At 41.9% G+C, this 70910-nt stretch overlaps 8 protein-coding genes across 8 annotated transcripts in view; 7 read left to right on the forward strand and 1 right to left on the reverse strand.

Annotated features, from left to right (window-relative positions):
• The first annotated feature begins 9371 nt into the window (after window positions 1–9371).
• LOC143150228 (uncharacterized) lies at window positions 9372–14091 on the forward strand. The gene is made up of 3 exons (XM_076318346.1): window positions 9372–9631; window positions 10582–10757; window positions 13694–14091. Exons 1-3 carry the CDS (start codon window positions 9372–9374, stop codon window positions 14089–14091), a joined length of 834 nt encoding a protein of 277 aa, XP_076174461.1.
• A 4286-nt stretch (window positions 14092–18377) lies between these two features.
• LOC143150428 (uncharacterized) lies at window positions 18378–20156 on the forward strand. The gene is made up of 2 exons (XM_076318698.1): window positions 18378–18858; window positions 19854–20156. The coding sequence occupies exons 1-2, from the start codon at window positions 18378–18380 to the stop codon at window positions 20144–20146; spliced, it is 774 nt and encodes a 257-aa protein (XP_076174813.1). The 3' UTR covers window positions 20147–20156.
• Window positions 20157–22217: 2061 nt separating this feature from the next.
• On the forward strand, window positions 22218–35703 carry Osi9 (DUF1676 domain-containing protein Osi9). The gene is made up of 4 exons (XM_076318589.1): window positions 22218–22335; window positions 34762–35026; window positions 35151–35323; window positions 35384–35703. The coding sequence occupies exons 2-4, from the start codon at window positions 34767–34769 to the stop codon at window positions 35701–35703; spliced, it is 753 nt and encodes a 250-aa protein (XP_076174704.1). The 5' UTR covers window positions 22218–22335; window positions 34762–34766.
• A 1761-nt stretch (window positions 35704–37464) lies between these two features.
• On the forward strand, window positions 37465–38908 carry LOC143150572 (uncharacterized). Its single transcript, XM_076318954.1, has 2 exons — window positions 37465–37945; window positions 38463–38908. Exons 1-2 carry the CDS (start codon window positions 37465–37467, stop codon window positions 38906–38908), a joined length of 927 nt encoding a protein of 308 aa, XP_076175069.1.
• A 4518-nt stretch (window positions 38909–43426) lies between these two features.
• On the forward strand, window positions 43427–45473 carry LOC143150643 (uncharacterized). Its single transcript, XM_076319092.1, has 3 exons — window positions 43427–43796; window positions 45092–45151; window positions 45211–45473. Exons 1-3 carry the CDS (start codon window positions 43427–43429, stop codon window positions 45471–45473), a joined length of 693 nt encoding a protein of 230 aa, XP_076175207.1.
• Window positions 45474–57659: 12186 nt separating this feature from the next.
• Osi12 (DUF1676 domain-containing protein Osi12) lies at window positions 57660–58772 on the forward strand. Its single transcript, XM_076318383.1, has one exon. It carries the CDS (start codon window positions 57736–57738, stop codon window positions 58504–58506), a length of 771 nt encoding a protein of 256 aa, XP_076174498.1. The 5' UTR covers window positions 57660–57735; the 3' UTR covers window positions 58507–58772.
• A 1477-nt stretch (window positions 58773–60249) lies between these two features.
• On the reverse strand, window positions 60250–62991 carry LOC143150481 (uncharacterized). Its single transcript, XM_076318764.1, has 3 exons — window positions 62865–62991; window positions 61139–61622; window positions 60250–60502 (listed from the first exon to the last, which is right to left on the reverse strand). Exons 2-3 carry the CDS (start codon window positions 61392–61394, stop codon window positions 60315–60317), a joined length of 444 nt encoding a protein of 147 aa, XP_076174879.1. The 5' UTR covers window positions 61395–61622; window positions 62865–62991; the 3' UTR covers window positions 60250–60314.
• Window positions 62992–68606: 5615 nt separating this feature from the next.
• Osi13 (Protein) overlaps window positions 68607–70910 on the forward strand; it is a 2387-nt gene continuing 83 nt past the window's right edge. Inside the window, exons 1-2 of the mRNA XM_076318727.1 lie at window positions 68607–69091; window positions 70668–70910. The exon at window positions 70668–70910 is cut by the window's right edge and continues 83 nt beyond it. Coding sequence (XP_076174842.1) covers window positions 68905–69091; window positions 70668–70910 — 430 coding nt within the window. The 5' untranslated portion in view covers window positions 68607–68904. The remainder of the gene's footprint in view (window positions 69092–70667) is intronic.

Raw genomic sequence — 70910 nt, forward strand, 5'->3', positions numbered from 1 at the left:
GAGATAGGGAGAGAGAAAGAAAAATACAGAGGAAGATAATGAGAGGGTATGAGAGAGAAAAAAAACAATAAAAGAGTAAGAGAGAGAGAGAGAGAGAGAAATACAGAGAATGATAATGAGAGTAAGAGAGAGAAAGAAAAATACATAGAAAGATAATGCGAAAGTAAGAGAGGGAAATAAAAATACAGAGAAAAATAATGAAAGAGTAAGAGAGAGAGAAAGAAAAATACAGAGAAAGATAATGAGAGAGTAAGAGAGAGAAAGAAAAGTACAGAGAAAGATAATGAGAGAGTAAGAGAGAGAAATAAAAATACAGAGAAAGATAATGAGAGCAAGAGAAACAAAAATGCAGAGAAAGACAATGAGAGAGTAAGAGATAGAAAGATAGATAGAGAGAGAGAGAGAAAATTAGAGAATGAGAGCTTAAAGAGGGAGAAAAAGGAACAGAGTCAGGCGCCATTGAAAATTGGCGCTGCGCCCCGTCGTCACGGATCTGCGAGCGGATGAATAGAGGCTTTCTTTGGATTCACAAAAGCGGGAATTTCACCTGTGCTCGTAACGCGCGGTCTCTATCTCGTTATTAGAGAGTCGTAAACTAAAGTCCCGAGGGGGCAGAACGAGGAACGAGGCGCTCGTATCTGAATCTCGGTATGGTTCTCACGTCACGATTAGTCCCGGCGCGGCTGTTTCTCGTGCGTCACTGGGTTACTGGATTCTCTGCTCCGCCGTTCGGTTTCCTAGTGCCTTATTAGCCGCATACCTGGTCGCCCCGATAGTTGTTAATGTCGATGGTGGACACCGACGGAGGGCCTTCCGTGCGCTGTTCGCCGCGATTCGAATCGCCGGTACCCCGTTTGAATCTGGTAAAAGCGCGACACGGATTCTTTCGTCGATGAATCTACCGTCGTGGAAGACTCCTCTTCCGGTTTGCTCGTTGAAAGTTGGACGATTTTGTAAATTGTAAATAGTTTCGAGTTCCTGATCGCTTTTTCTTTCGAAGGTTCATTCGAATGGAAGATGAATGAAAGTAGTGTATGGGATTTTATTTAGAAATTGTTCAATCTGTGTTTAGATAGTTTTATGGAAAACTATCTGGATAAAATATTTGTTTACGAGCCATCACTTTTATCAATGGACCGGTGGAGTACTTTTCTGGTTTGGTCGTTGATAGTTGGATGATTTTGTAAGTTAGAAATAATTCTGATCCCTTTAATTTTGAAAGTTAAAGGTAGAGACAATTTTAATTTCAATGGAAAATGAATTACAGTAGTGTGTAAGGATGTAGGGATTTATTTAAAAATAGTCAATACTATGTTTAGCATTTTTGGAAGACTGTTTCGATAAAAAGTTTGTTTATTATCCATCTCTTTTATCGATGAATCGACGGAAGAGTGTTTTAACGTTTCAACTTCTTCGTTACAGGTCAGAAATGGGAACAACTTTAAATCGAATAATAGATGAATAATACCAAATGTAAGTATTTATTTCGAAATATTTAATTTTGCAATGAAAATTTTCATTTTTACTCGATGAATAACAAAGTAAAAGTTGTTTATCTCTAGGGATTTGCTAAAAAGACAGCTTACACATTATTCAAAAAATCTAGGGAGAAGTTCTAAGAATAATAGCTGCTGTTCTTTTGCATTTCAATGGAGGCACTGCACAAAGATTTAAAAATAAAATACGTTAAAGAAGGGATAAAAAAACTTGCGACAATATATCGAAATAGACTAAAAAATCAATAGACGGATAAAAATTGGTCTCGCCCCTGATTTGGATCCTCTTTAGGAATTAACAAAGGATAATGAGGTCTATGGAAAGAAGAACTATAAAACATTGCGTCCGCGATAGCTAATGGAGCAAAATGTTAGTTTTCAGAGTGGGTTCGAAAGTGACTAATCCTTCAAGGAATTTCACGAGGAGAGTTTACGACTCGAATGGGCACTTGTTGAGGTCAATGTGCAGTAACTGGATAGGTAAATTTGGTACTCCAAAAATAATGTAAACCGTTCATACAAATATTCATCAATGTTTGACCTTCTTTCGTGTTGTACCAGTTGTTCCCTTATGTTCGCAGAGAGAGCTACTAGGAATATTCAATGCGTGATGTTGCTTCGAGAGAATGGATTAAAATGATTCATGGGGACTTCTGAAGATGTATGGATGTCAGTAAGATCGTACATGAGATGTTGCTCATTGAGTGTAAATATCTGGATATCTGGATGGAATTAATTATGTCAGAAACAGTAAAAAGATCGGTAAATTGAAGACCAAGGTGGATGGAACGAAACGTTTGCACGATCATTTTATTTTATTTTTGAATTCGTCCTTGAAATTATTCAATTTATAATATTATATAATTTAAAATACCTTACGAAAGATGAAAGATATCAAAAGTACGTTCTTAACAAAATTGTTTAGCATGGAGGGGGACATTGTATAGTACAAATAATTTCTCCACCCCTCTCTGTATCAAATTTGTTGCTCGTACAATATTATATAAGAAAATGAATTCTACACAGTCTACAATGTTTCAGAACTCTACTAGAGAGGTACAATTATTCAGGAAGAACAACGTCGATATTCCTTAAAGGGAATATAAATTTTTAGAAATGTTCAAAAGTTGCCAACTATATTAATCGATTTTGAAATTTATAATATAACCATTGATGAAGTCTAATAAAGAAACAATCCACCAACAGAGCCCTGATTAAACAATAGCTACATATTTGCATTAATTGCAACAAATTGCGCACGTATATTTTATCCTGCTACCAAATATTCATATTTTCAAAATCATCAATGACCAATTGATCTTATTTCGCGTTTTCTAAAGCGTAATCCCTTTGATAACAAAAAATACAAATAAAATTAAAATGTTATCAATCTACGACATCATCGGCGACCAATTGCTTTAATTTTCAACTTTCTAAAATTGAACGTTCTCGATAACAAAAAGCCGTGTACAGTTAACATATTTGAAAATTTTGTCAATCTCAAAGACCCCATTCGACAATGTCGTTGACGCTCGTTAATAAAAGTTTCCGTTCGTTCGTAAAGTCTCGAGCCTCTCGGACCAACGACACCAGGCTGCACGAGACTCTCACGCACTCAGGTGTCCCAGGTGCGTGGTTACACCTTGAACCTCGCCGACCGTTTCGAAACAACAATCGTCGTTCGACCGTTACTCTTTCTCACAACTTCGGAGGTCGCGTTTCAGGCCGCGCTTCTCCCATCCGTATCTCTCTAATCGCGTACTCGATGTCCCGATCGACGACCAGGACACAGAAAATGGATCCTCACCCTGTCGCGCGTAGACCGCTCGTCGATCTCTCTCACGTTGATACACGTGCGCCCCGCCGATACTTTCGATGAGCATTTCGACTTTCGGCGACTTTCTTGATCGGTCTGAAAGTGTGCTGCCCCGTCTGCTCCTCTCGCGCGAGCTGTTAACCTTTGATTCTCTGCGTTCTCTAACTATAACGTCCCCGATTGCCACGCGAGAAACTGTCCCCCCCATCGAAGGGGGACGAACAACGGATGCACGAGCGGTGTAACACGCCGCTATGACTCATACGGCGTGTCTCGTGAACTCTGCCCGAGCATCTTCGTTATTTCGATGGATACGCGAGTATGTTGCTCACGAATATTGTAAGACTTCGAGAAATAGGTTATACACGGTAGAAATGTGTGTGTGCTTTTTTACAGTTGGTAGCGTGGAGGAGATCCAAGGTCCAAAGTTTGTTCCTTTAAATTTGAACAACGAAGTTTCTATTATCTCTGAGAAATTATTTAATTTATACATTAACTTTTGAGTTTAATCGAGAGAAATTAAAATTCAAAATGGAGTAAGTTTCTGTCTCCATGTTGATGGAAGTTTGTTCCTTTAAATTTAAAGAACGAAGTTTCTATTCTCTCTGAGAAATTATTTAATTTATACATTAATAGATAACTTTTGAGGTTAATCGAGAGAAATTAAAATACAAAATGGAGTAAGTTTCTGTTTCCATGTTGACGGAAGTTTGTTCCTTTCAATTTGAACAACGAAGTTTCTATTCTCTGAGAAATTATTTAATTTATACATTAATAGATAATTTTTAAATTTAATCGAGAGAATTTAAAATTCAAAATGGAGTAAGTTTCTGTCTCCATGTCGATGGAAGTTTGTTCCTTTCAATTTGAACAACGAAGTTTCTATTCTCTGAGAAATTATTTAATTTATACATTAATAGATAATTTTTAAATTTAATCGAGAGAATTTAAAATTCAAAATGGAGTAAGTTTCTGTCTCCATGTCGATGGAAGTTTGTTCCTTTCAATTTGAACGACGAAGTTTCTATTCTCTGTGAAAAGTTATTTAATTTATACATTAATAGATAACTTTTGAGTTCAATCGAGAGAAATTAAAATTCAAAATGGAGTAAGTTTTTGTCTTCATGTAGATAGAACAGAATTTGAAGTATAAAAGTACCGATGTACGATTGTCCTAAAACTTATCATTTGTAGGATACTTGACTATGTTACTTGTCTTTTGTTACTTTTCTTTAAAGCGTTTACTTACAAGGAACGGATATATTTGTGAAATTTAAATAACGTTACTATCATTACCAATGCTATGAATTAACAAGCACGTCGACAAACTGTCGAATATTTGTACCTTTCAGGCTACAGTTAGAACAACTATCGAGAACGCTCGTTAAATACGGAAAACTTCACCTTTTGCATTCGGAAAAATTAATTTCACGTAAAAATTTCATCAAAAAAAAAAAAAATCACGTATAATTTTAACAACTATCTCAGCTCAATATTTCGTTCATTTTAACATTTCGCGAGACGCGATATTCCAACGCGAAGTTTTACGATACTTCACGGTACAACGTGACGTGTAACGTTAAATTTACGACGACCAAGTACCTTTCGAGAGCCAAGGGTTAAATTGTAATTAATCTGGAATTGGTAGAATGGCGACACGGTGATTATTTATCATACCCGGGCAATAATCGCAGCTCCGCGCGCGCGGGGTGTCGGGACAATGCGTTTCGCTTTTGTTCCGTGCACGCGCGCGCGCACACGCGGGCTCTCTCTCGAGAGAGCACCGTAAGCTCGAAACACCGTGGAAGAGGCGTCAGGTGGATGATTTCGCCCGGGGCGACGTTCGTTCTCGTGGACCGGGCGATCTTGATCCCCGAAACGAGGCAGAACGGAGAACGTCTTCTCGAGAGCGAACGAGCGAGACGGAGACGCGAGATGAAAAAAGCGAATGGATCGAGGCGAGATGGAGACAGGTGGAAAAGAGAGACAGGGGAGCCGAAATTGAACGCCCGACTCTCGACCCAGTTGTAAATGGGTGAGTGACCCCGTTCCCGAGATAATATCTCGCGTCCATCATCTCCCGATGAAGGTTTTCGACGGCGGATCGACGTCGGCCTGCGACAATTAACGAGCGAGCACGGTCCCTGCCTTTTAACCCTTTTAATAACGAGCAGCCAGAAATCGACGACGGAAATACCCGTGGCTCGGTGTATCGAGGTTTCGAGGAATTATGAATAATTATACAACGGGGAGTAACACTTTTTAATTGGGATTCCTCGAAGATTGACGCGTACGGCTTCATCCGCGACATTTTCTTCAAGATTCGTGTAGGGATTCGTGTCTTTTGGAAGATATTCAAGTGGAAAGTCGTTGTAAAACTTCAGGAGGAGGTATTCGTGAATATTGAAACTTTTAATCTGGAAAAGTTACATACATGCCTCTTACAGGGGGATTGAGAAGGGGTGGGGTGCATGTACGGAGGCATCTGCTATACCCCCCCTCCATTATGAGTGATTTAACCCTCCAATTGTGTTTCTTGAGTTTTAGAAAATTACACGAAAATTTGAGTAGCGTTTGTATTATATTATACAAGTCACCCTACGACTGCCACTCGTTTGGAAAATATGCTTATCTTTCAGAAATTTTGTGACACGATCTTTGAAATTTACACACTCATCGAGAAATAAGCTACGAATCGTATGCCGGTGAGCACGAATCAATAATGTAGCTACTTTCTCCGGAATAAAATCGCAAATGTGATTAACACAGTCGCCCATTGAGTGATTTCAACGCTTGGATAAGTGCGTCGTGTTCGTGGCGTCGATTGGCTACAGGGGAGCTCGATGAAATTTCATGTATCTAAGAACAGGTTAATTTGGGTCATAGTCGAGACAACTTGAAATAAATTCCGCCAATTTTAGATAAAGGACGCCGTTATATAGATTTGCATATCGGATGAGGCTTTACGTAACTTTCGTGCACCGGGATATTTTTAGACACGCTTAGAGAAATTGGCGATACTCTTACGAACGGTTTCAGCACGGCCAAAAATAATACTCGGCTAGGGAGACCAAAGTGGCCCGCAACAGTTCCGAATATCGCGGAAGAATTTAACGATACTCTATCGCGGGTAACTGTAAACAACATTGGACCGGTCTAGGTAGCTCCGAGTCGATTCTGGAACGGCATCGACTTGCTCGAGACAACTTTTCAGACGACTCTACGCAGATCGTTCGCATTCTTTCGATTCGAAATTTCAACAATCATCGATCATTAACGCCCTAAAGAGACAGTTGAGATTCCTTCGATCCTATATTTCAACAATGGTAGACATCCAACGTCCTACGAAGATCGTTGAAGATTGACACTTGAAGAATCTCTTGGATTTGAAATATCAACAATAGTTAACCTCTAATATCCTACGCAGATCGTTTCGTACTCCTTTGATTCTAGACGTTAATAATTATCGAACTCCAAATTCTTGCACATTCTTCTCTCCAAAAGCCACCAATCGTCAACCACCAACGTCCTGTGCATTACTTGGATTCCAAAAGATAATTGTCAAACATCAACTTCCCGCGCATTTTGTTGACTTTAAATCTCAATTATCGTCAATCTTCAACGTCTTGGTTCATTTTCTTGATTTTAAGTATCAACAATTGTCAGCCTCCAACGACCTAGCAACTCAATTGAGCCTAAATCTCAACAATCGTCAATTCCCAATGTTCTAGGTATTCGATTGACAGTCGTCAACTACCAGCAATCTAGGCATTCAATTGACTCTAAATCTCCACAATCATAAGTCTCCAATGTCCTAAGCAAATACCATCCTAGGTCAATCTTCAACGTCCTATTTTAAATATCAACAATTATCAATCTCCAAAGACTGAGGCATTCAATTGACCCCAAATCTCACGATCGTCAATCTCTACCGTCTTGGGTATTCAATTGATCCTAAATCTCAATCATCGTCAACCTCCGATGTCTCGCGCATTTAATTGAACCTAAATCTCAAAACTCGCCAATCTCTGACGTCCTAGGCATTCTCTCGATTCTAAGTATCAACAAGTGTCAACCTCCAATGTCTTATGCATTTAGCTGACCCTAAATCTCAACAATCGTCAACCTCCGATGTCTCACGCATTTAATTGAACCTAAATCTCAAAACTCGTCAATCTCTGACGTGCTAGGCATTCTCTCGATTCCAGATATCAACAAGTGTCAATCTCCAACGATCTAGGCATTCGATTGATCTTAAATCTGAACAATCATCTATCTCCAGCGTTTTAAATATTCAATTGACCCCAAATTTCAAAAATCGTCAATCTCTAACGTTCTAGGCATTCTCTCGATTCTAAATATCAACAAGTGTTAATCTTCAACGACCTAGGCATTCAATTGACTCTAAATCTCAACAACCTCCAGCGATCTAGGCATTCGATTGACCCTAAATCTCAACAACCATCTATCTCCAGCGTCTTAGATATTCAATTGACCCTAGATCTCAAAAATCGTCAATCTCTAACGTCCTAGGCATTCTCTCGATTCTAAATATCAACAAGTGTCAATCTCCAACGACCTAGGCATTCGATGGACCCTAAATCTCTAACATTCTAGTCATTCTCTCGATTCTGAATATCAACAAGTGTCAATCTCCAACGACCTAGGTATTCAATTGACTCTAAATCTCAACAACCTCCAGCGATCTAGGCATTCGATTGACCCTAAATCTCTAACGTTCTAGTCATTCTCTCGATTCTGAATATCAACAAGTGTCAATCTCGAACGACCTAGGTATTCAATTGACCCTAAATCTCAACAACCTCCAGCGATCTAGGCATTCGATTGACCCTAAATCTCTAACATTCTAGTCATTCTCTCGATTCTGAATATCAACAAGTGTCAATCTCGAACGACCTAGGCATTCGATTGACCCGAAATCTCAACAATCGTCAATCTCCAGCGTCCTGGGCATTCAATTGACCCTAAATCCCGACAATGGTAAACCTCGAGCGTCCTCCGTCCTATCCACTCTCGAAACAGGTTACAGTCGGCATCGTCGCGCCGCGTTTCACGATTTTCCCGGGTGAAAACCACGCTAGAAATGTACCGATCGGCCAGGTCACGTCGTGCCCCGTTGTCAACCGTGCGGATTTACCGCCGCGAGGACGTTCCACGAATCCGCAAAAGGGATCTCCGGGGTTGAGCGATAATAGGCGGGCACGTAGAGGCCCGGCAACACTGAAGAGGACGCGCGGAGTCGTGCGAGAAATCACAAGGGGAAGCTCCGCTACGAGGGTACCCTTCCACCGTCTGACGCGGATTTCCCTCATTGAATCTCATTCGCGGGGGCCCCCGGAGCGGGGTCTCTCTCCCTTCTACTATGGGGACCTTAATGGAGCCCGAAGTAGGTCTGCTGCAGGCGGCAAGAAGAAGGAAACGAGGCGTCCGATCGGCCCGGCAGGCCAACGAGGAGAACGAGGAAGAAAATGCAAGTGCGTCCCCTCCTCCTATTACCCCGTGGGTCCCCGTAGGGGCAAGGGGAGGTGGAGAATCCGTGTCCAGGGCCCTCTTGGTCGCTTAGAGCGGATTCTTTTTTGCCTCGCCGAAATAACGATCCGCGTTAAAGGAGAGGGAGGATGCCTCCCGAAAGGGAGAGGAGGGCCTCGTAGAACGGTCCCCCGAGGACTCTACCGTGCGAGGAGGGAGGGGGAAGGCCCACGAGTAAGGAGCGAGGCGACCTAGAGGGGAGCGCGACAGAGATAGACCGAGAGAGAGGGAGAGAGGGAGAGCGCGCGCACACCAAGCGAACGCGAACTCTCGGTGGCCCGTGGCTCACGAGGTCTCCCCTCGTGCGATACTTCGGTATAAAAGCAATGCAACCTCTTTTGGATGTAACACACGAGGTTCGATCGACGCATCCTGGCGTCCACGTTCACCGAGCCGCAACTGAGAAGAGTCCGGACGACAACCGGGCACAACAGACTCGGGGATACACAGACAGAATTGAAATCCACGGTTTCGCATCGATAACGTTCCACGCAAACCGCCGTTGGAACATGGGCAAATACACGAGCGTTCTATGGCTACTTCCGGTGATCACCGCGGCCCTCGCGCTGCCGGCGAACGACAAGCCCGGAAGCGACAACGACCTAATGGCTACCATCTACAGCGACTGCCTGAAGAAGGAGTCCGCCCACTGCATGAAGTACAAAGTATTCTCCTACGTGGACAAGATGCTCGCTGACAAGGAGGACATCACGCTCACGGACGGTATCACCGTTGTCAAGACGTCCAACGCCGAGGAAGGTGCTCCGAGGTCGGTTTCTTGGTACATTGCTCAGGGGAGGGGGGTTGAATTTCGGGACTTTTTTTTAACCGTTGAATGCACACTTTTTCTTTGTTTTCTTTTTATTTTTTTTTTTGTGGAAGTTCCGAATAAAAGTGAGAAGAATCATTTCACTCGTAATCGGTACATACATTGATATTGTAAATATGGAGAAATGTAACGGTAGAGTTTTCACATATTTCTCGTCGAGTAATTTTGTTCGAATTATTTGATTTTGAATATTTTTTCAAATCTGATTTGAAATCTATTTTCCGAGAATTTATTGCAATTAGTGTCAGGTGAAAAACATGTACCGAAAGATTTCTATGGAAATAAAAAATAATTGTGTTGCAGTTCTGCAACCGTATGCATTCGAAGGTTAAGGAGCTTTGTGTATATAGTAATAATTGAGTGTGTTTACGGAAATTTGAAATTCAATTTGTACAGTAAAGATAGCTACTTCGTTCGCTCTTTTGTAAATGAAACTTTTAATTTTGTAGAGTCATTAGATACTCATAGAACAGAAATTTAAATAATGATCGAGGAGACTTGTTTTCGATAAACAAGATCACACGTTGATTCTTTCATGGACAGGACTTCCAATTTTACAAAGTCGTCAAATTATCAAATGAAAAGATTCGTTTTCAATAAACAGGTTAGCTCTTTCATAAATACTTCGAGTTAAAAATGACACTAACTTCTTAGAGTGTAAATACTACGGACATTAAAATATTCGTAGGAGAGGATTTTAAATTACAAAGAAATTTATATAATTTTTACAAATTAAGATTCTTTATTTTTTCATACGCGTAGATATGCAGTAATTCTTACATTTTTTTTTACAAACAAGTTTTATAAGATTTGTACATTTTTTTCGCGATGTTTCGTTCTTGATATTTTGTTTCGGGAGAGAATGGTGTTAATGTTTTGGGTTCTTGCAGATCCATCGAGTCCAGTGATTTGGAAACATTGTTATTCGATCGACTGGGAAGGTTCCTTAGGACACACACGGTTAAAGTCGATCTCAAGGGTACCGACATTCTCGGAGCGATAGAGTCAGCTGGACGCAGCTTCGAAGACTTCACAGACAATGCTGTCGAGAGTCGTGGCAAAAAGAGTAAGTATGAACAATCGCTGTCAACCTCTAAAATACAGAAAACACGAAATTTACACGAGTGGAGAATTCTCAAAATCTCGAGTGTTCAATTTGCTTCGATTTCTCTTGAAAAAAGAAAACCTTATTCAGGTTCAAACAATAGGCAGGAAAAATTTAATACTGGACCTCCAGTTTGGGCCCCTCGTGAATCTGTGAAATAAAACGTAAAGAAAATTATACACTGGAATGAAAATCGAAAACATCGACTGGTTATTCGAGTGCCGGTATCTCTGATAATTAATTAAATCCTTTCGACTTCGAGCTACGAGTGCATAACTTTCCTGTATATTTTCTAGTTTTAATATCTCACGTTTTCATTTTCTTCCATATTTTTATTCGATGTTTCTTCAACAATTATTAATTCCTTTCTACTTCGAAATACGAGTACCTAACATTCATATACAATTTCTAGGTTTGAAATCGTTTTCAATTGTTTCAAAATTTTCATTTCGTGTTTCTTCAACGATAATAAATTCCCTTTAACGTCAAACTACAAATACGCAACATTTCTGTACAATTTCTAAATTTCAAATCATTTTCAATTTTCTCAAATTTTTATTCGATGTTCCTTCAACAATTATTAATTCCATTCTACTTCGAAATACGAGTACCTAACATTCATATATAATTTCTATATTTAAAATCATTTTCAATTCTCTCAAAATTTTCATTTCGCGTTTATCCAACAATAATAAACTCCTCTCAACGTCGAACTACAAATACACGACGTTCCTGCACACTTTTCGAATGAAAAATCCCACGTTTTCGTTTTCTCGAAACGTTCGATGACCATCGATTCGACATTCGCACCAAAGTTCGTCAATTCGTGGAAACCGAGGCAGATTTCTTCCACCACGTTCCTACGTTCAATTCCTTCCTCCGTTAAAGTGATTCGAAATTGAATCACTTGGCGCCAACTCGTATTCATCGTTAATTACATCGGTGACGGCGCTACCGGCAGGGTGGGCGTCGAGTTGGGACCCTCGCGGACCCAATTAACCGTAATTAACTCGGCAGCCTAACCGGGATTCGTATTGCCGATGTCACGGTGCATCGCACGAGTTCCACGGTGCCGTCGTCGCTCTATTCAACGGCGTCGACGTCGAACGCCGTCCAATGGGGGAAGCTGGTCGCGAGAGGTTGACCCACTGAGGAACTGGTTCCGCTTCCCCATGAAACTCCTCCGTGGAGGGGGGATGGTTTTACACGCGCGAGAAGGACGGATCGAGATCTCTCGAGATCTCGCCGCGTGAGATTTTTGACATACTTTCCTGCTCCTGCGCGGGGTACATCTCGCCTTGACCTTCGCCTATTCCACTTCGAGATCCCCATGGTCCCCCAGGCGACGTCCTGAGAAAGGTCGAGTCACGCGTTCCTCCGTGAGCCTTACTCGTGCCCCTTTCGTGAGAAACGTTCTGCATTCGGACATTGTTCCTCGAGAAAACGCTTCCTACGTGCAACGCACGATCGTAATCGGTGAGAAACCATCTGCCACGGTACGTTGAGCCTCCGCGCGGCTAACCGGTAAATTGGTCCGTGAACTTGTAGCTTCCGCACCGGTGGACAGTGTCCGTGGATAGTGCATTCCTTGCCCTGGAATGTCACGGAGGCTTGGAATTGTAAACACCGGGGGAGATTCTTCGAAATTTAGAGGTTCGGTGAATCCCAATTGAGGCTGACAGAGGTGGCAGGTTGCAGGGACATTGATCTCTGGAGATGCAACAGAGTCTTCCGAAACTGTACCGATTTGGGGGACAACAGTCACCTGTTTTTGTGTTGAACTTGATTCGTTCGAACGGAAATCAACGAAATGGGTTTGAATATTTAAGGATCGTATATATTTCTATCTGCCAAGTTAGATTTTATAGGTTCATCGACCTAGGTAACTGAGTAACTGAGAACACTTGGATGATAGAACGCTGGACTAGGGTATATCAGAGATTTTTCGGAACAGGTGGAATTAGAAGGCTGTAGAATCTTGAAAAAGATTCTTCTGGTTAAAATATTAAGTGAATTATATTCTTCGAAATTGACAAGTGTTAAACAAATTCCAATCGGAACTGACAGTAGTAGAGCTAGAGAAAATCATTTTCAAGTTCAGGTAACAGCTTAGGAAATGTTTAATCCTTTTGAACTGGTGATACCGGGTCTTAATCATGAATAATTATAATAAGAGTTTTAAAAAATTGTAAAAACTAAATGTAAAAGTAGTGCAGGAAATAGCCGAACAGCTTTCTCAAATTTCAATCTAGAGTAAATTTCAATCGGAACTGATACACATATAGTTGGCCAGAGTCCGATAATCGAATGTCTCACTAGATGATTCCAGAACCTTGATACGTCCTCCATAGAAATACTTTAAATTTCAATAAGAAGCAAATTCTAATCAGCAATGAGTGACTCGTGGAATGATTTCAGGACCTTAAAACTGTAAATGGCAATAGAAATTCTTCAAATTTCGATGTCGAGTAAATTCCAATCGTAACTGATAGAGGTACAGATGGCTGGAGTCTGAACATTTGGAGTATTCCTCGTCGGATGGTTCTGGAATATTGAAAATACTAGTGGAAATTCTTTATTTTTAAGCGTTAAATAATTGAACAGAACTTAATCGAACGATTTCAGAGCTATGGATCTGTACATATTAAAAATTCCTGCTTATAACCACTAGAAATAGAGTTGAACAGATTCCTAACCCCTCTCCTATGCCAAGCTGAGAAGTTGACATCCGGAATAATAGGTCAGATGTTTCACTTAGTAGATATCCTTTAACCTAGGAGTCATTTTTTCACCTCTTGGTTATTCCTATCGGTAAAAATCCTTGGAATCTTACTCTAGTTCAACCAGCAACAATATTCTCCGTAGTTTCGCGAATCTAATTGTTGTAAAAATTACAGAAAAGGCCCAGAAGATCCTCGGTCCACTGCTGATGGCCCTGGCGCTAAAGGCTGCAGCCCTGTTGCCCCTGGCCCTTGGTGCAATCGCCGCAATCGCTGGCAAGGCGCTGTTAGTCGGCAAGATAGCCCTGGTGATCTCGGCGATCATCGGGCTGAAGAAGTTACTCAGCTCGAGTGGAAAGCACGTGACCTACGAGGTGGTTTCTCATCCTCATCACAGCAGCAGCCACGTAGTCAGCCACGATGATGGCCACGGAGGTGGCGGCGGCTACGGAGGCGGTGGCGCCGACTACGGCGGCGGTTATTCCGGCGGCAGTGGTCACGGTTGGGCCAGGAGTCTGCCCCAAGATGCCCACGATCTCGCCTATCGCGCCCATCAACCTCAGCCGCAAGCATGAAGCTTCCGCTAGAAATATTTCATCCTTCTTACTTTCCCCAGGTTCTCCCCTCTCTTCCCTTTTCCTTCCTTCCTCTTGCCCCTAGATCATCTCTCTCTCTCTGTTCTCTATGTATATTTATTGTTCCTATCTCTAGAGACCCCCATCGTTCCCAAAAAATTCTCTTACCCCCCTTTTCATCCGGCAACGAACCAGTACCTCCGCGAGATACTCGTTCCCAATGTATAGCGTTACGCGAGCCTTGTTATTTATTCGTTGCGTCTTAGTATTTATTTAATTACGGCCCCGTCCCCCCGCCCCAACCGTGTGCTATTGTTATTGATTCTCCCCAATCCCGTTGTTCTTTGTAATAAAGAAATGGCGAACGCCGATGCCGGCGTATTGTCCCAAAGAAAAAAACAAAACCAACACGAGTGAGATCAAGGTAACCACCCAATGATACGGCACGTGCCTAACCCGCGGACTTATTTATGAAAACGAGTGAAAGTAGCGTGGGTAGCATCCATTGATAGTTCGGGCTGGATGAGATCCGAGCGGTAGAAAGTACATCGTATCGCGTCGGTGTGCTCTTTTTGTCGAAAATCGTCGTCGGATTCTTTCCTCGATTCTCAGAGCTTCTACGCGTGGTTTGGCTTTCATCCTCTTCGCTTACCCTACGCTCGTGAAGCGTAACGTTTCTCCTCGGCTGACCCAGCTTTGTCCAGCGGTCGCTTAATGGCTCGTAAAAGCCCCGCGACTTATTTTTCATCACCCTCATTACCCGGGGCCGTGCAACGGAACCGGACGCGGCGAACTTCGAGACCGGTAACCTGCATACCAGGCATAGCATCGCTTCGATGACTCGCGGGGGTTCTCATCAAGGGGGGCTGAAGCGACGCGTGACTCGGTACCTCATCAACCGGGATCGCGGTGCAGAAAATCACCGACGTTCCGCGATCGAGTAGTGGGGGGACCGTCCAACCGGAAACAGACCGAAGATTCAATTAGACGGACGTACTCGCGCGAGTGCGCGAGCGAGCGAGAGATATCTCGTCGCTTTCGCCGTGTTTCAGCGGGACGGAGAGATCATTTTCACGGGCACGTACACGGCCGAGAAATCGGTAAGGCAGCCGAGTTCCAGGCGGGGGTTAAAGAGAGAGGGGGAGGGGGTAAAGGGGGGTCTCGATGACGGAGCCAACCTCGTTCGATCCGTTGCACACAATTCGCGAAGTCGTCGATTCCGCGATGATCGGTCGGAGGATCACGAGGAAGGACGTAGAGAAAGAAGAAATCGGAACGAGAGGGGAGGGAGGGAGGGGGTAGAGGGCCCCGTTGTTGCCCCCTCCCTCGCCACACCGAAATTTCTGTCCTGCCTCGGTGGTTTTTCGACGCTTCGCTGCGCTCGCGAAACCGAGAATTAAACGAACGATGCCCCCCCCCCCCCTCTTTGGCCCCTCTCTGTCCCCCTGCCTTGTTCCCCCCATTCTTTTTGCCATCGACCAGCAGACCTACGCGTATCTACGTGTAACGTGTTTTCACTTGGCGCGACCCAGTTACCTACAGCGGCGCCGTATCGGCCAGGACGAAAATGGCGAGGACGCGAGGGGGACAGACAGGACAGGGGGCGGAAAAACGCGGCTAACCGAGCCGGGCTGATAGCGTCTAACGGTACCATCGGATCGCCAGGTTGCTGGTTTCTATTTTCGCTGATCCTTCGGGCCCAATTGCAACATATCCGTTTCTCGAAGGAACGTTTGGAAATTAAATCTGGGGGTCCGGATTAGGTCTGCGTCAGGCTTGAAGGTCTGGACGAAGTCTACGTTAGACCTGGAGGTCCAAATGAAGTCTACATTAGGCACGAAGGTCTTCATTTAGTCTACATTAGGCCGAAAGTACAGGATTAGGTCTGCGTTAGGTCTACCTTAGATCTATGTTACGCTTGAAGGTCTGGATTAAGTCTGTGTTAGGTTTGCATTAGGATTGAAGATCTGGACGAAGTCTACGTTAGACCTGGAGGTTCAAATGAAGTCTACATTAGGCCCGAAGGTCTTGATTTAGTCTACATTAGGCCCAAAGTACAGAATTAGGTCTGCGTTAGGTCTACCTTAGGTCTATGTTAAGCTTGAAGGTCTGGATTAAGTCTGTGTTAGGTTTGCATCAGGATTGAGGATCTGCACGAAGTCGACGTTAGACCTGGAGGTCCAAATGAAGTCTACATTAGGCCTGAAGGTCTTGATTTAGTCTACATTAGGCCCAAAGTACAGAATTAGGTCTGACTTACGTTTACCTTAGATTTATGTTAAGCTTGAAGGTCTGGATTAAGTCTGTGTTATGTTTGCATCAGGATTGAGGATCTGGACGAAGTCTACGTTAGACCTAGAGATCCAAATGAAGTCTACATTAGGCCCAAAGTACAGAATTAGGTCTGGGTTAGGTCTACCTTAGATCTATGTTAAGCTTGATGGTCTGGATTAAGTCTGTGTTATATTTGCATCAGGATTGAAGATCTGGACGAAGTCTACGTTAGACCTGGATGTCCAAATAAAATCTACATTAGGCCTGAAAGTTTGTACAAAGTCTACATTGTGCCTGAAGGTCTGGATGAAATCTATGTTAGGCCTGAAAGTATGGATGAAGTCTACATTAAGCACGGAGTTCTTAATTAAGTCTGCATTAGATCTACGTTAAGCCCGAAGATCTGGATATTAAGTAAATCTGCGTTAGGTCCCCTTTAGACCTGGAGATCTGGATCAAATCTCGGTTAGGTCTGCTTCTTGCGGAGACGTTTGGCAATCAGGCCTGGAGATGTCGAGGATCGTGGGTACGGTGAGCTGTCCCTGTCCCGTGGAGATTCGTTCTGGCCCCCCTTTCGATTTCAGGCTTATCGAGATCCGTGGATAGCGTAGGCGTGACCGCAACAAAAGGAGACGGTGAGCGAGGGGAGCACGTGGCGACAGCTCGACTAGGCGGAGACGATCATTGTGATCTGGTTAGACCGGTGTACGAACGAGATCGAGCGACGAGGGCGAGGACGCGGCTCCGCTCCGTTGGTAGTAGCGAAGACGATTCTGTCGGCTCTGGTGGGGTGATAAGGGGGGGCTTCCAGCGTCCAGGCAGCCGCCGGAGGAACTCTGCTCTCTACTCCTCCGTCCCCCGGGTGGTTGGCGAGACGCGATCCGCTCTCAAGTGATCCTTGGCAATGAAAATGCTCCCACAATGGTTCTGTACGTACGCGGACCGGCGGGTGGGGAGGAATATCGCCAGCTACGGAGGTACACCTGACCAGATATATAGAGCTAGGGCAGGGCTTCCGTTGCGGACAGTCCAGTTACAGTGCTCTCTGTACGCACGCATCTCGTGGCGTGGGCTAACGAGTTGTGGTGGTTAGAATTTCAGCGGGCATCGGTAGCAACGACCGATCCGGGAAGGAGAGAGACGGACAGAGGAGCTACGTTTCCTTGATTCGTGTGGCAGAGATTCGTTCGGTAGGTATCGTGATCTGGAGAGTGTTTTAGGGTTGGTGTAGACAAGATCGGGTTTAGATCTAGGTGAAATATGGGTGGTGGATATTTTTTTACCTAGGATGTGACGTAGAGAAAGTCGAACGATCGTTGGGTTCGAGTTAAATCCGTTGAATAAGTATTGTGATCTAGGAAGTGGCTTAGAGATGGTGTAAGTTAGATCAGAGTTCAATCGGAGGTATGTCTGAATAAGTTGACAGATCGTCGCGTAGACAATGATTTGGAGATAGCATTGATCACGTTTAAATTAAATGTAGTCATATCTGAGTGTGATCGATACACATTCATTGCACACGTTTGGGAAACGACTTATGGTTAGTGTACGTGAGATCAGAAATAGATCCGAGTTAAATCTAGGTTATTGTGGTAAACACCTGTTGGTTCCGTAGGTATCGTGACCTGAGAACTGACTCAGAGATAACATCCATTCGATCTAAAATAGATCTGAGGTGTATCTGGGTGACATCTGTGTTAGGTGATACCCACTCGTTCAGGAGATATCAACATCTAGGAGATACTTTAACAAAGATCCAAATTAAATAGTAAGTTATAGTGAAAAAACTATAACTAACTAAATAGTATAGTCTTGTAGTAGATATGGTGATCCAGAGAGTGACTCACTTAGAATTGATCTCGGAACACAGTGGTTCAACTAAGACAGTGAACGAACAATGTTCCTTTGCATTGACTTCACTGATAGAGATTTGCCCCTCTCCCCTTTCCTGAATCAACCGTTGTTCCTAATCTGTCGCTTCACTTTTTTCAGGCACTCCAACAAAATAAAAAATGGGACACTTCGCCCACCGTTACGTGTACCTGGCTGTCCTGGTGGTGACGGCCTCGGCAAGGTCAGCAGAGACCAACCCGACCACCAATTCCATCGAGGAACAGAGTGCAAGGTCGAACGGTGGCAATGTCTTTGGTGACCTGAAGCAGATATACCAAATCTACAAAGAGTGCTCGGACGATGAGCTCAGTCCTTGTCTGAAAGTAAGGCTCTTGTCTGCGATGGACAGGATGTACAGGAGCTCCCAGTTGAACGTGGCCGAGGGCGTTACCTTCGTTCGCGACGATCCGATCGTTAACGAAGAAGAACCAGCCAAATCTCTGCAGGAGATTGAGGCTAGCCTTCCTAGAGCGTTAGACGACAAAGAGGACGCGTTGAACACCATGATCTCCGACAAGGTTGTGAAATTCTTCCAGAGCCACACGCTGAAACTGAAGCTGCCCAACGTCGAAGAGCTGCAACGCAGTCTTGTGGAGGAAGGTGAGAGCCTGATGTTCATTAGCCATAGTCTAGATTAGGTTTAGGTAGGAGGAGCTCGAAGAGGTCCAGGTCGATTCGTCGAAGCAGTCAACCGAAAGGAGAATGGTTCCAGTTTCGATTTCCCAGTTCAATAGACCGTATGGCCCACTCTTTTTCTCTATACAGGATGTCCCGATTGAAACGGACCAGCTAACTGCTTCCTTTGCTCGAGACGGTAGGAGAAAATATTGCGTAGATAATTCGAATTTAGCGTATGATTATTTCTGGAGTTTCCAAAATGGAAATTTGGGCCTGATACGATATTGAGTGTCACAATTTGTCAGATAGGCATTCGTTGATTTGAACTATCGGTGTCCCAAATGAACTTCCCCTCTCCCGGGGAATTTTATTTTTTAATTAATTATGCGTTAAAAGCATTGGGATATTTAACTTTCAGCGATTTTCCATGTTTCAATTAATCGTTTACGATACAGGATTCAGTTTAAATGATTAACTACCGAACAATAAATCTAATTTTTTGAATGTAATATCTTTGTATGTTCAAGCATATCTCTGCACATATGCATAATGAGCTAGTTTAACGATAACATTCAGGGTCACTCTTTCGAGAAAAGAATACAAAAGTCTCAGATAACATCACGGTTTTATTGTAGAATCGCATTAGTATAACGTACATTCGTCAGGTACGATATTCAAGAGTAGACAGACCTGTACTAATTTCTAAAAGGAACATCGACGACCTTGAAAAGTCTTGAAGAGAAAAAGTAACATTGGACGATCTCTCTCGTCGCACGAATCTTCAAGATCGTTCGGATTATACATAAAACACGTGTTCGTATTATCGCAACTAAAGGGGATTATTACACGGGCTACTGCAAGCGGAACATTCTGTATAATCGCGCGGATATAGAGTCGTTACTCCAATATTCACGCCTCGTTGATCTAATTCGATTAAGTAAACTTTCGTAACCGTCTCTGGCCACGGTCGTTCCCAGGTCGCAAGAAGAAGAAGAACCTAGGGGGTCTGTTGGCGATTCCTCTGTTGATCGGTGGTACCTTGGTCCCATTGGCCCTGGGTGCGTTGGCATTGCTGGCTGGTAAGGCGCTGATCGTCAGCAAACTGGCGCTGGTGTTGGCGTCGATCATCGGGCTGAAGAAGCTGGTCTCGGGTAGCGGAGATCACGGACACGAGGTCGTTCAAGTCGCCGGCGGCGGCCACGGATCGAGCGGATGGGCGAGATCGAGCCACGACCTCGCTTACTCCGCCTACAAGCCGTCGTCGGCTTAGGAAGACAATGGTCTCGGGAGCATCAACCAGTCGTCTTTTCAATCTCATTACGCTTCGCTTTCACGGAGCGGTGCGCGCGTGCGCGCGCGCGCGCGCGTCGCTTTCCTCTTCGGTCGTTCGCGTCCTTCGTCTTCGCGACTTCTTGGTAACTTCAACGCGTGACCACCTCTCTGCGCTTCCTTTCTCCGATTTTCGGATCCTCGAACGCGTCTATCATCCGATCCCTCCTCGTACGACAATCCGCCCATTTCGATCGTATCATCCTCAGTATTTATTGCTGTGAAGCAGCCATGTATATTTATAGATATGGAAATATATTAAGATCAATGTACCCATCGTCTAACGCCTTGTTCTTCCACCGTTCCTGAACTAGGTCTGGGACCACCTGTCGAGTTCTGCGCTCCAGTGTTTAAGTACTTCAGTCGGTATCGTTCGAACGGTATTCGAATATTCGAGTTTTAGAATACTATTTGAATACTTTATCACTCGAGTGTTTGAATACTGTTTGAATGTTCGAGTACTTTGTGTACTGATCAAGTATCTGGATATAAATCAAGTTCTTCGAGTTCGTCGTTCGTTTTTAACTCTTCACTTTCATTGTAAGATATTTAATTATTTCTATTTTGATAAAGAATAACTAACTTTTTCCAGTCACTGTTTCCAGTTGTTGAAATATCTTTCAGCGGAAGAAAAAATGGTAAGTATGTATAAAATGTCTTTACTTTTCATTTTAATATCGTAGGCATAGTATGGCAATCAAAGAAATAATATTGATAATGTTCGTTGCTTTGTGTTAATTAAAATATAGAGATATACCGTTGGAGAATTTGTTAAATCTATGTGCCAAGAGAAATAGATTTGTGAATTGTACATTTCAATTCTCCTGTTATATGTTTTTATACTTGTAGGAATTGTTTTATTCATTTATTGGATGCATCGAATTAGCATATTCCTGATGGAGATCTGCAAAGGGAGATTAATCTTTGAACAGTTCATTGTAATTCGAGTTGATCGTTCTTTGAACAGTATAATGAATACTTTGAACGATAATATTCGAATAACGATATGACTCGAATTTTAATATTCGATTACTCTTTTTCGAACACTCAAGTATTCGAATACTCAAACATTCCAATATTAAATATTATTCCGATACTCAAATATTCAAATACTATTATTGGAATACTCAAATATTCAAATACTATTATTGGAATGCTCAAATATTCAAATACTATTATTGGAATGCTCAAATATTCAAATACTATTATTGGAATGCTCAAATATTCAAATACAATTATTGGAATACTCAAATATTCAAATACTATTATTGGAATACTCAGATATTTAACTACTCATCGGTTACTATTTCATCGGTTATTCATTCAAATACTATTATCCGAATACTCGAATATTCGAATACTATTATTCGAACATTCGAATATTCCAATATTAAATATTATTCCGCCACTCAAATATTCCAATATTAAATATTATTCCGACATTCAAATATTCAAATACTATTATTGGAATACTCAGATATTATAATACTCAAATATACGAATACTCAAACATTGAAATACTATTATTGGAATACTCAGATATTAGAATACTCAGATATTAGAATACTAAAATATACGAATACTCAAACATCCAAATACCAAAATATTCCCAAGTTCATTCATAGAATTGGAATAAGTCCGTCTCGATTTCCAATGATCGAGCGTGTCCGCGTTTCAGCTTCGTCTTCTCTAACTCTGACATCTTCCGCTCGAAACCTGAAACCCCCGGGGCCAAGGCTCGCGAGCCAAAGGGGATCTCGGTAGGAACTCGAAACCCGCGGGAGAAGTATACTCCGACGATCCCGTCGAGCCGCCGGCCAGCCCATTGAAAGCACACGTTGAATGAAACACGAGCCGCCGTCGTCGTCGATTAGAAAAATCGACTATATAATTGTGGCGTACCGATCGCAGTGGTCAGGATGCAGGCCAGGAGAGCGCGCGCGCTTCCGCCTTCTGCGCAGTAGCCGTGCAAGTGGAGACGAAACGAGGCAGAGTTACCTACATACTGGAAACGTGCGAGCACCTTACGCACCCGCGCGGAGTGGGGGAAGGGACTTCGTGCCCACCCGTTGCGCGCGTGTGCGCTCCCGTACGGGCCCACACACACCGTCGCGCATGCGTCTGGATCGAGTAAGTAAACCAGGCCGGCCAGCATCCGCGCCGAGCGTTTTCAAGGTGCGCCTAACACTCTCTACCGCCGCGGAGAAAAAGCCTGCGTCTCTTCCTCGTCCGTGGCCCCTCCGCTACCTCTATAGCTGCGTTCACCCCTCTCCCTACGGTCGATCGATCTCCCTACCGCCGCCGGGAGGTTCATCGATCCTCGGGTCAGGTGGTCCCGTTCCGAAGATGCCCGCCGTTCCGGCCCTTCTCGGTTTCCGAAAGTCGTCTTCTTACCCGGCTCCATCGAATCCTTCACCTCCTTTTTTCTTCGCGTCTCCAGCACGTGTTCCCGAGCGCGACACTTTTTCTGATCCAGCGAAATGAACGCGTTGCCTCCCCCTACCACCTGGCCCCGGACCCAACAGGCCCGCTCGGTGGATAATTTCGGGATTTCGGCGCGGTTGTTGATATTCGCTCGAAATTGATTGAAAGCGGGTCAGAGGCGGTCGCATGTGGGACAGGCTTAGTGGTAATTATCGTTCCGATGAAAATACGCTCCCATCGACGTACCCCGCTTTCTTTTCGTAGTTCTCTGGGAAATCGCCTGTATTATTTATTATTGATATTATTGAAGTTTTGCGGGTACGAATATTTTAGGGAAACATTGAAATAAGCTTCTTCTCTGGAAAATGGTCTGTATTATTTATTATTGATATTATTGGAGTTTTGCGGGTATGAATATTTTATGGAAACATTGAAATAAGCTTCTTCTCTGGGAAATGGCCTGTATTATTTATTATTGATATTATTGGAGTTTTACGGGTATGAATATTTTATGGAAACATTGAAATAAGCTTCTTCTCTGGAAAATGGTCTGTATTATTTATTATTGATATTATTGGAGTTTTGCGGGTATGAATATTTCATGGAAACATTGAAATAAACTTCTTCGGGAATTCGAGAATTATGTAAGCTGAGTGTAAACGACTCGGGGGCCATTCAGAATAAAAATGGTCATCCGAGAGATGCGTAGAAGCGATATCGCGGGTCTCTACTTTTTTGCTAGAGAACACGAATAATGTATGAGTTACGCAGTTGGCGAAGAGAAAAAAATTAAGAGACGAGAGGAGAGCACAGAGACTGTGTATCTATTGGATAATATTGTTAATAATAACAAAAAAATCGTCGCGTATACATTTATGTATACGATTAATATTGTTATATGTTGTATATTTAATCGACGTATACACTATGGTATATTGTTATATGTTGTATATTTAATCGACGTATACACTATGGTATATTGTTATATGTTGTATATTTAATCGACGTATACACTATGGTATATTGTTATATGTTGTATATTTAATCGACGTATACACTATGGTATATTGTTATATGTTGTATATTTAATCGACGTATACACTATGGTAGTTATTATTATTTTTTAAATATATTTTCATCAATATTGCATCTTTGGTTACAAACGACGGACACGTTAAGGCATTATTATATTATTTCGGCAAGAATTTTCGTTTCCTTAATAAATTCAATGTACACATAATACACCGGGTGTCCCTTTTTCCGATTGAATCTACATCAACGCTAAATGTCTTAGAAAGAAAAATATCTAAGGAACTTGAATAAATGAATTGTATGACAGAAAAAAATTCTACAACATTCTATAGACGATTACATTCTACATACATTACAATTTACATAAACGATAACACGTGAGATTTAAGAAATGACTCGACAATGTATATTTTTCCTATTATTTACACTATTGATCAAAAATAATAATACATAGTATAGAGGGGCAACGAGAAATTACAAAATTATTTACACTATTGATAAAAAATAAGAATACATAGTATAGAGGGGCAACGAGAAATTACAAAATTATTTACACTATTGATAAAATATAAGAATACATAGTATAGAGGGGCAACGAGAAATTACAAAATTATTTACACTATTGATCAAAAATAAGAATACATAATATAGAGGGGCAACGAGAAATGTTATTACAAAATCTAATCTTCCATTTTTTCATAGTTTCGTCGATATTATCCTCGTTTCCTACCGTTTCATTTTTTTTTTTCTTTCTTTCTGTTACCTGCGTGAATCCTCGATTCGGTCATGCTCGCGTGAACTCGAGGATTAATTGCGCATGCCCAGAGGCGAGCAACCGCGAATAAGAGGGACACGTCGAGGAATAAAACGGGATGGGATGAAAAAAAATGAACGAAGTATCATTCATTCATGCCGTCGGGCGTATATGGAAAGTTGCGTGGCTTCTGTCTCCCTTTTTGTTCGGGGCGCGGCGTGTTCGTTTTTTAAAGAACGCCTGCGAGAACGGAAAGAGAGAATCGAACGCGAATTCGTTGCTTTCGTTCATAAGCCTAAACGACGTCTGCGAAATGAATGAAGAATTACGCGTGTAGCGTTCATAGCTACCTAGGCTACTTAACCTTTAACCCTTTGATGCAAGCTCTACGCGGAACACTTTCTCACGCATTGAGTGTACACACACGTTGAACGTTTATAAACATTAACCGCACACGTCTAACTAATCTGAGCGTCTATTGATCGAAGATTTAACTAACACGTGATCTATCGCGCAACAAACAGCATAAGAAACGATCGTAGAGCTCCTCGTTAAATTGATTACCCCGATAATTGCACCAGTTTCGATACTCGCGTTTTTGGGACCTCTCCTCGGTAACTATGGAAGTAAAACTATACTATGAAGAGTCAGAAATTATCGTAGAGCTTTTTCTGAGCGCGAGTATCACGTTTAGTGTCCATGGTTATCCATAACCTCATTGATCAGAGATCAGGAACTATAGAAGTATCTATCTTCTGGTAGCCATCTTTGTCGAGGGAGTTTGACTTGAATTAACTCTTTCATCGTATTCGAATTATCGAGAAGGCGTATGGAAGACACTAGACTCTAACCTCCAGCTCTTGGAAGAATGTTTCCTCTTAGATCATTTTCGCTGGTGGAGTATAATACCGCTACATCAACGATTCTTTTTTATTGAATACTTACTAGTATTAACTGTACGCCTTTGTACAGTTTACGACCTATTAGCTTGTTGTTGCACAGTGATTTTAGTTTAAAAAGTTCGCGTTTAAATTGTTCAGAGGACCACGTTAGTGAAAGTTATATTTTCACGCGTGTAACTGTTTACTCGGAACGATTAAGAGGAAACAGATAAATGACCATTTTCGTTACACCTGCTCGTTGCCAAATCTCGGAAGACCTACTTTCGATCAGCTCCTTTCCCAAAGTTACGCGACATTCCGCGACCGAGGGAAAACGAGCAGAATTTCGTCGAGTGAAAATTTCATCCGTGAAATATAACTATGAACGGAATTCAGTGATAATCAAGTACAAGGTCGAGCGAAATTCACCGGCCAGCGAATACAGGTGCAGACATTAAGAACGGACACGCAACCTGAAACATTTACACGCCTCGCGTCGGCGCGTAAAATGGGTCATCCTGTGCCTCGTCTCGATCGTAATTATAATCCTCGAATCGCTTAATTTACGTACACACGTAGAATCATGGTGAATAGTTTCCTTCTCGTTTAGAACGATTAGGAAAGGTTCAATTTCTTACTTTGAGGTTATGTATTTCTAAAAATGTTGCGGGCTGCGTAATGAATAACAGTAACAGAATTGCGTGCCTCGAACCGTTCTTAAATTATAGTAATGTTTCCACAAACATCGAAGATGGCTACTATCTTCAAATATGTCATTGAATAAAGGGGTCGAATAATAATAATAATTAAATTCGACGAACAAGAAAGAAAAATCAAAGCAATATTTCCACGACGATCAGAGGTGACAACAATATGCAGGGAATGACAATCAAAATCAGTGATCAACAAAGAAAAATCAAAGAAATATTTCCACGACGAGAAAAAATGGCTACCATATTCAGATATTGAATAAAATCTTACAAGAAGATGACCATTCTGCAACCGATGAATATTATTTGGACAATGATAACTAAATTCAATGAACAACGTCAAAAGAATTAAAATGTTTCTATGTAAATCGAAGATGGCTACCATGTTCAGGGATTAAATGAAATCCCACAAGAAGATGACCATTCTACAACTGATGAATGATATTTGGACAATGATAACTAAATTCAATGAACAACGTCAGAAAAATGAAAATGCTTGAAGATGGTTACTATATTCAGGGATTAAATGAATTTCTACAAGAAGAGGACCATTCTACAACTGATGAAAATTATTTGGACAATGATAACCAAATTCAATGAACAACGTTAGAAGAATTAAAATTCTTCCACGACGATAGAAAATGGTTACCATGTTCAGGGATTAAACGAAATCCTACAAGAAGATGACCATTCTACAACTGATGAAAATTATTTGGACAATGATAACTAAATTCAATGAACAACGTCAGAAGAATGAAAATATTTCCATGTAAATCGAAGATGGCTACCATGTTCAGGGATTAAATGAAATCCTCCAAGAAAATGACCATTCTGCAACAGATGAAAATTATTTGGACAATGATAACCAAATTCTATGAACAACGTTAGAAAAATTAAAATTCCTCCACGACGATAGAAAATGGTTACCATGTTTAGGGATTAAATGAAATCCTACAAGAAGATGACCATTCTACAACTGATAAAAATTATTTGGACAATGATAACTAAATTCAATGAACAACGTTAGAAGAATGAAAATATTTCCATGTAAATCGAAGATGGCTACCATGTTCAGGGATTAAATGAAATTCTCCAAGAAGATGACCATTCTACAACTGATAAAAATTATTTGGACAATGGTAACCGAATCCAATGAACGTCACAAAAATAAAAATTCTTCCACGATGATCGAAGATGACTGACACACGCAAAACGATGAAGTGCAAGCTCTGCTCGTATTCGACAAGAAGGAAATACCGGTCACGAAGTACAATGAAACCTAACATCGAGAATCAGAATGAACGTCAAATCGGACGAGAAATCATCGAAGGAAACGAGGAAACGGGACGGCGGGGAAGCAGAGAGAATAACGTGGAGTTCTTCAGGCTTTGCTTCGTGGGGGCCTTGACCTGACCTCGATCCTCGGGCGAGTTCACTCTCACCGGCGTCGTCGAGAGGAAAGTGTTCCATTACCAGCCGCACGCAGCTCGTACCGGCCGCACGCTCCACGCCATCGGGATTAGCGTTTTGGTCCACGAGAATAGCTGCTCTATGGGGACACGGGGGCACGGGGGCCCTCCTCGTGATACCGTCGTGGTGTCACGTGCTGCACACAAGTTCGTGACACGGTTCGACGATCAATTCGTCGATCGTCTTGGAATCCGTGCTTCGTGGCCAACTCGAGCGTGTGGAAAGAATCGAAAAATTGACATTCGTTAGTTGCCCGCGGATGGAGGTAAAGTGAAAGTCTTCCGCGGGATGTAATGCTTGCGATTCTCTTCTCGAGTCTTTCTTTCTTTCTTTCTTTTTTCGTTTCGCGTCCGCCTGGACACTTTCGTTTTATCGTGTAGGCGATTTTATAGAACTTGTTCGCGCCGGCAGGATGATTTTCTTTTGGTCTGCAAGGTGTTCCCGTACAGACAGGAATATTGAAAGTCAAATAACGCGGTACGAAGATTTAGCAATTGACTAATTGCTTAAGACATTTAGTCTTAGACATTTTCGAAAGTTGGAAAAATTATTTAACTGGTTAGAATACGTGGATATTGACCGAGGGGAATAAATTAAAGTTCAGAGAAATGTGTTGTAGAGAAATGCAGCAGTAGGTGTGAAACACGTCGTATCTAATAAAACAGTATCTAATTATTATTTCTATATGAACAAAAATGGTTCTGCGACCATACAGTAAATGTAATTAGGAAACATTAGCAATATTATTACAGGCTCAATATTGACACGTATATTACCTGTCGTTATCATAAATGAATAGTAGGATTAATTTATACCAAGTTTAGGAAAATATTTTAATATCTGGCAATTTTGAAAATAGAGAATCCGATATTCTAACATTTACAAGGGAATGGATTCTAGACACCATGGTAAAAAATTCGCATCGAGAACGTGGCTAATTTTTCTATAATAAAATCGTGAATTAGTACGCTGCTCGCTGACTTCAATGCGTGGTGAGAGTATCACCGTTTGAATTAAAGCATTGAAGTCACTCGTAAGTGTCGTACAGCTACCGTTTGAGATATTACCATTCATTTTTTAACGATGAACCTCTTCGCAAATATTCTACTCTACTCAAGGTAATCAAAATGAAAAATTTGTTAATCTTTATTACGTTTATTCAAAATTACATTCATTCGAAATTACAAGACGAAAGTCCAATATTCTATCCAATATTATTCCAAGATCCTTCCTATGCATGTACCGTAAAGGACAGGAACTCTGATGTGATGAAAAACATTTCGAGGAAATTTTGATCCTTGTCGTTTTTTCCGTCGTTCGAATCTGTAAATAATTTTCGAAGCAAAAATCAGTGGTCGACGGTATGAAGGTCTATCGGCCAATTACCCTCGAAGCGGCGGCGAAATTGAGACGTAAAAGAGAACGACAACGGAAGGAGCGTGGAATTTCGAGGTAACCTCGTGTTACCGTCTTCGACCGCGGAGAAAGTCGCGCGAGCCACGGCGATCGGAAACGACGGCGACTGCGTTCGTCCTGCCCTCTCATCTGTTTCTTCTTTCTTCCTCCATGTTTTTCTAGGCGAGACGTCTTCGGGGTCACGTCGAGGCGCGGCCTGATCCGCCGCGACGAGGTCTGGCGCGGACCCAACTCGTCCGCGCCACGACTCGCTCGCATGGACATTCCATGAAAAACCGTTAAACGTTCCCGCGCGTCGCGCGCACGAATATATTAATTTCAAAGCCGTGGACGACCTCGGCCCGCGCTCCGTAGCGTTCAAATTCGGATGAATGGGCAGCTGAGAAATTTGTGAAACGAAACGTCGAAAGAGGGGGATCGAGATCGTGGAATTACGATCTGGGGGAAATTATACGAATTTATTCGAACGTTTCGAGTCCTTCGTTGATATAAGAATGAGTACAATTCGAGTACTTGGATACTTGGTTGATTATCATTCAAATACTTAGGTCATTATCATTCGAATACTGTGTTGATTATCATTTGAATACTTAGTTGTTTATCATTTAAATACGTCGTTGAGTATCATTCGAATATAATTCGAATACTTGGCAGATTACTAGTCGAATACAATTCGAATACTTGGCTAATTACCATTCGAATATAATCCGAATACTTCGTTGAGTATCATTGGAATATAATTCGAATACTTGGCAGATTACTAGTCGAATACAATTCGAATGCTTGGCTAATTACCATTCGAATATAATCCGAATACTTGGTTGAGTATCATTGGAATATAATTCGAATACTTGGCAGATTACTAGTCGAATACAATTCGAATGCTTGGCTAATTACCATTCGAATATAATCCGAATACTTGGTTGAGTATCATTGGAATATAATTCGAATACTTGGCAGATTACTAGTCGAATACAATTCGAATACTTGGCTAATTACCATTCGAATATAATCCGAATACTTCGTTGAGTATCATTGGAATATAATTCGAATACTTGGCAAATTACTAGTCGAATATAATTCGAATACTTGGCAGATTACTAGTCGAATATAATTCGAATACTTGGCTAATTACCATTCGAATATAATCCGAATACTTGGTTGAGTATCATTGGAATATAATTCGAATACTTGAATATTCTGTTCACAGACCAAGTATCTGAGTATTCCCAGTATTCGAATAGTGCGACGTGAATCATAAGTTTCGTTTTACCATTCTTCCTTAATCTTCATTTTCATTTAAGATATTTTACTAACGATATTCCACAGCCATTCTATGTTACCAAAGATTAACTACTTTTCTTAATCACCAGGTTTATACCTAGTAAAAAGGACTCTTTATAACATTCGAGTTCTTGTATACTTGAATACTCTCTCTACTGATCGAGTATTTAGATATTCCCAGTACTCAAATAGTATAACGTGAATTATAAATGAACTTTCTCTTAACCTTCATTTTCATTCAAGATGTTTCATTAATAATATAAATTAAAGAAGATCCGGCAACATTACGAACAATTGGATACAAAATTCAATTTTTCAGAAAGCAAAATAGCAAAGTACTTGTTCTACACACCTATTCAATAGCATATTTGGGGCAGTGCAATCATTTCGCGCGATCGTAATATTTGAACTCGTCTAGGTGGTCCGTCGTGGAATGAGTTTCAAACAACTGGTAGGAATTTCGAGTATGTGTGCCGCGAAAAGTCTGCGCGAAATCCTGTTTGATAGACGGCCATCGCGCGACGAGGAAAGTTGCGGAGGCGTGAGATTGAAGTATCTTCTACATAATGCGAGGTATTATACGGCTGGTTGAAAGCGAAACCGTGCTGGGTATCCTTACTCGCCTTCGTGGTCGGGACTTTTAGTCGAATTCTTCACTAATTTCCCAGGAAGTTTTGCGACAGGATGCGAAAATTTGAACATTATTGAGGGAAGATTGGTAAGATGGCAAAAGAGACACGAGATATTCCTCGTAGCCATATTTAACCTTATTTACCCAGAGAAACGACATTACAGACTGCCAATGTTACTGGACGCTTCTATGAATACAATTAACCTGGAATATTTGTTGAATAAATACACATTGTGGTTCGAGTTCTCGATTTCCTACGTAGAAAGATATATGTTCACTCTTAGGAGAGTAAATGTTTTAGAATATGGCTGACCGGTTAGTTTGTACCAATATTTGTGGGATTACTGGGGGATTGAGGATTAATTAAACAACTCGGTAAATTTTCTTCGTTTCGAAAGTTCTATTATATGGAAGAAGTATACCATTAAGAATGATACAGACTTAATTAATGTGATCGCAGAAACGAATTTAAGGAACTTGTGACATACGAAGGATACTTTAGAATCGTCTTACAAAGTACATATATTTTATTGAACAAAATAGAGAGCAAATAATGTGGTCGTGCAAGCGTATTTTACGCACTTATGGCAGATTCTCAAATGAAGAATGTACGTGTAAAGTGTATGCAGAGTATACGTTTCATAAATTAATATTGCATCATGAATATTTCATTTTGCATAGATGCATATATCCTGTATACGTTGAGTGTATGTTTCATGGATTTCCATACGCCATAGATGCATAAAATCCACATTCTAATTATAATAACCTAATTAGTACTTTGTATGTCCGCCCGTAGTCTTCATTACATATTCTACGTGGTCAGGCATACTTATTAGTCTTGGACGTGTATTTTTAATGTGTTCATCTTCGTGTCATAATTTTAATTAACTTTCCAATAAATTCCGCCTCTGCTCTAGTATCAATGTTCATCCGTAATGATTGCTCGCGCAATTTTTATGGGACCAGGACTGTTTTCAGTCTATAGGAGTAAACTGACATCCTTTTCGTTAATTATAACTAGACATGCGCCACTCAAATGCAGTATATATGCACTTACATAAAAGGGAAAATTAAATTACTACATTAATCGATACAATAATTGATACATTCTGCATTCGTTTTTTATATTGGCATACATTTTAAATACATTAAATTGACAGTCTATTTATAATTTCGAAACGATTTTTTGTCTTTGGATGAAACTCTTCTTTTTGAAAAATTACTCACGTTTGCAACTTTCCTCCATAAAAATTATATCTATACTTCTGTACGGAAACTGCCTGTATTCCTACATAAAGAATAATTTTTATTCATATTCGATGACAACAGTATACGTACAATTCATCGCGAGCAGATTTCTAAATTCATGTTCCAAGCCCCCTTCCCCAGAAAACTTGAACGAGAGAGCAACTCGATTTAATTTCGGGCATTTACTATTTCATATTATTCAGTTTTCAGTGTCAGCAGTCGTGAATATAATTGACCCTGAATATCCGATTCTTAAAATAACCGCCACGTGTCTTTCCACGAAACCATTTCGTTCGATGCTCTTTATACATTCACGATCATTCGCCTAGCATCTCGAGCTATCGCGCTTCAAATTCCTTTCCATTACGAATCAAATATTCGATTGTCCATCAAAACTTTGTAAAACTTCATCGAAGACCACGAAAATCCAAGATGGCCCTATGAAACACTTTAAACCCTAATAAGGAAGAACTCGTCGACTCTAATGTGTTTCGGTAGAATGGTTCCTCAATGGAATGTATAAAATATTAAACATAGTTACTCGATACAAACGACTAAAGTCGGAAGCGAACTCGAAGCAATGGCACCCAAGTACCTATTAGCATGGCAAATAATTCCTCCTCTCGTTCATACTAATCGTGTATATCCACAATTATGCATATTTTCACTTGTACATAAGAATGTATGCGTTTGCAGTACACACAGAAGATACAACTTCAAACCTACAACCAAATACTTTACACACGTCATCAAGGATTTAACGCACTATAATAAACGCAATTGTGCAAATGTCTCACATACATCAAGGATTCAGGGCACTATCATAAAAGAAAGTGTGCAAATGTTTCACCCACATCAAGGATTCAATATACTATCATAAAATCAGGTGTGCAAATATTTTATCCACATCAAGGATTCCATGCACTATCATAAAAGAAAGTGTACAAATGTTGCACCCATGTCAAAGATTACTTACACTATCATAAAAGAAGGTTTGCAAATGTTTCACCCAGATCAAGAATTCAATGTACTATCATAAAAGCAGGTGTGCAAATGTTTCACCCATACCAAGGATTCAATACACTATCATAAAGTCAGGTGTGCAAATGTTTCACCCAGATCAAGGATTCAATGCACTATCATAAAATCAGGTGTGCAAATGTTTCACCCAGATCAAGGATTCTATGCACTATCATAAAATTAGATGTGCTAATGTTTCACCAAGATCAAAGATTACATGCACTACTATAAAATCAGGTGTGCAAATGTTTCACCTAGATCAAGGATTACTTGCAGTATCATAAAACCAGGTGTGCAAATGTTTCACCCACATCAAGGATTCCATGCACTATCATAAAATCAGGTGTGCAAATGTTTCACCCAGATCAAGGATTACTTGCACTATCATAAAAGAAGGTTTGCAAATGTTTCGCCCACATCAAGGATTCCATGCAATATCATAAAGTCAGGTGTGCAAATGTTTCACCCAGATCAAGGATTACTTGCACTATCATAAAGTCAGGTGTGCAAATGTTTCGCTCACATCATGGATATCATGCACTATCATAAAATCAGGTGTGCAAATGTTTCACCCAGATCAAGGATTTCATGCACTATCATAAAAGAAAGTGTGCAAATGTTTCACCCACATCAAGGATTCAATATACTATCATAAAAGCAGGTGTGCAAATGTTTCACGCAAATCAAGGATTCAATGCACTGTCATAAAATTAGGTGTGCAAATGTTTCACCCACATCAAGGATTCAATGTAATCTTCTAAAGACAGGTGTGGAAATGTTTCGCTAAAATCGAAGTGGACCACTTGGGATCCTTTCGTCGTAAGTGATAGAACTAGTTGCTCGTTAAAGGTGATAAAATGTTCCGAAAGCGAGTATATCTAAGCTCTCTCCGCGGCGCGTTGAGAGCGCCACGATGTCTGGTCCTCTCTCACCGGAAACGAAGCTGGAATCCGCGCGCTGCCGTAGCCGCAGCCGCGCTTTGATCCGCGCCGGTCCCCCGCGCGGCTGGAAAAGGGCAACGTAGCGTCTTCCGCCGATTTCCCACACCTCTCCTTCCCTATCGCTCCCCCCCCCGCGGTGGGCCTCTGGCCCACCGCGGGGGCCCCGGTAGCGCATGTGCGTGGACGGGGCTGGTTCGGCACCACAAACGAAGCGGCGAGAGGAGAGAAGGCGAAGAAGAAGGACCAGGCGCGAGAGCGCGGGTCCGAGGCGCGTCAACGGGAGACGCTCGCGCGACAGAGAAAACACGCGCACACGTACACACCCGTGAACACACACACGCACACACACACACACGCACACATACACATACGCGAGACGACCGCCCGGAGGAGAACCAATAAGCTCGTACCGGGTTGTAACCCAAGCGACGGCTGCCCGGGGAGCGGGAGGGTGGGGAGGGTGGTTAGGGAGGGGAGCGGGGGACCCGGGGCCCCCCGAGGTGGGGGCCATCAAAATTTCAAAAACGTACGCGGGCCCCTTTCGCGACGAGGATAAAAGGCAGCAATCGTGATTCTTTCGGTCAGTGTCGATACGATCGCCGTAGTAGTTCCGTGTCACGGTGCGAGAGCCGATTCCGTCCGAAAGGGAGTTGCGAAGAGTATTCCGTCGCGAGAGAAAGAGAGAGAGAGTACCGGTTTTCTTCCTTTGGTGAACCTCGCCCCGATTTCGGTACCCCCGTAGAGAACATGTTCAAGTACGTGGTAACCGCCGCGGTGTTGGTAGCGTCCGTTCTCGCCGCCCCCGCAGCTCAGGATCAACCCCAGGTGGAGACGTCGATCCTCGAGGAGGCGCTCGACGTTTACGCGTCGTGTTCCGGTGAGGAGAGCCTCGCCGTGTGTCTGAAACTGAAGGCGTTGCGTTTCGTGGACCGTGCCGCTAGGTCGGCGGACATCGACGTGGTGGATGGGTTCAAGATCGTGCAGACCGAGGAGGCCAAGTCGGGCAGGTAAGGTGGAACAGTGATCTATGAGGTGGAGTGAAACACGGGGATCGCGTGGAGGGAGGACTCCTGGACCTAGGGGGGGTTGTGTGATTCACGGCACGTTCGGGGGATGATTTTCACTTTCCAGCCGGGCTGAGAACGCCAGGTCCTTGAACGACATCGAAAGTACCTTACCCAGCGAGGTAGAGGCCAAGGAGGCAGCGATCAACGATGCCCTCTTCGACAGAACGGCCAAGTTCCTATCTACCCACACGGTTGAGCTGAGTCTGCCCGAGGAGGTCTCCAGATCGTTCGACGAAGGTAACTCGGCTGGGTAGAGATCCTTCGGGGTGGTTACGTTAACGTTCTCTCCGATTGTAGCCCGTGGCAAGAAGAAGAAGATCGTCAAGTCTCTGATGCCGATCCTGCTGCTCCTGAAGCTGAAAGCTGCTGCCCTGATACCCATCGCGCTCGGTGCTTTGGCTCTTCTGGCTCTGAAGGCCCTGGTGATAGGCAAGATCGCGTTGATCGTCAGCGCAATCATCGCCCTGCAGAAGCTGTTCGCGAACAAGCACCAGAGCTACGAGGTGGTCGCTCATCCGGTGCACACGTACGGACACGAGGAACACCACGACCACCACGGCTGGGCGAGGTCGGCTGGCTCCGACCTTGCGTACAACGCGTACAAACCGTCCGAGTAGTTGAACTACTCGATTCCAAATCCTCTTCTACCTTCAGTCGCCAAAGTGATCGCTCGGGCGATCACACGAGGGTCGCGCGACTCGATACCTCGAGGACCGCAACGTGCGCGATCGCGTTGAACATTGCCATACGACATGGACCCGTGGACACTTGGACGTATCGTAACGTGACCAGTGACTTGACACCGATACCGTGACGATTACTTGGACGATTCGACACTTTGGACGAGTACCGTGTTAGTCCCGATGATTCGCGATCGCCGCGGTAATTTCGGACAGCACATCGAGACGTTGAACAGATACTGAACACAGACTCTAACAGTGAACCGGTTGGCGGTCGCGCGTTCTCGACGAACTCAGTGTTGCCTCAGGGGGGTCGACGCACCTTTGGTCCCCCGGGTAGGACTCGCTGGGACTCGTAGTCAGTACCTGCACCAGGTCCACCAGATTTATCCAATGATTATTTATATACCCCTGCCCCATCCCCGGGGTCGCCATTGTAACTTATCGCATTATTTATAAATAAATCTTAATTTTATACGAAACGCACCTGCCAACACCGTCCTTTCTCCATCGTCCGTGTCCCCCTTCCCTGAGCCTAACAGACGTTAATTGATCGTAATCGCGTTAACGCTCGGTCGGTGTTTGCTCAGGTTAGACAGTGTACTCCTCGGGTGTGTTGACCGTCGTTCGAGACCTCTCGCGACTGCAAACATTCCCGCTCTTTCTAGTTTATTTTTTCCTCGGCGACCGGTTCGCCTCAGAATTTCTCTTCGTTGCTGAGACGTCGACCCGGGACGTTTTGACGGCGTAACGAGTCCTGGGTGCCAGACAGGGAATCGTCTCTCCTCGGGTGCATCCGGTGTATCGAGGAAGAACCCTGTGCACAAAATACAAGCGAGATAGACTTTCGCTGCTTATAGAATCCGTCGAGTGAAACTGATTGTTCCCGGTCGCGTGCGAACGCCCTCTGGACGCCTATATAGCCGGCTGATCCTCGGCGCCGGATCAACAGTATTGTTTCGGGTCTCGTGATGTACCTATGTCGCACGTGGATCCGTCGAGGTGTATAACTGCGCGCGCAGATACCGCGAGACACGAGGATAACGAAGGGTGTTTTCGTTAGGTGAGAATCCAGGATGGAGTTGTACAAAGGGATGATTGGTGACACGGAAATGGGGGATGTCGTGACAGGAATAGTTTGGAACAAAGTTGGCAAACTTGGGGATAGGAGAAAGGGCTCGTGTCAGTATCGGTTAACTGTTGGGGTATTGAGAAATACTTCTAGCTATGATAGAATAATACTTATTCGGTCACTAAATTGTTAGAGTCGTTACATTCGGTCATTCCATTCTCGAGTATCTATAAGACACTTTAGATTACGTGTACAACGAGGACTCTGGATCTGGACAAAGGATCTTTGTCTGATTCAGTTTGTTCGCTATCCTTCGTTCTCTATCTTAGTTTACAATTCAGCAGGTAGCCTAACGTTTTATAATTTTAGCAGATCGCCTGCCTCGACCCGTACGAAGGAGGATCGAACTTCCAGGGTGGTTTATCAGTCCGATCTCCGTTCCACGCTTTCGATTCACGAGTTTTCCTCGCTCGGCGCGAATTCTCTCTTCCCAGAGCGGAGCGATCGTTTTAATTGCCCGCTCCCCTTTCCCCGCGCGGTACTTTCTTTCGCACGGGACTCCATCAACTTTCTCAACCACCTTTCCTGAGGTTTATTTTCATCCGTCGACGCCCTCCGCGATCGCCATGAAACGAGAACTACGCAGCTTGTGCCTGCTGGTATTTGTCTCCACGGGGATCACTGTGATCATGGAACCAACAGGTGATCCTGTCCTCACCGCCGAGAATTCGGCTACTTTTGGCGAAGCGTTCGGGTCTTGTCTGTCCAGAAAGGAGCTAGGCACGTTAGAATGCATAAACAGTGGCGCTATGAGCGCTCTCCAATCCCTGAACAACAATGATGACCTAGACTTCGGCGAGGTACACTTGGAGAGAGCAGAGGGTTACGGTAGAGAGCTCCTGGACTGGGACTACAATCCAAAGGATTTCGGGAACATCGTGAAAGCAGCGACCAGGTTAATGGAACGCAGAAGCCTCAGATGGAGTCTGGATAACTTGTACCCGGGGCTGCAGCTGCGCGCTGGACCGATGTTGAATGGAAACGGGATTCTGGAGTTTGTGCTGAACGAGAGGTCGTCGGTCTTCGGTGACAGGCAATCTGGAACAGGTAAGTCTTCCACGAACGACGATTCGAGTGGCCCGATTAGCGACTGGAGGTGGATGGCTGTCATCTCGTCAGCTGGTAGGTGTTCGGTAGAGTCGGTAGATCGTTCACTGGTGTTAAAATTGCTTAACCTCGCGAAGACGAGCACATCCAGCGCTTGTCTCGTGAAATTGAGGCTATGGGTAGGGGGGAACCGTGAGTTCGCATCAGCTTGGAAACGAACCCGCCGTTCGCCAAGGTTCGCATCCTCACTGAAGCGGCGAGCTGCTTTATGGAACCACCTCCAGTAGGCAGCACGATCAAGGCCATTCACGATGAGGATTCGACTACTGTTGGGTGTCCAGAACGATCGAGAAGTTGACGTTGTCAACAGAACATGTGACGTTGTCGCGAGTCTCATGTAGACCGAGTCTATTTGTATCGATATCTCTTTTGATAATCGTACATATTAATCTTCTTTTCAATTTAACAACTTTTGAGTCGGACAACCTGTAAACAACTTCTAAACTGTTCTCCTCAGGAAGACAAATGATGAGGCACCTGCTGCTACCCTTCCTCCTAGGGTTCAAGTTCAATCTGGCATCTCTGATTCCATTGTTGTTCGGGGTCTTGCTCTTGGTCACGAAGAAAGCATTGTTGCTGACAAAGGTAGCTCTGTTCGTCAGTGGTCTGCTAGGATGGAACTCATTGTTCTCCAGTGCTGCAACATCCTATCCAGGAGGCGGTTTTAACGGGTTCCATGACTTCAATGGGTTCCAAACGTACAGTCAGGAGACACCGGCAGGTGGATTCCCTTATTACGAACATCAACATTTCCAACACAGACCCTACAGAGGATACCAAAGTGGAGACCTTGGCCCTTACAGTCAACACGTGATCAGAGAGGTGGTCGATGTGTACGATAAGACCGAGGAAGGGAAAAATAAACGAAGTGGAAAGAATTTTGTCTGGGTCAAAGGCAGCTGATGTAACGGTGAATGTTTCGTTGAACTATGATCAATTCGGCGAGCGTAACGGAATGTAATTAATTATGTATGCCTTCGAGAGGATAGATTCTTCTCATTGTCCAAAGATATACGTTGGTAACACGCGAGGTATTATCATTTGTAGGAATTAGTAGGTTTCAGTATTGTACTCTCTCGTTGGATAAAGAAACATGTGCTTTCAGTAATTCGGGATGGTTGTAGGTATGTAACGGCGTTACGTTTTTTTTAAGTATAGCTGGAATTCAAGGAAATCACTCATAGAGAGTGCACAGCCACACGTGCTTTGACTTTCCCTCACCACTCCTTCCATGTCCATTACGCAGCACTAGCCTCCTTTCCTGTAATGTTCACTTCTTTGTATCATGCTGCAAGTGACAGAATATATACACATATATGTGTTCTAATTATAGTTTCCCGAATGAAAACTAAATCGACGTGATGAACGTGGGTCACGAGGTAGAACGAACAAGGAAGCTTTAATGTTACAAAGCAGCTACAGTAAAAATAATTTGTTGGAAAAAAAAATAACCTAATGCTCCGCATATATTATTAAGACGACGATTTCCCGAGTCAGATTTAATCAACGTGGTCGGACATGGTCTGGATATGATCTTGACATAATTAACATAATTAGAATTAACTTTCATGTAATACATGCCTATGTTAAACGTAACCGAACCTGATGCAGAAATTACTCGAATTAATTCAAACTTAGGGTGAAACGACTCAAAATATGAATAAAACTAAGCAATAGTTCCCGCTTTCAAGTGGCAAACTGAGAATCGTAAATTCACTTGAAAGCAGGGTGTGTAGAAATTTTAATAACAACGGAGAAACTATTGTATTGTAATTTTACATATAAAAAGATTTATCCAAGAGAATCACAAAAATCGTGTCACCGTACTTTACTTCAAGCTGTTCTTGTAACCGACTGATAATTCTTATTATTATTAATTTTAAGAGATACTTCGAACAGCACTCGAATCTTTCTATTTTCAACAAAAATCATCTTCACGGTACCCTGAAATTCCTCGTCACGCTTCCCAAATTGATTCAAGTTACCAATTACCAATCGGCCCCGCTTAATGATCGTAATCGCAGTCACCACCTCACTGTCGGTTTCACGCGGTTCAGGATCGTGCAACGAATCCTGGTTTTCACTCCACGGAGCCCATTAGTCCTCACTCCATTATCGCCCTCTCCTTCGGTCGCCTAACTGTACACAGTTCCTTCCGTGGCGGAAGGTGGAACAGTGGCAACATGAACCGCGTCCGGGAAATGCTTTTGCTCGTAAACGGTAATGGCAGCGAGTCGCCACGGTCCCGTGATCGCCCCTCGTACACCGCCACGTGCTTGTAACTCCTTATGTCAAGTGTAACAATCAAGGTGGAGCATGTATTACCGCCCGGGAGACAGTCGACCGTAAAAGTTCCTTGTTTTCCGCCACCGTTTCACGGCCTCTGAATCGCACGAGGCTCGACCGTGCTGTTTGAGTTTCTGCACTCGCCTGCCGCCATCGAACATGCGTGACATCCGATTTGTTACAACATAACGGTTTGTGTTTTCCTTTACCTGGAAATTTTCATTATACTTCATATATACATGTACAGAGTGTTGTTTAGATGTACGGTGAAGGTAGAAGACAATGAAGTTTCCTTTTTTTATCATTTATTAGCACGTCTTTATTCAGTTCGTAGCTTCAGACCATTGTGCTTTGGTTCTTTTCGGTGGAAGTTTATAGTAACGCTAAGTATTTAGTAACAGTGACATAAATATAGTATAAATGTATTAGAAGGGGTAATGGTAGCTATACAGGGTGTTCTATTTAATTTGACCATTTCTAGTGGATCATTTGTTTTTGATGGGCTGAAATATGACGGTAGAGCTGAATAGAAACAAACGAGTGAAACAACAAGTACAGTGTCAAATATATTGGCAAAGATCGTTGCACAGTTTCTTAAGTATTCGTGTATACATAACACACACGTGCGAATATATATTGTACATCGTGAAATTACTGACTTTAAAGTATCATGTACACACGTGTTACCGTCAACTCTAAAGGGGTTAATCGAGAAAATATGATAGGCTAATATAGAGCAAGAGCGTTCGATAAATATTTTTCAACTATGCTTGCGTTGGCTATTATCGTCGTTCTAACTGTTAGGTTCGAGATAATGTATTCTTCACAGAATGGAAATTCTATGGCGTATCCATTCTTACTTGTATTACGAGCATTGTTAAAATTATTTTTATCTCAAAACGGATGGAAAAAGATACAAAATGTCCTCGAACGTCAATGTTGCATATAGGTACGAATCGTGTTGCTCTCAGGTTGACGCAGTTGCGTCGCTTTCGTGTTAACTTTTGAACAAAAGTATCCAAGCTATTCCAAAGCGATCACAAATGATACATTTATCCGACTTTGCGTCCACATTTGCAGAAATTGCAAGTTCTAGAGGGATCGATCGTTTTTATCTAATTATGTAAGCTTCGAGGATGATGCTATTAACGCGTATCCCATTCTTCACGAAGTAGGGTAATTATGATCATCGCCTGCTCGCAGAAACGATAAGCGTAGAGTGTCCTGGATTTTGTCGGTAGAGCTCGACTGACTGCGCGCGGTGGACATTTTTAATAAAATTCGTGTGCACGTAATTGCCCCGGTCATTTGTCGAATGTGGCGCGTCACGGTCCGTAATCTGTGTCGGATTAACAGTATCTCCGCGGCATTAATTAATTCATACCAGCGGCGATTTGTTGCAACAGTCGCCGTGCGTGATTTAAATTCATCGTAACGAACAATGCCTCACACGTTGCAGGTTCGATCTTAACGAATGCAGACGCCAACTTTCGCTGCAAAATAAGAGGCCTTTGAGTCCCAAGTTCGTCAAATCACGGTTGAATGCTCTCGTTCCATTTAGGAAAACAATTAGAAACTTTTTCCGAGAAATTCGAATCATTATCTCGATCTTCTTTACAGTTCTTTGGGTTTACGAAACGTTTGAACACTTTTATCGTTTCGACTTTTTGGGCCTTGGCGAGAAGTTGGACTCTTTGTTATAAATTCGCGTACGTGGAATACAGTAGAGAGAAATTATTTTCCGTAGTTGATGTAGACAGTTATTACGTCTGATGGTCCTCGAGGTATGTCAAGAGGACCCAAAGTTAAGGACGAAACGTGGAAGTGGAATATTTTGGATTATTCTCTACGCTCTGGAAAATCTCTTCGAAATCAAAAAGCCCCTAATTGCAAACTTATTCCTAAAAATTCGAGGTATGCTAGATTCTCCTTCATAGTTCTTCAATTTTTAAACGAATGCTTCAAATTCTGACTCAAGACGAGCCACAGTTTTTTGTTCGATTTAATAAGACCCAATTGCAAACTTCTTCTAAAAGATTTCAATCGTTCTCGATCCTTTTGATCATTCTGCAGCGTTTCAACCAATAATGCAAATTCCAATACGATAACCACAATTCTTTGTTGGACTTAACAAGGCCCAATTTTGGACTTTTTCCAAAAAAAATTCAAACCATACTCCATTATTAGTTTCTCAATATCACGATAAACGATTCAAATTCCTACTCCACGCGATTGACAGTTCTCCATTCGACATTAGTAAGGCCCAATTGCAAACTTCTTCTAAAGATTTCAATCGTTCTCGATCCTTTTGATCATTCTGCAGCGTTTCAACCAATAATGCAAATTCCAATACGATAACCACAATTCTTTGTTGGACTTAACAAGGCCCAATTTTGGACTTTTTCCAAAAAAAATTCAAACCATACTCCATTATTAGTTTCTCAATATCACGATAAACGATTCAAATTCCTACTCCACGCGATTGACAGTTCTCCATTCGACATTAGTAAGGCCCAATTGTAAACTTTGTCCAAACCTTTCGAATCACACTCGATTTTCCTACTCGTTTCCTCAATATTACGACAAACATATTAAAATTCTTATTCCACACCATTGTTTCTTTGTTTCTCGTTCAGTCTTAAAAAGGCCCAACACTCTCTCCCAAAAATGTCAAATTCTGCCTCGATACCCCTTAGGAATTCTCAGGAACAAATAATCCGAATTCCGACTCCAACAAGGAAGCGAAAAAAAAAAAAAAAAAAGAAACTTCACGGCTCGGACCTCCAATCCTCTTCGGAGCTGGCCTTCGATTCCCCATTCGCGAGCCGTTTCGCGATGGTTTCGGCTTCACTTGGCAACCAGGTCAGAGGGATACTTACTTACGGGGCTGTACGACATTGTTTTGGTTCAGGAGTCCCTCCTCCCAAAGGAGGAGGCGTTAAACAGCGCGTGGATCAGGTGTTAGCCGGCGTAAGGACGAGCACTGGTAGCCCGTGGTAGGAGAACGTCAAATACCCTTATAAAAGAGCCGGCACGGAGCAACTCGAATTAGTTCGCGGAATTTTTCGAGCGGTCAACTGGCCGCGAAATAGATCGGCGCCGGACTACCGCGAGAGGAACGCTCCTCGAGTTACCATGGCGTGGACCAAGGTCGCGGGAATCGTTCTCGTCCTACAGTTTACGATGCTACTCCACCTGGTGGCCGGCAGGAACGAGTACACGAGGCTGTTCAACCGTTGCGCGAACGAGAGAAACGCCTTCGATTGTCTGAAGCAACGGGCCCTGGAGATCCTGGACTCGGCGATCACCGACGACTCGGTGTACGTGCTCAACGATTACGTGACGATCGCCAGGGATCCAGCATCCGCGGTCAAGGACACAGAACGATCCCTCAAGGACGAGAACGGAACCGAGCTGAGCCTGGACCAGAAACTGGATAACAAGTTCCACGAGTACGTGGCGTCCAGGAGTGTTCAGCTAACCATTCCTGGGGACACCTTCGAAGGTAGTAGATCTCTCTGTGGAGTTTCTTTTAATTTCATTGGAAAGATTATTATAATTTCGAACTAATAGAAACTTTCCGGCTGACCATTCCTGGGGACATCTTCGAAGGTAGTACATCTCTCTATGGAGATTCTTTTAATTTCACTGGGAAGATTATTATAATTTGGAACTAACAGATACTCTTTGGCTAATCTTGACAGACACAGCTAACCATTCCTGGGGACATTATCAAAGGTAGTAGATTTCTCTGTGGAGTTTCTTTTAATTTCACTGGGAAGATTATTATAATTTGGAACTAACAGACACTCTTTGGCTAATCTTGATAGACACAGCTAACCATTCCTGGGGACATCATGAAAGGTAGTAGATCTCTGTGAAGTTTCTTTTAATTTCACTGGAAAGATTATTATAATTTGGAACTAATAGAAACTTTCCGGCTGACCATTCCTGGGCACATCTTCGAAGGTAGGATCTCTGTGGAGTTTCTTTTAATTTCACTGGGAAGATTATTATAATTTGGAACTAATAGAAACTTTCCGGCTGACCATTCCTGGGGACATCTTCGAAGGTAGTAGATCTCTGGAGAATTTGTTTTTAATTTCACTGGAAAGATTATTATAATTAGGAACAAATATAACACTTTCGAAGAGAATACTTTTTCAGTTTTCATTGGAAGGTTATTAATTTAGGGAGTATTCAATACTCTTTGGTTAATTTAGACATTTCTTGAGCGAATAGATTCTTTTGTAAATTCTACTTTCTTCATTTGCACTCGAAGGTTGTTAGTTTAGGATTGTAGTGACTTATTTTGATAGTGATAGTGTTCTGCACATAACTTAGACACTTGTCAGAGGAGTAGACTCTGCTTGACGAGTACTTGAGCAGTATATTCTTCTGTAGACTCTGCTTACGTAATTTTTACTCAAAGATTATCCATTTCAAAGATTGGGTCCATTTAGTACCGATAGTGTCCTCTGCCTAACAAAGATACATTTCAGCGACTATTATGTCTAAAGGAACCTAAATCTTGGATATTAAAGAGTATTGATATTATTCTCTATCTAACCTGAACCTAATTCAGTTACGTTTCGAACGTAGTAAGTTACCATTTAGTATCCATTTAAAAACTATTGAGTATCAATAGGAAACTTAATCCAGACACATTGGAATATGGTAAATTCTTCTACAGACTCTACGTTTTTAATTTTCACTCAAAGATTGTTAATTCGGAGGCTATTGAGCAACAATAATCTTCCTTTCGTGTTCAGTGAATTACATTACATATATTTTCCCCAGGTCGAAGGAAGAAGAACAAAGGTTACGGAGCCCTCATAATGGGAGCCCTTGCAGTGGGAGGTGAGAATTTGTCTTTGGAATTTCGATGACAGGATTTTAATAGAAAATCGATTTTGCAGCGATGATGGCGCAACTGGCCTATGGAAAAATCGCGTTCCTGGCGGGCACGGCGTTACTAACTGCAAAGATAGCGTTGGTTCTCAGCGCGATTGTCGGTTTGAAGAAGCTGGTGTCTGGTCAAGGTGGTGGTGGCCACGAAGTGATCTATGCGACTGGATCGGATCACCATGGAAGCTATGGCGGTGGAGGTGGCGGCGGAGGAGGTGGAGGAGGATACAGCAGCGGCTGGCAAAGAGCTCTCGACGGACTCCCCCCCACTTGAATCCATCGATACATTGTTTAAACTTATTTCGCGGTGTCTTATTGTATTAAACGTCGATTCAGAGTAATTACGGTACGATGTACGATATTTAACCCTGCACAGACACACTGGACCTTGGAAGTAGCAGTCGATTTTTCATCAACGAAGTCCAGGTGGTCTGAAGGATTCCCTAACCTCAAAACTGTTAAAACTGGAAAAATTTGATAAATTTTTTGTAGGATGGATTGGAAGAATATTCTCAATAACCAAGTGTATCCAAGTTAGGTGCTAAATTGTAACGAAGGGTCAACATAGTCCCCCGTAGACGCCCAAGAAGAATAGATCTGATTATTTATACGTGTAGAATAAAAATCGAGAATGTCGTTAACTTCCTGCCATGATTGTAATCGATACTTTCGAGACTGCTACGTGAAATGCTATGGAAGGTATTTAATTATTATTTATTACGAACTCGAATGTGCTTAATTTAATTAGTTGTAGCGAGATATTTATTTATTTCGAGCGACTGATAACCTCCGTTGTACCAAAAATTAACTGTATCTGTATTTACTGTGTAAAATTGTGATTTGTTTGTATATTGTGTAAAAATGGCGCATATTGACTGATAAATAAAGGTCGTTATAAACATTTCTTTATTTTTATTTTTATTTTGTGCAATTGTTACGGTAAGTTGTATTTTGTGCAAATGTGATTGTATTATTTTTATTTCATACTCGTTATATATATATATGATATAAGAGGTTCGTAGAATTGAACAAATCAAACATTCAGTTTTTACCATTTCATTTATTAACAATGTCTTACATTTCAGGTATAAGTTGATTTTTTAAGAACTCACTTTCTCATTGGACGCAAAATTTATTGCTTCTAGTGAAAAATTCTTCGTCTTTTCCGATAGGCAAACTCGTGTTCACCAAATGCACCATGATGATCGAAATCGATGCTTGAGCTGTGCGTGTGTTCGAGGCTGTGATACGGATGTTTAACAATCTCATACGCAATGTTCTCCTTGTTCTCTGAAAACAAAATTCAATACCATCGCTCGTATATTTTCTCATTTTATAATTATAAAACTATTTACCATAATTCTTAGCAGTGGGGTAAAGAAATTGTAATAAATTCTAAGTAATACAATAGGAACATTTACAATAATTTTGAATGGCTAGAGAGAATATTGACAATAATTTTACACAGTAAGAGAAAAATATTGACAACAATACTATATATTAAGATAAAAATATTGATAACAATATTACTCTGTTGTAAGGTAAAAATATTGGCAACGATACTAAATTGTAAAATACTTAGCAAGTAACCTAAATTTGAAAATGAACATTAAGAATATTTCAAACACCGTGCTTCTAAACAATGAACCCTCTGTTATTGACAAATATTAATAGTACACTCACCGAAGGATTTTTTCAGTGCGATGGCGGTGGCAATCGCGAGCGCGACTTTACCCATGATCAGAGCTTTCCCAGCAATCGCAGCGATGGTGTTAACAAGAACGTAAAGCATCGTCAGCTTCCCTGCCCCCAGGAAGTACAGCAACAGCTTCCAGTACCCTTTGTCCTTTTTCTTGCGCGAGGAGACTGAAGAAAACGAACATAATTCTCTTTCGTTTGCTCTAAAAAAGTTGGAACACTGCTTTGTTCGGGGTATCAATTTAGCCATTGTAAGACATAAACAGACAGCGATGAAAGAGATTTCTTGTCACGCAATGCACAGCTGGAAAGGAATCACGTGTCGGTGAGAGATTGTTTGCAATGATATATCACTGAAAGGAAACCACAAACTGGCGCTAATGTATGGCGTTCATTGACTAATTGAATAATTAGCTGCCGGTGCAACAACGCAAAATCATTCCCACGGAACGGTACTCCACATTTCCAAGAAGCATACTGTCTAAGAAGAAGTGTATCACTGAAATTCTAGTTTAGCGAATAACAAGGCACGTGGAGAACTCACATGACATCCGACCTGAACCTATCTCCTGGAAACAGAAACACCGATTGTACAGGTTATGTTCGATGTCCGGTCAGAAAATTTTTTGTAGATCTCAACATTGACAAAAAGGTTCCGATTAACAAGAGTCCGAAAACCATTTATTTTTTAGGTAGAGCCACTTTTAGTTCAAAGACTTCATGGCAAATATTCGAGGTGGACACTATGGGCAAGCAGACGCCATGTTGATAATTGTCTCACATGTTCGACCACTCTTGGCTGATTTCTTATGGTATTATCGACAATTTACTCATTATAATCGTTGAATAGATAGAAAACCGTTCCTTTTCGTCCTTCTATTTCAATATCTTTACAGTTAGAACACCATATACAGACGCCATATTGGGGTTTGGTTTGAAAACAGCACTTCAGTTGCACTCTGTCATTTTGCGTACTTTATTTCTCATTGTGTCTCGTGTCTCCCAGTAAACGAATATTCACTTTGTGCAACGAGAGCGTTCGATGGAAGGTAATAAGACGAAACTACAATTAATTAAACTGCAAATCAAACTACCTAAAAAATACACCGAGGACTCGTGTTTACCAGAACATTTTCATTAGTTTCGATCTGCTGCTCACTTCGAACTGGTCTCCAACGGTCCTGGGAACCTAAACACACATCTTCAACAGCTTCGTTCACCGGTTTGCGAACTCACCCTCTTCGACTTCCCCTTCTCCGTGTCCCAGGGGTCCTCCATCGAGCTGTCTGGGCACTCTGAGCAACGTACGCTCGCCTCCATGTTCAATTTGTTGTAGCCTCGTCGCGCACGCGGTCGAATTCTCATCCTCAACGCAATCGATCGGAACCGATACCCCAAACCGAGCATCCTGGCGTATAGTGGTGCAACTGCAGACAGCTAGAAGACCGCACAGAGGCAGAAAGAGGAACATACGTCGGAGCATGTTCGACGCGTACTGACCGGCCGAACGGGTGGCCATTTTTATAGGGGCAGAAGCAATTAGCAGTTACGGCATACAGAGCGTGAATCTAACCGCGATGCAGAATCGTTCTCGCGGAGTGTTTTACCGATCATAGCGGATCGCGGACGAAGCTGAAACGCAGTTACGCGTTTAAAAACAATACGCACGGTTACTGTACACTTATGGTTGAATCATGGTCCACGGTCGCTGATAATTGCTCCGTGTGTACAGTGTGAAACACGGATCTCGCTACAACTGAAATGAAAAGGAATTGGGCTAATTGCACGAGGATGCTGCGAGCGGAAGGGAGCGGAACACAATGGTATGAAAAGTTCGTTTGGGTGGAAGAATGGGTAATCTTTGGGATTTTTTTAGGAGAGAACCACACGGTGTATCGAAGTGAATCTTTTCGCAGTTAGTAGTACGTGTTACGAAGATTGCGTGTGAATTTTTTTAATGCAATTCATCGCGATTATGAGCGAGTTATCAATAATGGCCCGGGCAGTGCGCCGAAAGTGCCGTTTCGCGATTGCGTCTCGTTCGGTGGATAGAAACGGAAATCACAGACAGGCGAGGACGGTGCATGGATTGAAATATTATTTCGTACGAGCGTATCCTTTGTTCAAACTGAGACAATTTCGAAAAAGTCGAAAATTGAAAAAATGGCGACCCGGTGAAGAGACGTTGCGATCTTTGTTGCAGTTTACTACAAGTTTTGGAGAAAGTGTTTTTGATGCTGTAATTTACGAGTCGAAATAACAAAATGAACGACGAGCAGTGCGATTGTTTGTGACAATAAATGCTCGTTCTTTTTGCATCAAGATGAATAGGAAAAAATTAAATAACGTGGATAGATGTGTAGTTAATAACAACGGATAATATTAGGTGTAAAATGGTCACTTAAATTTCAGGCAAGGAACAATTGAAAAAGTACTCGTTTGTTGGATTTCAGTGATCAGAATTTTATTTCTGGACAAAGAGTATCAATTCTACAGGACACTTGTTAACGATTCGATGATCAAAAATGTGTTAACAGAGAACAACCGTAGCCTCTGCGGATTGAACGAAACACTGTCGCCGAACTGAGACGTTTGAATCATTTTCTAGCTCCGCCTCCCCCGCTCCTCACACGCTGGGAAGTAGAGAATAAGGTCTAAAAGGCTGAGACTTTTTCTTCGGCGGCTTTGTGTGCCACTGGGCCGATCGAGCATCCTCGATTTACTGCTTCGAAGTATGCAGGACCGTAGCTTCTGAAGGTCGTGGACCACACGCGATACGAAGCTGCGAAAAGAAGAGGGCATCTGTATCTCAATGATCAGGATCTCTGCTTCTCTTTGGTATACCTGATATTATTCCATCGATGAAACTTAAACCATAAAGTTGAACTGAATTGAAGCTTGTCACTTATACTTACTTTCTAAAAAAACATTTCTCTCTTGTTTTATTAATAAATCTAAGAAGTTGATAATTTCTATATTTATAAACTTTCAAGACTCTTCGTTCGGAGTGTACTAGTTCTAGTAGCTTGCCAGGCATACTAATTAATTTGCACTTGCACCTTCGGGTAGTCACAGACCGAGATCAGTTTGAATTTATTTATTTCAAAGAAAATAGTCGATCCCTAAAGCCGGTTACTCGTAATTCCCTTAAAAATGAACCTTTGACTCGATTGATAAGAGATGATTATAAAATAATTAGTACCTTCGGGCTACATAATCGCCAGGTAAACGATTGAAACCATCCTTAGTGTCTTAAATAATAAAAGATAAAATAAAGTAACGAATATAAATTTTGTAAATACTTTCGAAATCGTTTCCAAGTGATTAAGTATGAAAATAAAAAAAAAAAAAACACGATTAACTGGAAAAGTAAATTCTTTATTCCTTGGTAAAGAATACATTCTTATGTAGTTCTATATCGTGGTATAATGTTATTGCAGAATAGAACACAAAATCCTTAAATAATAGAAGATAAAATAAAGTGAGGAATATAAATTTTGTAAATACTTTCGAAATCGTTTCCAAGTGATTAAGTATGAAAAAAAAAAAAAAAACACGATTTACTGGAAAAGTAAATTCTTTATTCCTTGGTAAAGAATACATTCTTATGTAGTTCTATATCGTGGTATAATGTTATTGCAGAATAGAACACAAAATCTTTATTTTCCATCGAATCGTTCGATTCGATCGACGTCTCGAACATGATTGGCATGCGCGTCGTGCACGGAACATCCTTGCAACGAAACCGAACAGTAGCTGGGTCAAACGAGGGGTATAGATTGGTGGATACGTGGTGGTAATGGGCTAGGTCAGAAGCTAAGCGCGAACACGGCCACCTGTTGCGGATCGGTGACCTGAATTTAATAACAGAGAGAAACGAGTCGGCCCCTTATCGAAAAGCATCATCAGCGGTGGATCTCGCAGCTTTCTGGCTGGTTAACCCATTGCCTCACTTCCGTCGGTACGAAAATCGCGGCCGCGTGCGTTTCCGCGCGTTGACGAATTGCATAAGGGGGAAACACTTTTCCGCAGACTCGTTAGGCTGCGCGGCACGCGCGCTCTGTAAACTCGCGCGAAGTGGCAATACGAACGAGCGAGCTAAAGACCGAAAGTGTCACTTTAGACGGTTCCGTTGATAAATGAAAGGCGCTGTTCATAGAAACGGGCTTTCATTAGCGTCCGCTTTTCATTTCTCGTTGATTGACACCGGCCGGGTAGCACGTGGAAGTTGTTTATGAATCGGGGTACTTGAACCAGTTTCATAGAATCGTTGGATTCTTTTATCATTTAAATCGGCTCGACAAACATTCTGCCGGAAGCATTCACGTTCTGGCAGTAATGTATGCAACCATTAATTCCTGGTGTCCTCGTTTATGAGCGAATTAACTCTCCTTTGTAACAATGGAGAACGTGTCCTCGAACTGTGGCTACGTGATCTCGAATTGTTCTTAGATGTTGGCGAGTTACGACTTTGTGAAATTGAGTTGCCCTTCTTCCGGACGAAAAGCGAAAATTCTGCACGGTTCTTTTCTGGGTTAAATTAATTATATCGATTCAAGTTTAGTTCAAGCTTGGTTCAAATCAAGTCCAAGTCTAGTCTAAGTTCAGTCCAAGTTCAGTCCAAGTTTATTTTAAGTTTGATTTAGATTCTATTCAAATTCTACTCAAATAAGTTCCGTCCAAGTTCTTTTCAAGTTTTGTTTAAATTCTACTCAAGTGATTTCTGTCCAAGTTCAAGCTTTATTCAAGACCAGTACCAATTCATTGTAAGCTTTACCCAAGTTCATTCAAGTTCAGTCTAAGCTCTACCCAAGTTCAATAAAAGTTCAATTCTAACTCAGTTCAAGTTTAGTTCAAACAAAGTCCAAGTTATCTCAACTCCGGTTTCAGTTCAATCTAAGTTCAATCCAAGTTCAATCTAAGTTTGATTCAGATTTTGTTCAAGCTGTTTTCAAGCTAGTTCCATCCAAGATATTTTCCAGTTCTGCTTCAATTCTACTCAAGTAATTTCTAACCAAATTTAATTTAAGCTTTACTCAAGTAAGTTCTATCCATATTCTATGCAAGTTCAGTTCAAGTTCTACTCAAATCCAGTTCAAGTTCAGTCTAAGCACTACTCAAGTTCAGTTCAACTTCAGGTTCGGTACAAGTATAATTCTAACTCAGTTCAAGTTTAGTTCAAACAAAGTCCAAGTTATCTCAACTCCAGTTTCAGTTCAATCTAAGTTCAATCCAAGTTCAATCCAAGTTCAATCTAAGTTTGATTCAGATTTTGTTCAAGTTGTTTTCAAGCTAGTTCCGTCCAAGATATTCTCCAGTTCTGCTTAAATTCTACTCAAGTAATTTCTAACCAAATTCAATTTAAGTTTTACTCAAGTAAGTTCTATCCAAATTCTAAGCAAGTTCAGTTCAAGTTCTACCCAAATCCAGTCCAAGTTCAGTCTAAGCTCTACTCAAGTTCAGTTCAACTTCAGGTTTGGTACAAGTTCAATTCAAACTCAGTTCAAGTTTAGTTCCAGTTCAGTTCCAGTTCAGTTCAAGTTCAGTTCAAGTTCAGTTCAAGTTCAGTTCAAGTTCAGTTCAAGTTCAGTTCAAGTTCAGTTCAAGTTCAGTTCAAGTTCAGTTCAAGTTCAGTTCAAGTTCAGTTCAAGTTCAGTTCAAGTTCAGTTCAAGTTCAGTTCAAGTTCAGTTCAAGTTCAGTTCAAGTTCAGTTCAAGTTCAGTTCAAGTTCAGTTCAAGTTCAGTTCAAGTTCAGTTCAAGTTCAGTTCAAGTTCAGTTCAAGTCCAACACAACTACAGATTGATATTCATCCAATAACGAACTCAGGTTTATCTCACAATCTCCAAATCTCACTTTTCTCCTCTCGTATCCGTTCAATGTTCGTAAGTTTAATACTTGGTCATCTCGAGCTGCTGTACAGTGTACAAATTCGCTAAATATAACACTCTGAACGTAACCCGTTTACGTGACATTCACACCCGTTAGGATCATCGATCTTCCGCGAGGAAGTATCGCGCATTTACACGCACGCCTCGATTACTGTATCCCCTACGCAATACGCGCACATTGTTCGCAACGCGGAATCCGTTTCTCGCGACGCTCGTGTGAATTCACTCCGCGTGCCGCGAATGTGGCACGCGCGTTAACACTGTTCGGCTCCATTCGCAGCGGGCCACCGCTATGGGATAATCACAAAGTAGGTAAGCCAGCGTGGAGGATGCATCGTTGACGCATTAGAGATACGTTAACCTCGATCGAGCGTGTGCCAGGCGTTACGCGCCCGGCGACTGTGAGATCGGCACAGTGACACATTCTGTGCGAAGCGACGGTTCCATTTCGAGAAATATGCGCCAGCTTTCTGCCTTTTGGCGCTCCAAGTGGGGAAACGGTAGCCTCGTTGATTTGTCAGCCATAATGAATTTTCTGACACCATTTATCTGTTTCCTCAATTAGAATGTAGCTCATCATTCTTTCCACGGTTACGATCTTACTATCGATAGAGGAAAAAAGAAAAGAAGAAAAATACAGAATGAAAAAATATGCAACGGATGTTGGTAACACATGTGATATATATATATATCAATAAGCGAGGGTAGCCCTCGAACGAATGAAATGGGAAAGAAAGAAATAGAATTTCCAATGAATTGAATTCCTGATGTGAAACAATTTTAACGTGAATACAATGTTGTATTAATAGAAGAGGATGGCATACGAATCTAATGTTGCAACGATAAACGTGGGTATGGAACAGCCATTTTGGTCGAGTAATAGTCAATAGTCGAGTCTTTGAACGAATGGAATGGAGAAAAGAGAAGCAGAATTTCCAATGGAACGTGCAGCAATCGTTGAAAGATGCACAGTAACGCAAGAAATTTCACCGTAAAAGTTAGTATCGCGAAATAAATTCCAATGTGAAGTAATTCTAGCGTTAAATATAATGTTGGATTAATAGGATAATAAAGAACGTAAGATTGCAGGAATAAACGACGGGTAGTCGTTTAACGAACGAACCGAGTTACGAAAGAGAATAAGAAGATTAGCGAGATTACGTGCGTTCCAATCTAAATAGTAATCCACGGTACAGGATGGCGTTTGTTTTCATCGGGGCACGCCCAACGTGCTTCGGAAAAAGAAGAAGTCGGCGCGAGTGAAGGTGAGGCGCCGCGGCTTGGTGCAACGGACAAAAAAAGGTGCAACCGATGCGGTTCACTTTTAGCGAGGCGTAATCCTCCTCTCGCCGTTACGCATTCCGTTGCTGCGTCCATCGTCTCGTCTCGAAATCGCTCGAGCGGCTAACGAGAATTCGGTACCGTGACACGCTCGAATCGGAATGGCCCGATTGGTGTCCACATTGGCGGAAGTTCAACCCAACGGTCACGGTGGCGGATCTTCAGAGCCCGGAAACACCACGAGTTAAATAAAACAATTTCACCATTGAAAATTGCACCGAATCTTCGATCCACGGTTCGTCGACGAGAACAATGGACGTCAATATCGATAACAATGCGACCGTATCGATAACATCGGAGAAACTTCCGGTGTCTCGTGGTGAAGCATTTGGAAAGATTTATACGGGGCACTTGTCAAATTTCTCTTGGGCGTGCCGTTCTTTTAAACCAGAAATGAATTTCTATATAGAAATATTCCATTATGTTTATACTGTAGGAGAGACTACAATGGAACGTTCGTGAAATGGAAGCCCAAAATGAATAAATATTTTATTAGTATGAACGGTAGAATAAATATTTTATTAGCTTTTTTGTAACTATTATAACGTATGGATTGTATAGTTAAGGTAATAAATAATAATTCAGAGAATTTCAAGTGTACTTTCATTTGAACATTCCTTCACCTACATTCATTAACATTCTGAATAAACAATTTAATAAATAAACGAAATTAGGATAAAATATTATACTATTAAAAGTAACCATAAAAGCAACAAGTCAAAAGATCCGAGAAATTTCATTACATCTTTTACTAACACGTATCTGGAATACAGAGTCCGAGAATTGGCGAAATTTCATTTGAAAATCCCGCGAAAGTTTAATTCGCGTAAATTCCTGGAAATGACGTCATTTCCAAGAATCCGCGGAGTCGTGCCACCTCCTCGAATATCATGTTCTCCTGATACCAAAGTCCCAAAAACGGCGAAAAAATTAAACAAAAATTCAGAAATTCATTTAAAATTCCCGCCAAGCTTGAATACGTGGAATTTCTTGGAAATGACGACATTTCTGAGAATTTTCGGAATTGTGCCATCTCCTCAGCTATCATGTTCTCCTGATACCAAAAGTCAAAAAATTTGAAGGTTTCAAAAATTTTTGCCCGGTTTTCAGACTTTGGTATCAGGAGAACATAATATCAGAGCAGGTAGTCGTATCGTGCCACTTCTTGGAAATGACGTCATTTCTGAGAATTTTTGGAATTTCTTGGAACTGACGTCATTTCTGAGAATTTTCGGAATTTCTTGGAACTGACGTCATTTCTGAGAATTTTTAGTATTTCTTGGAACTGACGTCATTTCCCAGAAGTGGCACGATAGGAATACCTCCTCGGTTATTATGTTCTCCTGATACCAAAGTCTGAAAATCGGGCAAAACTTTTAGAAAATTTCATATTTTTGGACTTTTGCTATCAGGAGAACATAATATCAGAGGAGGTGTTCGTATCGTGCCACTTCTAGGAAATGACGTCATTTCTGAGAATTTTTGGAATTTCTTGGAAATGATGTCATTTCCAGGAATTTTCGCGAATTTACGCTTGGCGGGAATTTTAAACGAACTTCTGAACTTTTGCTTAAATTTTTCGCCAATTTTGAGACTTTGGTATCAGGAGAACATGGTACTCGTGGAGGTGGCACGATTTCGCAGATTCTTAGAAATGTCGTCATTTCTAGGAAATTCGGTGAATTGAACTTGGCGGGAATTTCGAATGAATTTCTGAACTTTTGCTAGAATTTTTCGTCAATGTTAGCAATATGGTATTCGGATAACATGATAGTCGAGGACCTATCTCTGTGCCATAGATTCTTGGTATTGTGAAATTTCACTTATCTTATTTCGCTTATATTATTTCAAATGATGCAATTAAAATTTCCTTCGTAGTAACGGAGTATGTAATAATTTATTATCAATTAACGTTTCGTCTTTAAAGTGACGACTTCGATATATTTGGTTATATGTTTGGAATGAATTGAATAAATAAATTATGTTTGCAATAGAATTAAACCCAAGTGATCCAATCCGCAGCAGAGAACATGTATCCGAGTGACAAGTTTGCATAATTTTCTTGAACGAAGACTTGAATGGAATGTGAGGTATTTAGTAAACGAGATGAGTAGTATAGATAGCCCATTCGGGAATATTGGCACACACGTGCCCATTTAGTTTTACAGTTACTTTAAATGACGATTTTATCAAATAATATATTTTGGAAACACTTCTTTTAATTTACAAACCGTTACAAGGAAACTAGGTTTGTCGTGCTATGACCTTATTCCTTTATTAAAACATCTCGTTTAAACATGATATTTTTAAGTATTAATTTCATAGGTATTTATCGTAAGATTACAAATGATCGTGTTCATTCTCTTCGATATATCATTAAGTAACTTTCAAAATACATAACAATCATCGTGTACCATTCCTGTTATTTAGAATAATATGAGTATTATGTTTTCTCTATAAATTCATAACTTTTTAATACTCCTTTCCTTGGACATTACGTTTCTTTTTTACAATTATTCTCAAGGTTACATTAGAACGATCTTACGACCAAAATGTCGTGATGCAAAATGAAATTAATTCTACAGTACTTTTACGATTTGCATAGGAAAGGAGAGAAATTCAATTCACTTTGAATAAAATTCATAATTTATTTCAATTCTCGTCGTACGAATACGTCTCCGACAAAAATTAACATAATAGAAAGAAAAGAAAGCTATCTCTTGCAACGATCAAACTCCCGTATTGACGTGTCGACGGAAATGCACCTCCAAGTTATCCACCGTTTTCCTCGTTACAAATAATCTTCTATGCCCCCTCCCCCCACCCCTAGAATTGCTAGAAGTCCCCCAACCGGTTTGCGCGAGTTCTTGCGTCAATCGATCCACTGTCGCGTCGGATCGATTCACGCTCGATCAGATTTAGATCGCAATAATTTGACTCTCGGAAGGCTGCAAGCCAGGAGCAGCGAGGGGTGGGGGGTAGGTAGGGGCCCGCGAGAGTAAGGCCGCGGACGGACCGCGACCTAAAACTACTTCCGAGCGTCACGGCGCTATCCGAAAGGTCGACGGGTTCACGGTGCCAGGCGCGCCAATGAGATGCTTCCTGGTGCACCGTTTCATCTCTCAGTCCCCCACCCTTTAGCGCTCGCGGGCAAATCCCGGCTGGCGTCAGCGAAACTTAACGAGCGAACACAAACGTCCTGCCTCTTCTCGGGCTTGAGTGGGTCTCTGTGTCAGGATGGGTCACATGCTCTATGAGAGAATTCCGTGACGGTGGTGGGAGAAGAACAGAGCGCGGAGAACGTTTGTTTAGATGCTTTCGTGGACCCGTCGTACCGTGTGCGGGGCAGGGGGGGAGATGAAGCTGTCGTGTGCGCCAATCTGTACATCCCCGGCGATGGGACCGCGACGCTTACGTGGGAGATGCTTCACCCCCGTTCCGTGAAGGACATGGGTACCCTGGTCGGTATATATCTGCCCGTACACCTCGTCCTGGCGCCAGTTCTCTCTAGTCGAGGATCCTAAAGCCCGCGTAAGTGCTCTGTCCAGGTCGTATTCTCGTCACTCGGTAAGGATTATAACGTGCCCCAAAGGACGAGGACAACGACAATGGATCATCTGTCCAAGTGTGTGTTCATCTTGTTGGCGTGTAGTGCGGTAGTCCAGGCGTCCACGACGCCGAAGGACGACGACAGCTTCGTGGACCGGGGTTTCAGGGCGATGTACCGAGTGTACGAGGAGTGCCAGCACCGCAATATGGCCGTGTCCCCGTGTCTGAAGAAGAAGGCGATCAGTTTCTTCGAGAGGCTGGGCAGGATGCGCACCATGCCGCTCTCGGAGAACTTCGAGCTGGTCAGAGTCACCGATGAAGCGCCCAAGAGTACCACGAGCGAGCTGGAGGCTAGTCTGGGAAGGAACGCAGGTGGCAAGGATGAAATACTGACGGAGATCCTGCTGGACCGGGTCGCCTCGCTACTGAACAACTTCAATGTGCAAATTCGTCTGCCCAAAACCAGTCCTGGCGAGTTGAAACGGGGCATGGAGGAAGGACGAGGCAAGATGAAGAAAATGATGGGCATGATGATGATGGGGATGGCGATGAAGATGGCTGCACTGGTGCCCTTAGCTCTGGGTGTGCTCTTCCTACTGGCTGGAAAGGCACTGATTATCAGCAAGATCGCTCTGGTGCTGTCGCTGATCATCGGGCTGAAGAAGTTACTCAGCCAGAAGCAGAGCCACGATCATGGCGGTTGGCAGCAAGGCGGTGGAGGTTGGGACAGGAGTCTGAAGACTGTTCTTGGGCCCACGGAGTCATCCACGACCGAGGCTAATCAGAAGTACGCGCACAGTCTGGCCTACTCAGCGCGACATCATCACTGATCGAGGATCCGAGAAGGGCGGTAGAAGGATCTTTGGGTTCCGTTTGCAAAATGGCGTCCGTGTCTACTTAGGGCCCAGTCGACGCTGGAAATCGACAATTCCGCGAATCGATCCATTGGACTGTTATTAGAAAGTGGTGGTACATCTTCGTTCGCGACGAAGTAGGTTCTTTGTTTCGTAGGCTATCGGCAGCTTCTTCGTGGAAAGGGATACCTTGAACGGGTACACTTGTAGGTTTAGCTCACGAGAGTGGACCTGTGGGATATCACGAAGGAAAGGAACTGGGGGCAAAAAGTCTCATGAATGAGACTCACTCCTAACAGATCCATTCTCGTGAGATGTTAACAGCCTCTGCAGTTGTCAGTGCTTCAGGGAGCTGGAAAGTACAGTTTCGAAGAAAATTGCGACTTGGGCCGAACGTTACAGTCGGACTTTGTACGGTCTGTGACCGAGCGAAAATTACTCCACGCTGTCTGCATTCTCTTTAACCTATTTACGTCTTCTCATACACAGCCAGCCAGCCCACCTTTGAGAAATATTCCTTTAACAGAAATTTTCTTACATCAAAACCGTCCAATTGTCGCTTACAATTTGGATAACTTTATAACTGTCGTTTGTAATTCCACGTTGTCGTAAGAAGATTATTTATTTTAGGCACAAATGGGTTGGCTTAATCTTTCCAGATCTTACGAGCACGTTACTTCCAGTAGCCGAGGCATTAGAGTACGTTGAACCGACGTTAAAGGTTAATTACCTGTTAATTACGGCCTTCCACGAGAACGCTTTAACGACCTGAGCAATTTAAGTCTTCCTTTCGGAGAATAATAACAATAATGGTAACAACAATAGCGTCTTTATTACGCGTATACACGAAAAGATATAAGGATTGAAAGACAATGTCTAGAATCGATCGAGAGTCGAGATGCGATTGATGCGAAACATAACCTCGAAAGTACGGACCAGTTTCGTAACCTAACCTCAGAGCTACTCGTAGAGATATTATTTATTCGTAGAGATTTAGATTGCAATTTTAACGTTACTAAATTTCTCTCGCGTTAATTATTATGCAAAGGAAGAACAGAAATGATTATATGTTGCTCTCAGCTTCTGTTCACAGGATAAGTAGTCTCGAGCGTAGGTAAAGGAAACAGGTAGACGAGCGAGAGACACGTCAGTACACGCTTAACCGTTGTAAACGTTGCTAAAAGAATGCCATCGTGACAAGTAGAGATGGACACACGTAGACACCTGTCACTTATTTTCGTACCCTGTCGACCGGGAAATAATTCGACGCGATAATGGCATTGCAAAGATTTCCGTGCACGCGAGTTTCTAACGGAACCCAGAAGAAGCATTTCTGCGTTCAAGATCGAGACGACTTGCGTATAGATCGACCCAGGATCACCTACCGGATCTAGAGGAAACGCTAGAGAAGGTCGAAGTTGAATCTCCCGCGTTTCTCGAAACCCCATTCTCTAATATTTATTACCCTAGATACGTAAACCCCGCGTAAATAAAAAAAAAAAAATATATATATATATTTATCGTCGAATGCCATGTATTTATTTCTCACGAACTCACCCTAATCTCGTCTATGACTTCGTCATGAGACAAGGACCGATTTAATGAAGAGGCACAGAAATCGAAACGGACGGAGAGGACGGTTTAATGAGTCTTTCGTTGATTACGTTGTTACAATAATTCTCGAGCGATCGGTCACACAATCCAACGAGCTGATATCGATCGATCCTAGTTGTTTTGCGATAAAGTGATGTGTCGGCCACACTTTGCGATGTCGAAAGATCCGGTCAACGCACTTTCAGCCCGAGAACAGCAGCGAACAGGGCGAAGAAGAATCCAGCGAGCAACGCGGTGGCCTTGAGGAGGATCAATCCACCGATCATGGTCGGGATCAGGGCGAAGAACTTCATTTTGTATGCCATTAGGAGCGCCATCATCGTGCGGTCCATTTTTCGTTTCTTTCGCCGTGGACCATCTGCAAGCAATTTTTTCAAGACGATGATTATTCTCTGTTCTCTGTTCCTTCTCGATTAATAAATATATCGTTAATACCTGATTGTGGATTCTCATTTGCACAGCAACCATTTTTCAGATGTTAAGGAAAGAAATAAGACGAATAAATTTACTCGAATAAACTTCTGGTAGATGGTGGAATAGTGAAGATTTCATGGGTGGATTAATTGAGACTGGGGTGTTTTTTGTTTTTTTGTTATACAAGTAGTTCTCTAAGTTCTTTGTATTGTCCAACGAGTCGTCAAGAATCAATAATCTTATCCTATAAGTGTAAATCAGGATGAGTGGCAAAGAGATGTTCTTTAGAACCGATATTCTTTTATAATTAGAATTTAGTCAAGGAATAAATTAGTAGTGTTATTTAAGTAACGATAAGGATTGCTAAAATCCTTGGAATCCTCAGGAATAAATTAATAGTATTATTCAAATAATGGTTTGGATTACTAAAGTCCTTGGTGTTCTCGGGAATTAATAATTCTATCCTGTGAGGAAACTTAATGTACTTGAGGAGCAAATCGAACCAACTGCTAAGAAGCTAATGATCCTCATCGTCCTGGTATATATAGTACACTCGTGTTTTTATATGGTTCCACATTACCTCGCTCGTACAGGTAATTCTTCGAGAGAGATAAAACATTGTTTTTCGTCTGCGCCTTGACGAGTTTCGGTTTGTTCTCCCCTCGCAGAAAAATCGCGTTCTGAGGCACGATCTTGTTCTGAGCCTCCTTGGAGACCTTCTTTCCAGCAGGGTGTCCCTTACGGCTTTGTTTATCAGCGGATTTCGAGGACTCCAGCACATGGACTAAGCAGCTCAAGATCAACAGAATCGCGACTAGATTCACTCTCGATCTCATTTTCTCTTCGGCGGGTTCACCTAGATTCTGTCCACGATTACCCAGCGATTTCTAATTACATCCTCACGGCGCTCACGTGTTCTCCAGGTCATACAGCACTCGTCAGACTCGACCGTAAACGCATTCGCCTCACTGGATGCTTTGCACCCTTTCTCGGTGTTTACGAGAGGGTTGGTCTTTTCGAGGCTGGTCGCTGCATGACTTCTTTCAACCTTGTTCCGGATGTTCCTGGCGGAAAATATGAATGAAAGGATTAAATCATCTTCTGGATTCTGGAAGTATCTCTGCAAGACTGATTTAGATAAAGTTATCAGGAGTAGCAGATATGTTAATACGGAAAAAATTGGTACGTCATCAAAGCGGTAGATTTAAGGAACAAACTCGAAATAATAATACTTTTGACTACTTTTCTCCTAAAATAATTATTATTGATGTCTATACGACTCTGAGGCTTTTTTCCCCCCGAAAAATACTGTTTAATTTGAACTTTATATTCTTGTAAACTTGCAGGATTGTAGGAGATTCAATAAGGAGTATCTAAGGAAGCAGTACTTTTAAAGGAGAAATTGATAGAGTCTCACAAATTTCAGAAAGAGTGATTTTCAATCATGAGTCATATTAGCAGCGGAAAAGTCAGTACAAAGCAGAAGTAGCTTCAAATAACAAGGCTGTAGATCTTACAAATGATAGAAAAACTAATTCAGGGCAAGAGTAAGTTTACAAAATAAAGTTCCAAGCTTATACCAACACCAAAAGCTACTTATACGTGTAAAAGCTTCAAGAATCAAGGCTTCAGGTCGCCCTAACGCCAAGAAAAACTAATTCAAAGAACTAGAAGTCCTCAACAATAAACTACCATACTTACATCACCTCCACAAACTACTCATTCATGCAACAACTTCAAGAATCAAGGCTCCAGGTATTCCTAATGCCAAGAAAAACTAATTCAAAGAACTAGTAGTCCTCAACAATAAACTACCATGCTTACATCACCTCGACAAACTACTATTCCATGCAACAACTTCAATAATCAAGGCTCCAGGTATTCCCAACGCCAAGAAAAACTAATTCAAAGAACTAGTAGTCCTCAACAATAAGCTACCATGCTTACATCACCTCTACAAGCTACTCATTCATGCAACAACTTCAATAATCAAGGCTCCAGGTATTCCCAACACCAAGAAAAACTAATTCAAAGAACTAGTAGTCCGCAACAATAAACTACCATGCTTACATCACCTCTACGAGCTACTCATTCATGCAACAACTTCAATAATCAAGGCTCCAGGTATTCCCAACGCCAAGAAAAACTAATTCAAAGAACTAGTAGTCCATAACAATAAGCTACCATGATTACATCACCTCTACAAGCTACTCATCCATGCAAAAGCTTCACGAATCAAGGCTCCAGGTCGTTCCAACATCGTAAAAAGCTCCCAGAGTTTCAGTACCCCGATGAACCAAACTTACGGCGTTACACGGACCCAGGAATCGATCACTCCAGGAAGAAGGTTCTCTCCACGGTCGTAGGGCTCGTCGATCAGCCCCAATCGATCTCTATCGATCGATAGTTTCCCGTTGTTTGCACGAGATTCGTTCAAACGCAAATGACGAATGGCCTAGCGTCGGCACGGACTGAACAGCGAACGACCGTTGACTAACCGACGCGCTCTTGATTCCTCGACGACGACCCGAGGGGGGCTGGCCGGGGTACCACGCCGGGCACGCTTCAGTTACCCGGAAGATCGACAGTCCGTGAAAAATGAGCACCGCGCGACGAGCCGGCAATATATGCGTGCAGTAACTACTATGATCCAAATTGTTGCCGGCAATATATGTGTCAGGTTATATTGTCGAACGGTACAACTTGTCGACGTGGATTCCTCTATATCGTTCGCCATTGGAAGGAAGCACAGCGATCGGGGTTGAGGAGGGGAGGGACACGGGACAGGACAGAGTATCGGGGAGGTTCAGGAGGAAACGTAATAACGTAGGAGACGCCCAAAGATGGGCACTCTGATTTTTGAGTTACGCTACGCAGACAACCGGGACGAGGACAGGTCGACGCGATTCATCGACGAGCTACTCGAATCTGGGTGGATCAATCGGGGTAACTACGACTACGTGTGTTTTCAGATGTCATGGTGGGGGAAGGGGAGTTGACCAGGTGGTGATCCAGGGTGGGAGTCTGAAAATTGTTTAATTGTAGGGTTAGAGTTCAGAGGACTGTTTGTATCATCGCCAACTCTAAGGATCGAGGACTCTTCAAGCAGGTTTTTGTCTTCTTTTCTTTTTATTCGCAGATGGGGAATTTTGTTTGTATATGTATATGAGGTGTGGGGAGGGGAATTGATCAATCGGTGATCGAGGGTGAGAGTTTGAAATTTTTTATTTCAAGGTTTCGAGGATTATTTTTAGTCTTCGTCAGCTCTGGGGATCGAGGAGTCTTGGAGTAGATCTTTGTCTTCTTATCTTTTTATTTGCTGATCTGTTTATATACACGAGGGGAGTGGATTCATTTAAATGTTCACGGGCAGGAACGAAGTAGTATACGTTCTACGAAGAAATTTTGATTGTCGACATAAGTGGGAGAGGTATAGAGGTCTGGGTTAGGTTTAATGAACTAAAATTCCTCAACCTTTTAGCTGGCAAATTTACGTCAATTGTTCAGGAAATCACGAGTTATGTGATTATTGAATAATCGGTAAAGAAAAGTCGGGTCAGACATGGTCATTTTATTTTCTAGGACAGTGTTTCTCAAACTTTTCTGGCCGCAATCCACTTGGAGAGAGCACGTGACTCATAGGGGCCTACTGGCCCCTCCTATAACTCACGATAGATCGTACCTTATCGATGGAACCGAACCAGTGTATAATTGTATCGACTTCACAGTATTTTCGATCAAAATTAAACGAAAGCGCCCAGTCACGTCGGTTCAGTGCCCCAGTCGTGTCGGTCCGCAAATATGTTCGGCATATTTATTACGAAATAAAGTTACAACGACAGTTTTTCTCTTTACTACAGAAAATCTAATGGCGCGAAAATTACATTTTTATCTTTTACTTCTTGAAACTTGTTTCAAGGTCAATTTAGCTCTCCCTAAACCACATGACTCTAATGTTTCATAATATTTTATCAAACAAAAGAAAAAGAATACCTAAGCTAGAGACTCTCTATTAGAGGTCTTTCCTTCAAGTTTCTCAGGCTCTGTTCACTCGATTCGACGCCATTTTCGATAAATTCATCTATAGTATGCAGTTCCTTGAACTAGCGAGCAAACTTCTTCCTGGAAGCGCAGAAACTAACGCACGCGATACAATTTATCGCATCCTGGAACGCCCGCATTCTACAAAAACTGAATTCCACCATCATTCTGTGTAAATACTTTCATGGAAAGTCACCGCCCTCTTATCGAGCTCGCTTCTATCAATTAAACGCTCGCTGTATACTCATCGGGTCATTATTGATTATTGTCACCGATCCACACTTTCACGACTTTCTTCATTAGTTTTAATGATAAACAAACTTCACGTAAACCCATATGCTCGCGACGGAAATAACCGATAAACCACGCGCTAATTATTTCTAGGCTGCGATATCGAATGAACCGTTAAATAATTGTCGATACACGTGGACTGGAAGTTGCAACGGTAACAGTTTCCTCCAATTAGCAATTAAATGCCAGTCCTGTGATTTATTACAATTTTTTACAGAGACACAAAATACCATCCAATACATAAATAACTGATTTCACGTCTAAAATGTAGGCCACAGTTTTGCGGTCGTGATACTTCAAAGGAATAATTAAAAAGTTTCATATTTTGCGAAAAGTATCTCGTAAATTTAATAAAATATCAAATATTTTGTCCTTCGAGCGACTATATTTATTAATATACGTGTAACCTATATATTTTATTCTTATACATATAATCTATAATTTATTCCTCTCAGAGATAACCTCAAAAGTAGGTTTAAAACTTTAATTTCGGTATCATTTCGTCAATCTTCGATATAAATATACTTGGAAGACCAAATAGATACTTTACCATAAATTTCACATTTTGTTCAAGTAATTGGCTAAACGACAGGACCGAGAGTAAGAAAATTGCTACCATTTGTGTAAACAATATCGTAGCGAGGTCCCCTGTTTCGAAATTATTATCCAACAGAATGACATTTGCATTACTCGAGTCTCTCGCGTATGAAGCGAGGGACCTAGATGTAGTTTCATTCATGTGCCAGCTGAAAGAGCATTGTGTCGTTCCTCGAGGAAGCGTTGGACAATTTCGTTGCTTCCTGGGCGAACACGGGCCGCGAATAATTGCACGAGAAACGGGACAGAGAGCAGCGGAGAGAAGGAAGGGGTCAAGAAAGAGGAGAACGAAAAGCCTAAGCACGTTGAATTACTATCATCATTACGAGGTTCCTTTCGTCCTTTGTTTCGACGCTCGTTGCATGTCGCTTATAATGATCGATGTTGCTATTTCATTTTCAAAGAAAGATAACGGTCAGCTCTTGACCGTTTAAAACGAGAAGAGGCACGTGAAGACACACGAGGGCACGGAGGGCACCGATACTTCTGAGAAGACTATTGAAAATATGATTGCTGACGAGTAACTTCTTCTATCCTAGGAGCAAACAAGTCCGTGAAGCCATTTTGTACCTTTCGTTCTCTCGAAAATTCTGTTGATAAAGTTGAATGCGATGTATGAAAAAATAATTGAACAATCTTTACCAAAATAATGTACATCGATGGTTCTGCAAGGACTATCGAAAACACTGATAATTAACCTCTTCGATCCTGAGAAGAGTTGAGTTCGTGGAACCATTTTGTACACTTCGTAGGATTAAAAATTTTATTGATAAGATTGCTAATAAATAGTCTTTAACGAGCCAATATAATTTTTTTGTGATCCCTTTGGGAACAATTAATTGTGAATTCTAAAATCTAACCTAACAGAATTACCTAACCTAAAATTAGAAGGTCATAATCGAATAGTTTGATATTATTCTCGTAATACAGTTATCAACTATTATTTAATACAATGGTGCTGAATATTGTGCCAATTGCAAATTAAAAGCTCATTCTTGCCATCTATTTCCGTATTTATTTTTTATATGTATTTATATACATAAAGCTAGTTTTAAAGGTGAATATAAATGTTTCACAAGCGTGTAATGATTTTCATTTTGAACATATTAAATTCTGAAACATAATATAAAATTAGAATCTAATCTCTCTTCAACACTTCTTCAGTTTTGACTTTTATATTAATGTTAGCTGAAATTCTGGCGGTACATGAACGACCAAGTTCCTAATTTGCTACAAGAACGGTACTCCATCCGCCAATAAATAATCGGATTTGCTGAGACACGTCAGACGTTAAACGCTTTGCAATTTATAGTCAGAAATTCGAAAATGTTGTCTGCAATTTTTCAAAGACGAAGGTGCCCCTGAAGGTTTATGTGACGCCTCTCGTAATTAGGAGAACGTTTTGTAAATGTTAATCGAAACACTCGCAATGAATGTATTTCCGCGATGCGGAAATGAACCACGAGATATTTTCCGTAAGATGCTTGCAATAACGGGACGAAAAGGTGCCATGTTTTATTTGTAGAGCGAATTAACGGATGCCCCCCAGGAAAGAATAAAAAGAAGAGACTGTCGATCCCTTCTCACGAAACCAACAAACGTATTTTTCAGGCTTCAGTAGCGATAGCTATAAGCTGCTAAAACTGTTTTTCTTTTTGTAAAAATATGGATATTTCAATTGGGAAAATAATTCAGAAGCTGGGCCAAGTAAAAAATCGAGACAAATTTAACTAGTCGCTTACTTTGATTACTTGTTACAATTACGTATAATTTAGGTCACTTTAATTGTCATAAGTACAATTGTAGAGATTACAATAGAATTTCCGGTGATAATATTTGAGTGTTTGAATATTTTGTGCACTGATCGAGTATTTAAATAGTATGACGTGGACTGTAAGTTTGATTTAATATTTGTAGGATATTCAAATACTCGAGTATTCGAAAAATGACACTCGAGTACTCAATGGTGATAATATTTGAGTATTTTGTACATTAATTGAGTATTCGAATGGTGTGATGTGGGCTATGAATTTGATTCGATATTCGCAGAATATTCGAATAGCGACACTAGTGTACTCAAATATTCAAAAATGGTACTTACGAGTGTCAATATCCCTTTGTGTAATTTTACCAATAATGCCAGACGGCTCTCAAAGGACATTGCTTAACTAAAAGAAGAACAATTCCTCTCTTCCAATTTCCTCATAAAAACCTTCGACCTCTCCAATTAACCACTCTACAAATTCTAATATTTGGACCTCATCGACAAGTTCTTCCACATAAAAACATCTCAGTAAAACTCAAACGCTATCGATTTGTATAAACTGACCATAAATTCTAAGATTCCATCCTCAATAATTTCTTTCACTTGAAAGAACCTCAGTTATAACCAAACACTATCAAGTTATCACACTACAAATTTCAAGATTCTATCCTGTATAACGTCCTCTGCTTGAAAGAAGCCCAATCAGACCCAAATACTCTCAGTTTCTAGTCTCCGAAGTACCACTCCACAAATTCCAAGATTCCATCCCCAATAACTTCCCCTACTTGAATGAACCCTAGTTACATCCAAACACTATCAAATCATCACTCTACAAATTCTAATATTCTGTCCAGGATAACTTCTACTTGAAAGAATCCAAATCAGATACCGTCAGTTTCTCGTTTCCCCAATCATTGGTATCATTTCGCGTTTCACGATCACCCGCCATCGTTTTCGTTCCAAACCCTTTCCATCCTCTGCGTCTACTCTTTCAATGCACACCTCGTCGTTGCAAACAGGCCACACTTGCAACTGGCTGCTGCAAACTCATTCAGAGGGCTTACTCGAGCGTGAAACGAACTTTGATCATAGAGACGGGGCTCCCGTTTTTCCACAGAACCTTCCTCTTGGTTATCGACGATCTCCTGGTAATATTCGGGGGGACCCTGCCAACGACGTTGTCCAATGATCGGTGAGAACAGAGGACGGAGGCGTACGAGGATGGTCGGCGAATCCTTCGTCACGCGTCAGTACCAACATGGATGAGTCTCCTTCCCTGAGCTTTTCGCCATCCAGCTATATAAACTAATGGTCCGGCCTAAGACAGATGTCAGTTGACATTTCAATTGCCAGGCAGACTGGTCCCGTCGTGCTATCGGTCTTCGGTGTCACTCCCACTCGGGCCAATCCCCAGCTAGCTCGTGGCACTCCACCTCAGACTGTCGCGAGGAGCACTTCTGTACGTGGAGTATACACCATTGGTTTGCACACATTTGCATCGGAGATAAACGTCACCTTCCGATCCGGAGACTCTCTTTGATGTACGTTCGTGAGCCTCTCTGGAGAGAGTCTCGAAGTGTATCTGTTGGTCGAACGTCCGAGGATACTCTGACGCGTTAATAGTGAACGTCAGTGTCAGATGCTACGGGAGGATGTTGCTCCTGTATCCGTTGCTCTTCTTGCCTCTGCTGTCAGCCACGGAGACCACACAGCCCACCGTGATGCAGGAAGGATGGAGGCTGCAGAGGAAGGACTCGAGGAGTCCTGTGGAGTGGATCGGTGAAGGGATTCTGAACGTCGTCGACACTGTTCTTCCTGTGTCGAGGTCTTCCGTGGAAGGTAGATGGGGAATTGTACTTGAACTTCTAGAGACAATTTCTGGAATACAAATCTGAAACATTTGGCTTTGATGAATATGCTTTGTTATTGATAGAACAGTAGGGCTGGTAAATCAATTGTCACCTAGATTCTTTGTTTCGTGTCTAACTTTTCTCTTTTATATTTGCAAGAATGGTGTTCTAGGGATAATTTCTGGAATCCAAATCTGAAACATTAGGCTTTGATGAATATGCTTTGTTATTGATAGAACAGTAGGGCTGGTAAATCACTTGTTACCTAGAATCTTTGTTTCGTGTCTAACTTTTCTCTTTTATATTTGCAAGAATGGAGTTCTAAGGATAATTTCTGGAATCCAAATCTGAAACATTAGGCTTTGATGAATATGCTTTGTTATTGATAGAACAGTAGGGCTGGTAAATCACTTGTTACCTAGAACCTTTCTTTCGTGTCTAACATTTCTCTTTTCTATTTTCAACAATGTGAGTTATCATATTTGAGGTCTCAGAGAGAGTGATAACTTTGAGAAAATATCCCTTATTATTTCTAAAAATAACTAACTGGGACCAGTAGATCAGTTGGATTCGAGAACCTTCCCTTTCTTTCATTTCTAACATTTGCTTTCTGTTTTCAATCATTTTTTATTATCTTCTACATCTGGAAACAAGTCCTAATCATTTATAGAGCAATAGTTTGGCTCAAGAGATCGGTTTATGTCTACAACTGTCAAAGTGTGTGTATTTCATTCAATACCGAATGTCGGTTGCGTCTTGATTAATCAGAGTACACATATTACGCTGAAGTGTAAATCACACGGATGCTAAAGGAGCGTGTAATTACACAAGCTTGTTACCGACATCTAATGTATATCATAATGCGATACCTGATCGTTCACGGCACGTGGCTACCTGACACAAAAACTATAAGTGCTTTCCACTCCAATTCACTCTTATCTCGTTACCTTGTTCATTTCGCGAACGTGGCTAATAAGCCTCCTTTTTGCTTCTGGTGTCCCGTATTACCTGATGCATCGTCCAATCTATAAAAACGGTACGCAGATTTATTGCATTGTTCCTAATTAACAGGACAGGTCGCGCTCCAGAAACCTCTGCTCTCGACTGATGAAAAATTAAACGTTCGATTTAATATTATTTACAATATACCGACTCGATTGTTTAATGAAATTTCTCGATTTTAGAACCATGAACGAATATAGTAACTGTGATGGATTCTAAGATGGACCAAGATAATCCACAGTTGACATTCTGTGATCCTTGGTTAGGCTGCTATATAAATATATTATAGAAATATTTGCATTAAGTATTTTTTATCCATGGAACTTCAATATTTTGTACCGTGTATGTTATTTTAATAATAAAACAAAAAATTATAGGTTGAAACATTAGAAACACTTCCAGATATTCTAGTAAATATTGTACTCCATAAACACTCCAGGTGTGATAACTGATAGAACGATTACTATTATAAAACTTGTATTATTTAAAATTGATCCACGAGTGGTAAACCGATAAATTAGCATTTCTTTTACGAATAAAAAATAATCGATGGTTTGTTGTAGCTCGTAGGAAAAAGAAGCTGAAGCTGAACAGATACCTCATACCTCTGATTGTTGGATTCATGCTGATCAAGTCGATCCTCCTGCCAATTGCGTTGAAGACTCTGGCTGTTCTCAGTGGCAAGGCAGTGGTTCTCAGTCTGATGAGTCTGATCCTTGCAGCCATTGTTGGCCTCAAGAAGGTTGCCCAAGGTCACTCAGGGGGTGGTTACGAGATCGTGAACGTGCCTCTGAATAAATACAGGA

Source organism: Ptiloglossa arizonensis, chromosome 8, assembly GCF_051014685.1.
Source record: "Ptiloglossa arizonensis isolate GNS036 chromosome 8, iyPtiAriz1_principal, whole genome shotgun sequence".
Taxonomy (NCBI): Eukaryota; Metazoa; Arthropoda; class Insecta; order Hymenoptera; family Colletidae; genus Ptiloglossa; species Ptiloglossa arizonensis.

Excerpts from the sequence above, each read along its gene's own strand:
- LOC143150428 (XM_076318698.1), top strand. The coding sequence starts at position 18,378 with ATGGGACACTTCGCCCACCGTTACGTGTACCTGGCTGTCCTGGTGGTG. Across the intron at positions 18,859-19,853 it reads ACGCAGTCTTGTGGAGGAAG|GTCGCAAGAAGAAGAAGAAC; the intron begins GTGAGAGCCTGA and ends GGTCGTTCCCAG.
- Osi12 (XM_076318383.1), top strand. The coding sequence starts at position 57,736 with ATGGATCATCTGTCCAAGTGTGTGTTCATCTTGTTGGCGTGTAGTGCG.
- LOC143150572 (XM_076318954.1), top strand. The coding sequence starts at position 37,465 with ATGAAACGAGAACTACGCAGCTTGTGCCTGCTGGTATTTGTCTCCACG. Across the intron at positions 37,946-38,462 it reads TGACAGGCAATCTGGAACAG|GAAGACAAATGATGAGGCAC; the intron begins GTAAGTCTTCCA and ends TGTTCTCCTCAG.
- LOC143150228 (XM_076318346.1), top strand. The coding sequence starts at position 9,372 with ATGGGCAAATACACGAGCGTTCTATGGCTACTTCCGGTGATCACCGCG. Across the intron at positions 9,632-10,581 it reads GCCGAGGAAGGTGCTCCGAG|ATCCATCGAGTCCAGTGATT; the intron begins GTCGGTTTCTTG and ends GGGTTCTTGCAG. Across the intron at positions 10,758-13,693 it reads CGAGAGTCGTGGCAAAAAGA|AAAAGGCCCAGAAGATCCTC; the intron begins GTAAGTATGAAC and ends TAAAAATTACAG.
- LOC143150481 (XM_076318764.1), bottom strand. The coding sequence starts at position 61,394 with ATGAGATCGAGAGTGAATCTAGTCGCGATTCTGTTGATCTTGAGCTGC. Across the intron at positions 60,503-61,138 it reads GAATTACCTGTACGAGCGAG|ATGGTCCACGGCGAAAGAAA; the intron begins GTAATGTGGAAC and ends AATTGCTTGCAG.
- Osi9 (XM_076318589.1), top strand. The coding sequence starts at position 34,767 with ATGTTCAAGTACGTGGTAACCGCCGCGGTGTTGGTAGCGTCCGTTCTC. Across the intron at positions 35,027-35,150 it reads GAGGAGGCCAAGTCGGGCAG|CCGGGCTGAGAACGCCAGGT; the intron begins GTAAGGTGGAAC and ends TTCACTTTCCAG. Across the intron at positions 35,324-35,383 it reads CTCCAGATCGTTCGACGAAG|CCCGTGGCAAGAAGAAGAAG; the intron begins GTAACTCGGCTG and ends CTCCGATTGTAG.
- LOC143150643 (XM_076319092.1), top strand. The coding sequence starts at position 43,427 with ATGGCGTGGACCAAGGTCGCGGGAATCGTTCTCGTCCTACAGTTTACG. Across the intron at positions 43,797-45,091 it reads TCCTGGGGACACCTTCGAAG|GTCGAAGGAAGAAGAACAAA; the intron begins GTAGTAGATCTC and ends TATTTTCCCCAG. Across the intron at positions 45,152-45,210 it reads GGGAGCCCTTGCAGTGGGAG|CGATGATGGCGCAACTGGCC; the intron begins GTGAGAATTTGT and ends TCGATTTTGCAG.